General features: G+C 40.1%; 1 protein-coding gene across 1 annotated transcript; it reads right to left on the reverse strand.

Annotated features, from left to right (window-relative positions):
* Positions 1-18397: 18397 nt before the first annotated feature.
* Positions 18398-19834, reverse strand: LOC110906483 (proline-rich extensin-like protein EPR1). Its single transcript, XM_022151607.1, has one exon. The coding sequence runs from the start codon at positions 19832-19834 to the stop codon at positions 18398-18400; it is 1437 nt and encodes a 478-aa protein (XP_022007299.1).
* Positions 19835-72089: the final 52255 nt, after the last annotated feature.

Consider the following 72089-nt stretch of genomic DNA (forward strand, 5'->3'; position numbering starts at 1 on the left):
GACTCTCAGCTGATGATAACCAGACCTCAAGTCTATCTTCGAGTAGTAACACGACCCTTGCAACTGGTCGAATAAGTCGTCAATGCGCGGAAGAGGATAACGGTTCTTCACCGTCACCTTGTTGAGTTCACGGTAGTCTATACACATTCTGAACGTACCGTCCTTCTTTTTCACAAAAAGTACTGGAGCTCCCCAAGGCGAAAAGCTTGGACGAATAAAGCCCTTCTCCAAGAGCTCTTGTAGCTGCTTTGATAATTCCTCCAATTCGGATGGAGCTAGACGATATGGTGCGCGGGCTATGGGTGCTGCTCCTGGAGCGAGCTCGATCTGAAATTCGACCTGACGATGAGGCGGTAAGCCAGGTAAGTCTTCAGGAAACACCTGAGGGTAATCACGTACAATTGGAATATCTTCCAATTTCTTTTCCTTTGCTGATGCGTCTGTAACGAGAGCCAGAATGGCTGTGTGCCCCTTTCGTAAACATTTCTGAGCCTTCAAGAAAGAGATAATGCCAACCACAGCACCACTCTTGTCACCTTGAACTTCTAGAGGTTCCTGACCCGGACGAGGAATGCGAATAACCTTTTCGCTGCATAAGATTTCTGCCTGGTGTTGGGATAACCAATCCATCCCAATCACGACGTCGAAACTACCCAAAACTATGGGAATGAGGTCGATAGAGAAAGCTTGACCAGCTAGGATAAGATTACAACCCTGAACTACGTGCGTGGCTTCTAGACTTTTACCGTTAGCTAACTCTACTACATGTTTGGTGGGTAAAAGTGTTGGTGCACGTTTTAGCAGTTGACACATTTTCACAGACATATAGCTTGTATCCGCACCCGAATCAAACAAAACAGTAACGTAAGTATTGTCGAGGAGAAACTTACCCATGACAACGTTGGGATCGTTCACTGCGTCGCCTCGACCTAGCACAAAAGCGCGACCACGAGCTTCATTGCCGTTGTTGTTATTGTTTCCACCGTTGTTGTTCCCGTTGCCCTGGTTATTGTTGTTGTTGCGGTTCTGGTTCAATTGGGGGCAATCGCGTTTGAAGTGACCTTCAGCCCCACACTGGAAACATCCCCGGTTTCCACGCTGTGGCTGCTGCTGCTGCTGCTGGTTCTGTGGAGCTGGTTGCTGAGGCTGCTGATTCTGATTCGCAGGACGAGGGCTCCTGCAGTCTTTGGCCTCGTGACCCATCTTAAGACACCTTTGACAACGACCCTTGTTACATGGGCCGTGGTGATGCCTGTTGCAGTTGTGGCACCTGGGTTGACTACCCTGATATCTCCTCTGTCTGTGACCACTAGAGGATTGCTGACTAGGACTCTGATAGTGATCGATCTTCTGCTGCTGAGCTTGTGGCTGAACAGATGCTGAACCTTTGCTAGAATCTCCATCCCATTTTCTTTTACTGTCACCAGATGTAGCAAGAGTAACTGAGGTGGTGACGTTAGCAGTAGCATTAACACGCTTGGGCAGTCTATTCTGATCCACTGCCTGATCAGTGATGCGATGAGCTAGGCGTTGGATTTCCTGGATGTTTTCGAGATTAGCCGACGTCACGTGGCTCTGAATTTCTGGCGCCAATCCCTTGAGATACAACTCAATGCGCTTGTATGGAGGGTCCACCATAGTAGGACACAGAACGGCCAGCTCATTAGACCGTTTAGTATACGCCTCGATTTCCGATCCAACCATTTTCAAGTTATACAGCTCGTCTTCTAGCTTGTGAATATCTTCCCGCGTGCAATACTCACGCTTGATGAGTTCCTTGAAATCGTTCCATGGGGTGGCGTTAGCAGCTGCCAACCCTAAGATCTGGACTTGGGCGTTCCACCAAGTCAATGCTATCCCTTCCAAAGTACCGGTAGCAAACTTGACCTTGCGAGCCTCAGGGCACTCGCACATTTCGAATACCGATTCCAACTTTTCAAACCAGTGGAGGAGTCCCACTGCCCCCTCTGTGCCGCTGAAAGAGTTTGGACGACAGTCCATGAAATTCTTGAACGTGCAGACTGGCTGCTGCGCGTGTTGACCTGCTTGAGCTGCTGCAACTGCCGCAACAACTTGAGCTTGAACAAGAGCCTCTAGCTGGGCTTGTGTCATGTTGATTCTTCCAGACATGATCTTCATAGTAACAAGTAGCATATGTAAGAATGGTTCGCGAGTAGGGCGATGACAGAAAAGCGTAGGCATATAGGTGTTCTCATGTAATCAAAGCATGTGTATCTAAGCGTAATGCGAGCAAAGTTCTAAGCAGTTCCAACAAGCAGGCAATAAACATAAACCTTATTACCTAGGATGTCGAGTCTTGCACGTGGAGCGAAGCGTCGTTGTGGATCGTTGAGAGCACTGTACATGGTTATAGTCCGGTTTTAATAAAACGTTTTCCCATATTAAAACCAAGTTCTCTATAACCAATGGCTCTGATACCAATCTGTCACACCCCCAAAATCCACCCGCGGAGTACCACCGCTTGGGAGCGTGACTGACCAGGATCAAGCCATCAATCATATCAAACATAGCATTTAATATAAAAGTAAATAACGTAAGTCACCATGACATGATTGATATTTCAAAACCAAATACTGTTTTAAGTAGCGGAAGCATTGTAAAGTAAACCCAAATAAAGTTATAAGTTCAATAATGTTCATGATCCATCTGCCACAACGACCTACTCCTTCCTTGTGCAAGCTCCAAGTATACCTAAGGTCCTGCAAGGCATGCAGCAAATAATCAACAAACTAGTTGAGCGAGTTCACAGAAAGTAAGTTCATAATGTAATGCATAAGTATAGCTAGTGGGGGCTTCCCATACTAGTGTGTAATAAAGGTGGGGGCTTCCCATGTTCATCCTGGTTAATGAGGGCTTCTCATTAACGGTACTTACTAGACTAACTTCCGACCATGTGTTCTTCTTTACCGAGAACAGGAAAACGTACAGGGTCACGTAGGCTTTACGTGACATGCCCTTCCCCGAGGACAGTGGTACGTGTGGGGGCTACGTAGGCTTTACGTGACGTGTCCTTCCCGACCCGGGAGACGTATGGCAAATGATCTGGGTTACGTAGGCTTTACGTAACGTGTCCTGACTAACCTGAGGACGATGGTCTATAGTCTGGTATATGCGTAAGTACGAGTAATCATTCCATATCCAACATATCCAACCCAATTCCCAACCCGGGAATCCCATGCCTTGGCTGTGTGAACTCACCTTGGTTTGCTCGGCAGATACACAGAAAGTACAAGTAGCAAGTAAATGGTCAACCACGTCCTATCATGGTTATTATACGAGTCAGGTTCGTATATAGCACGTATATAGTAATCACGTATAGTCATGGCAAACATGTACGCACGTAAACAGATAAGACATAGCATGTGAGGATCCAATTGTTCTAAGTCCATTCATACCCGGCCCAATGACATAAGCAGCCCAATAACAAAACAACCCAGATTCTCAATCGGCCCAAATAGCAAACACATACAAGTCCATTAATAAACAGTCCACAATTCAAATCGTTGGGCTCAATAGATTGGGCCCGTGACAGTGAAGGCCCAACAGTGTGCGTGTAAAGGGTGGTCTCGAGTCGCAACGGAGATCTCGAGTCGCAACCGGAGATTACGAGTCGCAACAGCTGGTTGCGAGTCGCAATGGAGATCTCGGTTCATCATGGTCTGGTTACGAGTCGCAACGGGACTCGCAACCGTGGTTTCGGCTGGTGCTGTTTGTGGTTTCGAGTCGAGACGGGGAGGTTTCGACTCGCAATCTGAGTCGCAACCGGCTGTGTAACTGGTTTCCATAATTCTAGTCAATTAAACTCCGTGATTTCAGCAAACACTTAGGCAGTTTCGGAAATCAGATCAAACAAGGATTATACAACATTCAATCATATTCATAATGTCTTCAAACCTTCATCATTTAGCAAATTCATAACCGTATCAAATCAATAATCGGATTATCAACCAACACTAAACCGAATCCTAATCATAACACCATCCTAGCATGCACCCTAATTCGCATGTACAAACAGAATCATCTCAGCCGATTACAAACATCAATTCGGACCAATTAACAAATCACTCATGCAACCTATTTCGTATGAAAACATGATCATCATTCACAGAAACCGATTAACAAGAGCACAATCAAATAACTCATACCAACCGAATACTAAATCATACAATCCGATTTATCATGGCATCACCTAAGCATAAAACACATAATCATAGATAATATACTAACCGATTACAAGTAACGAGATGTGATCCGAACAAGAGGGTGGTCGGATGGCCTTGTGCCGTCGGTTCCTCAACAAGCCGAGAGAGAGAGAGAGAGCAAAGCTTCTAGGGTTTGTGTGTGTTTGTGATTTGCAAAAGTGGTAAAACAAAACCCCTAACTCGGTTTTGTGTTGCGAGTGGGGAGTGGGCCGAGCCCACTTGGTTGTCTAATGGTCCGCGTGCACAAGGGGTGGCCCAAAGGGCTTTGTGTGGCCGGTTTGTGTAGTTTGGGCTCGTGCAACACATAACATTCATACATACACAACACACGTAAACAATTATTCATTTAAAATCATATAATTCAGTTCTCATGAGCACGTAACGTTACATCAAAGCATGTCTAAAGTTCGAGTTGTCACACAGAGGGTCTTTGATGTTCAGCCTTGACCCTTGCATAAGTTAGGCATTTTCCAACGTAAAGAGCAATATCCCTTTTCATGCCCGGCCACCAGTACTTACAGCGAAGGTCCTGGTACATTTTATCGGCACCGGGGTAAATAGAATATCGGGATTTGTGGGCTTCGTCCATTAAGATCTTTCGCAATTCGGTCCGCTTAGGGATCCAGATTCGGTCTAGAAAATGGAAAATCCCATTTGATTTACTCACTAGCTGAGCTCCATCGTGATAGATTCTTTCCTCTTCAAGGTGTGTTCGTTAAAACAGGCATGCTGGGCTTCGCGGATGAGAGTTTCGAGATCGTATTGGGCTTGAGTATTGCGAATGCTGAGCAAATAACTCCGTCTGCTGAGCGCGTCGGCAACAACATTTGCTTTGCCTGGGTGATAACGAATCTCACAGTCGTAATCGTTGAGAAGTTCTACCTATCGGCATTGACGCATATTAAGTTCTTTCTGATCAAAGATATGTTGAAGGCTCCTATGATCGGTGAAGATCGTACACTTGGTATCATATAGGTAGTGTCGCCAAATCTTTAACGCAAAAACAACCGCGCCTAGTTCGAGATCATGGGTTGTATAATTCTTCTCATGAATTTTGAGCTGACGAGATGCGTAAGCTGTCACACCCCCAAAAATCCACATGCGGAGTACCACCGCTCGGAGGCGTGACTAACCAGGATCTTAGCCACCAATCACATTGAACTCATGAGTATATTTAAATAAAACTTTCATTTATTAACAATAGTGTTACAACGTTACAATAGTTCACATTCTACAGCGGAAGCATATTTAACTCGTTAAGTGTTTATAAACCACGTGTATAAGCTCTTAGTCTTGTGTTGCGTTTCAATGTAGCTCGACCCATGACCACTCCAGCTTCCCAGACAGCAAGTTCCAATGTTATGCACATAAAGGCCTGCAAGGCATGTAACAACGAGTCAACAACAAAGTTGAGCGAGTTCACAGTTGGTTGTTTGGTTATAGTATTCGTTTTCGTAAATCATATGTTCGTTTTGTAAACCATGTATCGTATTAATTCGTATCGCGATCTCCCAGACATGTGTGCGAAGATTAGTGGGGGCTTCCCATGTGTTACTAGACCGTGTGTATCGACTGCTACGAAAATGTAAGAGGTGCCCTAAGTCAATGTCTATCAGCATTGACCCTTTGCCCATAGTCCATTAGTACACGCCCGTTCGAACGACACGGTGTGAGGTTTGTTAAACCTAATAGCGCTATTAACTAATGACCCGCTCGCCATAGGCCTCGGCGATTAAGTCGATATAATGAGGGACTTCATGATAGAGGTTTGGTCCAGTGTGTATACTTGGCATCCTACCCACAGAAGGATGGTTGTAATTATCGTTTAGTTCATTTACCTATTCCCAACCCTTGGGAATCCCATGCCTTGGAAAGAATGTGAACTCACCTTGGTTTGCTCGGCAGACAATTCACTTGTCTTAAGTTGGTCAAACATACCCTATTATGGTTACCAATATTTGTTAGGTTCGCATTTAAGTAACATCACGTATTAATTACACTTATCTAACACAGAGTGTTCAAGTATCAGTTACTGTACATTATACTAACACGTATACACGTTCATGATTATCATCACAGTTTAGCATGATTCAATATTTATTAAAGCAATCCCATGCCACATATGGAATTTAATATTTATTTAATATTTACCATAATTCAATATTTATTTACTGTACATTGATAACCCAATCGGTTAACAATCCCATGTATACATCAACTTAATTCAATAAATATAATTAAATATTTATTTACTGTACATTGATAACCCAATCGGTTAACAATTGAACCCTCGACCAAAAGCAACAGTTAGATATTGCCACCAAAATTTACCTCAACCTAATATTAAATTCATCCAAATCAGTGTATGGCAGTTTGTAGGCATTTTATAAATAAAAAATCATATCTTCAATTTATACACAGTTTCATAGCCAATATTGATAAACCATTCTCACAACATACACAAACAAACAGTAGCAAGATTCACAATAATCACTGTTATATTCTTCACTTATAGCAACAGAGAACAAAGCAAACATGTATGTGCAATTCTACCAATAGTTAACATCTATAACCATATCAAAGATCCCAAAAATTATTGACATAAGAATTCTTTCATTAGCACATTGAAACCACAGAGGGTTCGATAGATTTATACTAACCGAAGAACTGTAAACAAGTGGGTGTAGGTAGCCGAAACGCCATCGCTACCACTGTCTCTTCTTGTACCGAAAACTCACACCTGAACCAAACACAACCCGGTGTTGAACACTTCCGACCCGAATCACCCGAACCCGAGCTGAACTGGACCGCCACCTCTGCCGTCGCTGGCCGCCGCCGCCAGGCGGCGACTTCATTCTTCCGCTGTCGCCTATACCGGCGTTGCCGGTCGCCGGTGTGACAGCCCCTCCATCAGACGCCACCACTGCATCTCTCTCTCTCTGCTTCTCTCTCTTCTCGGCTTCTATCTCTTCTCTGCGTCTCTTTGTTGCTGTTGTGTGTGGGTGAATATTTAGAGAAGATGAACATGGGGGATGTGTTGCTTATCGGACAGGAGGCCGGTCGCCGGAAGTCGTGGCTCCGGTCGCCGGGAATCACAGTCGAGAGAGGGAAAGGGGCAGGGTAAAGGGTGTGCGGCTATTAAGGGTTTTAGTTTCTATTTTTTTTTGAAGAACAAAATGAGTGGGGTGGGGGTTTAGGTGTAATTATAGGGTAGGGTTTTAGGTTAGTTGGGTTGGGCCTAACCCAAATGCGTGAACCCGTTAAACAAATAGGAGTCTTGCTCAAACAAACTTGCCCGGTTATTTTAAAAGATAACATTGATGCGTAAGTAAATTTCTTGTCACGTGTTATTATTATTTCACAATTAATAATAATAATAATAATAATAATAATAATAATAATAATAATAATAATAGTAATAATAGTAATACTAAAATAGATTACTCCTCTCGACGATCACGGTTGAGAGTACGGGTTGTCACATTCTCCCCATGTTACAAAAATTTCGTCCTCGAAATTTAAGCTAGGATATACGATTCGTTACACGTAAATACACGTAGTTTCACACCAGTTCACGAAACGAATCATGCAAAGCACCTAGCACATGAAGTCACGTAGCATGTAAAGTCATGTTGCATGTAAATTCATGTAATTCTCATAACATGAAAATTTAACGTAGTTTATACTTATTTCACATAGCAGGGAATATTATATAAGTTATATCTATTTTAACACAGTGCCTAAGTGAATATATAAGTTAACGGAGTTAACAGAGTTTCTGTTCACCTTGTAAAGGTCGGGTGTTACATCATCCCCTACTTGAAAGAATTTTCGTCTTGAAAATTGTTCTAAAACGATGGCTTTAAGTGAGTTTCGACGAACTCGATCTATAGGCAACTTAAAATGCTTGGTTGGGGTGGGGGGGGGGGGTGGTCTCACCTGGTTCCTCAATGAAGTGATAAAGTTGAGCTTATCAACTAACTATCAAAATTAAACCAATATGTTTAAAGTATTCCTCCAGGAATATTAGTTTGAAAAATATTCCTTCCCAATCAAGAGAGAGTAGTATTCCAATGTAGAATTTTAAGGCAGTCCCAATCCCGGGGTAGTAATGGTTCCCAACACCCGGGAATGTGTACTATTCTAAGAACGTGCGTGTAGTCCCAAGCTAGGGTTCCGTATGTATTTCCCAACCGGAGAAATGGTGTGTTGTCCCAAACCAGGGACACTTGTTTTTAGTAAAAAGTAGTTAACTCACTTTAGGGTGTGTGCTGTATCAAAAGTTTTGCGATGACGACGTGAACTGACATAGTATGCAAGCAATCACCAAGACATTCTTAATAATGTTTACATGTCCTGAGTGACCCATACTAGGGTACGGTTGTTTCTCGTAAAGTTGAGTTCCATTAGTACTCTAAACGAGGTAGGTGTTGTTTCTAGCCGCTGTCAAAATCGGTGACACATGTTACATAAAACTTGTCAAAATAAGACTAAATAGCAAACTCATGAACTTGTAAGTCTTGTAAAAATACGTACTAACTTTCCAACATTTTAGTAGGTTTCGTAATCTTTAAAAATAAATTTATTTTCTTAAAAACCTTACTTTTAAAGAATTTGAAGTTTTACAACTTCTAGTCAAGATTTAAGAAAATATTTCTTTGTTAAATCTTCTTGTTACACAAGTGTTTACACACTTGTTTATTCACTAAAATGCCTTTAGTTAATGTTTGATCCGGGTTTTAAACAAGACTTGCATCTTTTACTTGGTTCTTCTGAAAAACCACTTGTAGATCTTTAGATCTACTAGTTTAGAACTTCATTTTACAAGAAAAATTTCATTTACACAAGTTAGTGTTCATGAGTGGAAGGGTTCATCATCTTATAACTTTTACACTTAACATATTACTAGTTCATGTTCCATAAACATGATCTAGTATGGTTAGATGATGATCCGTCCCACTACTAGCAACAAACAACATAAAACAATCACAACTAGCCAAGATTTACAAGATTTACACCATTAGTTTCTCTTTATCCAACTAGTTTATCTTACTTTCAAGACTTTTAGTTATAATCTTGTGTGTTCTTGAATTTTAACCGTTAAATCACCTATTAACCACTTTAAACAAGAACAAGAGGATGTTTAGAAACACTTACTACTAGCTCATGGCTAGGGAAGAATCAAGGCGTAAACAAGGTGGATAAAAGAAATATAGAGAGGTTCTTGAGTTTCCGAAAGCACCGAGCCTCCTTGTATGTCACCTTGCACCTTTGTATGTATGTAATATTGCTAGATCGAAACTTGATGGTGATGGTGGGTGTGTGTGTGATCTCGGCCGAACACAAAGGAAGGGGGAAAGAAGAGAGCAATTTGGTGAAGTGTTGAAGTGAGATAAGTGTTATCCTTTAAGCATACTTATAATCCAATTTGGTGTTTTTATCCATCATATAAAGTGTTCACTAGATATTAGACATGGTTTAATATAATAATCAAGAAATGTGGGATGTGGGTCACCACATGGTGACCGTCAATTGAGGGGGGGTATGGTTGGTTTTCAATTGGATAGTTAGGATCTAGTTAGTTTCCAATGGTATTAATTAGAGTATTAAGTGTGTAGTATAATACAAAGGGTGTTAGGGTGTTCGGGGACCCTAACTAGCTCAGAAAGGTAAAAACAATGTCATTTCACAATATTTTTATGTTCCGGGTAAAGTCCGGTTGTCCGGTTGGATATTGATCCGTTAAAGTGCTAAATAAGTATTTAAAGTGTCTTTTATAGTGTTTTTAGTGACACAATAAATTCCCGACACTTTGGAAAGTGTCTAGTATTATTTTTCCATGTTTTTGCACTTTACTAGTTATGTTTAATGCTGAATTTTTGTAATAAGTGCAGAATTTTGTAATTAAAGCATGTGTTAGGCACATCCGGTCACTATAACTATCACCTAGTGACGCAGTTTTACAATCCTCACCTCCCTACACTCCCTACTAGTGTAGTAATCTATTCCCGGCTCATACTGGCCTCAGAGACAGTGTCTGTCTAGTGCTGGCAATGTCAGCATGTTTACTGGGTTAGCCGTTCATTGTGCTAACTGTGCTTTTGTGCATCAAGTTTGTCACTATAGTTATGTGTAATAAATGGAGTGACAACAATAAAGTATGATGCATGAATATGTATGTATCAGAAATCACGAAGCAGTTTAACCACAATTGTAAGCAAGCACAGTAACTAAGCATTAATTAAAAATTAATTAATTTGTACGGATACCTGGTTTGATGAGGGTTGTCACACCTACTTGATGTTCTCGATCCAAATTCCTAAAAACTACAACTTTGTGTGAATAACACGCACTACAGCTTCACACGAAGGAGTCTTTGCTAAGGCTGAAATACTATTTAGCCTTTCCTAAGGCTGACACAATACACATGTTTTCGAAAATACTCGCATATCACAACCGAGTGATCTAGTCGAGACCAGGCGTGAAAACCCAGAACTCTCAATAAGATTGCTCCCTCAGCGCATTTTTTACCACGAGAACCCTTCGTTGAGTTAGGGGTGACATCCATATCTCGACAAAGGTCTCCATTTCGAAATTCTAGTGGAACTCTCGGATTTACTAGATGAGCACAACCACAATTAGGAACGAAGCTGTTAAGTCAGGGGTGAAACCCGTATCTTAATAAACCGTTCCACTCTCTAAAATGGTTTTCGAAAAGCTCACACCAAGGACTCGACTATAACGATGACTCGAGCCACACGATGACTAGGAAGACGAATGCCATGAGCTGCATCCCAGTGGAAGCACAAGCCTTCTAGGTCAACGCGCGTGCACCAACTTGTTGGGTATAGTTGGGTTACCTTGGGTAGTCAATGCCCAAAACACCAGAGGCACTCCGATTATTATGCTAAGCCTATGACTCGCCAGTTTTATGCTTTAATGAACTTAAATATGCTTTAGGTGTTTAATTTACGCCTTATCGATATCTCGATTTTTCAATTTTCGCTCCTTGTTTTACCAAACGTACAACTCGCATAGCCATCGCAATCTAAAACGAAGACCGAATGTTCGCAACAAAACTAATGTCTAATTACTCGCTTACGCTCTCGCTCTCTCCCTCTCATCGCGTCCTCGCGTATTCTACACCGATATGTATGTGGGTAAGTATAAACTACAACCATCTATATCTAAATACAAGCAAATCATTGTGTGAGAACTTAGGAATCTCGTGTCTCCTATGTGGCTCCTATGTGAAGTCTATTATATTACTCGCAACAAGTTTTGATCGCGCTCAATCGCATCGCAAACCCAAAAATCATTATGATCGAATCTCACTCCAATTATCTCTCTGTCTAGATGCCTTCCAACAACCCTACCTCGAGACGAACAACTAGGAGAAGAGCCAAACGAAGCGCTGATAAGAGGATTGCCTCGCTTGTGACCAAGGAAGTGGTCAAGCTCATCCCTCAAATTGTCGCTCAAGTGCACTCTCTCAGCAACTCTCGAGCCTCGGAAGACTCTAAGACGGAAGCGCCGCAATCTGCTTTTCTTTACAAACACTTCAAAGCCTGTGATCCGATGGAATTCACCCTTCGACAGAGTGGGTGTCCCGATGGAATTCACCCTTCGACAGAGTGGGTGTCAAAGTCACCCTTCAACAGAGTGGAATTCACACTTCAAAGGTGAAGGAGGTGTCTCTCCACTACTCCTGTGGTTCGATTCTATCGAAGTCACCCTTCGACAGAGTGGGTGTCCCGATGATTTTCGTACTACTTGAGCTACCGGAGTATTTCAATCGCGAGCACTCGACTGGTGGACCGCCGAACGCAACAAACGTGGAATCTCCGTGGCTTATGCTCTCTCTTGGAATGAGCTGAAAGATCTCATGAAGAAAGAGTACTGCCCTCCCTACGAAATCCAAAAGCTAGAAGACGAATTTTGGAAAATCAAGCAAATCAAAGGCGACAATGCTGGCTACACCGCAAGGTTCAAACAGCTTAGCGTAATCTGCTCAAGTCAAGTCAACACTTCAGAAAAAGCAATTCCAAAGTACATTCTGTCACACCCTGGCTTTTGCGGAAGCGTGGGTTTATTTGGTATGACTTCTTAATACAATAGCAATAATCATAACAATGCTATATGAAAATAAAACGCATGATAGTCATCCATTTATCAAGTTTTAAAAGTTACTACAACAACATTGTTTTAAAAGTTGACACATGAAACAACATACAACCATGACATAAATTAGAACGTGTTCATATGACCAACAAAAGACTTAAATAAAAACATGGTTTAAGACTTGTAACCCATCCAGGCAAGGGTCACACCTCCTAAACCTGGATGACATCATTATTCCCTACGCAGCTTGACATAATTGCATACTTCGCCAGATCCACTAATTTCCTGAAATACATGTAGTTTGAAAAATCAACAAAAGTTGAGCGAGTTCATGTAAAAGTGAGTATGTATAAACCTTTCATGTATAAAAGTCCCTGGTATGTAGCAATAAGGAAAAAGAGATCACCAATGGGTTGCAAAGCCACTGGTATGTGTGAGAAAGTGTAGGAAAACTCAAACCTAGCAAATTTGTTACCGGGTTTCGGCGGTAAGACACAGTCACCTCTATGGGCCGCCCCGGCCTAACGGGTGTGGGCTCACTACACCCAAATAGATTTATCACTCTTGTGTCCCTCGGTCCTAACAACGAGGATTAATGGCCTTAAGTGTTGTTCCCACCCCTCACATGATCTAGTAGTAAACCCTCCCTACGCTAACCATACCATGTAAATAAATGTTTGTAATAATTATCGCATGTATTTCACCCCCGAAGTATAAAACTGAAAACAGTAAAGAGAAAAGGGGGACATGAACTCACAGAAGTGCGTATCATGTAACGTCAATCTCAACTCGATCTACTGCGTGACGACCTACACGTACTAATGTCTATTAGACGAACGGGCCGTGCCTTGGCTTAGGGTTTAGTGTTTTGAGTTGCGTTACTTTGATATTATACTTGTTAAAATAGTAATAATAATAATTATTTTAGCTTAACTTTTGTATTTAGGAAAACAGTTAGGTAACCATTTCGTATTCACACTTCTTAATTATTTTATAAGTGTATTTCCTTCCCAAGGATGGGGGTATTTATACATGTACACTTTATAATTCCGAAAAATATATTTTAAGTCTCACCTAGAAAAATATATTTAAATCACTTATCTAAAACATCTTAATTCCAAAATATATATATTTTTCCCAAAAATATTATATCCTTCTTCATAAATTTTCCAAAATAATAATTTATTAAAAATATACGTGTGAGAGTATTTTTCTGAAATATACATCAGTGACGTTTTAGCGCTTCGTAATGCAACAATAGTTGCGTAACTTAAATATTTATTTTGTGAGAGTTTTAGTATTATTTTGGAGTGGTAATTTTATGGTATATTATAGTTATATTATTTTATCCTAAAAATAATATAACTAGTTCACAAAATAATCAAATAATCACACAAGCGTTTTAGTATAAAATATATATTCTAAATATATATTTATCAAATTTTTATTTACGAAAATCAACCTCCGGCACTTGGTATCTTTGTAATAAAATGGTGACGAAGTTTATTTTGAAAATAAGGTTAAAATATATTTGTAAACACTTACTAGAAAAATATTTTCTAAGTGTTGGAATTTTAGAAAAATTTCGCCAGAGTTTCCTTTGTAAATGGAGGTGTTCATGCTTACTAGCATATCATTTTCTTTTGTAAAATCATTCAAACAATTATCAATCATCAACATACAATCTCTAACTACCAAACTTGACAAAAATAAGCATGAACTATAAACTTATGAACTTGAAAAATTCATAAAAACATGTGGTAACTTACTAGCACACTTAGTAAGTCTTGTTTTCTTTAAAAATGTAATTAGTTCTTTAAAAACTTCATTTTTAAAGAGTTTGGTTTTTCACAACTTCTAGTCATATTTTCTAAAAAATATTTCTTTGTGAAATTTTCTTATTACACAAGTGTTTCTACACTTGTTTATCCACTAAAAATGTGATTAGTGTATGTAAGGTCCAAGTTTTAACAAAACTCCTACTTTTCACTTGGTTCTTTCGAAAAACTACTTATAGATCTTTAGATCTACAAGATTACATCTCATTTTGATCTTTATTTTTCAAGAAAACATTTCATTTATCCAAGTTCATAGTTTATGCGTGGATGATTTCATCATCCACAACTCTCTAACTTTCACATCTTGCTAGTTCATGTTCTTAAACATGATCTAGCAAGTCCATGTTCTTAAACATGATCTAGCAAGTCCATGTGATGAACCATATCATTTCAATCATTTCAACTAGCATACAACAAACAACAAGCAAAACAACACAAGAATAACATGATTTCTTCTTCATTTTAACACTACTTCATCACTTTGTTAGTTTATGTTTCAAGGCTTGATTATGTTCTTAGTGTTTCTTGATATTTCACCATTCTTTTCACTATTATCCATCAAAAATATGAAGAAGATGAAGATCTAAGACACTTACTACTAGCACAATGCTAGGGGAGTTCAAGAGTGTAAATGTGGTGGATAAAAGAAAATGAGAGCGGTCCTTGAACTTCCAAACACACCAAGCTTACTTGTAGGATCTCTAACACTTTTGGGTATGTATAGATTGCTTGGAAAGGAGCTTGATGGTGGTGGTATAGTGGTGGTTGTTGGTGGCCGAACACAAGGAAGAGGAGAAGAGAGAGAGAGCTTGTTTGTGTTGTGTGTTTGTGAATGTATGCATAACCCTTGTGCACTTATATAAACCAAGTTCATTCTTTAACCATTGAGTATTATATCTCTAAGTGTCCAACATGATCTATTATAAAAATCAAAGAAATCAAAGGGCAGGTCACCCCTTTGTGACCGTCGCCCAACCGGGGGGGGGGGGGGGGGGGGGGGGTATGGGGTTGGTTTTCAAATGTATAGTTACTAACTAGTTAGAGAAACAAGTGTTTAGTTAATGGTTATGGGGTGTTATATAATATATAGTGTGTTAGGGTGTTCGGGGACCCTAACTAGCTCAGAAAAATAAAAACAATGTGTTTGGCAATATTTTTATGCTCCGGGTAGAGTCCGGTTGTTCGGTTGGGTGTTGTCCGTTAAAGTCCTAAATTAATCCGTAAGGTGTCTTTTATATTACTTTTAGTGACACATTTAATTCCCAACACTTTGGAAAGTATTTAGAACTAGTTTGCCAAGTTTTTGCACTTTACTAGCATTATTAAATGCTGAATTTTGGTTATTTAGTGTAGAATTCTGCGTTTAAAGTATGTTTTAGGCACTTCCCGGCACTATACCTATCCCCTAGTGACGCAGTTTTATGGTCCTCACCTCCCTACACTCCCTACTAGTGTAGTATTCTATCTCTGGCTCACACTGGCCTCAAAAACATTGTCTGTCTAGGTGCTGGCATTGTCAGCATCCCTCTGGGTTATCCGCTCACTGTGCTAACTGTGCTTTGTGCATCAAGTTTCTCACTAATGTTTGTGTGTAATAAATGGAGTGACAGTATCAAGTGTGATGCATGTGTATGTATGTAACAGAAAACAGAAAGCAGTTTAATCAGAGTTGTAATCAAGCACTGTCATTAAGCACAAATTAAATATTAATTAATTGTACGGATACCTGGAATTGTGAGGGTTGTCACATTCTCCCCCCGTTAAGAAAATTTCATCCCGAAATTTTAGGCTCTGCTTCTAGTTGCAGGGGTGTTGGGAAATAAGTGGGGGTATTTCTCCTTCATGCGATCCTCACGTTCCCAAGTGAATTCTGGTCCGTGTCTTGCATTCCACCGAACTTTGACGAGCTTGACACTACTCTTGCGTGTCTTGTTAATCTTCCAATCAGTAACCTCAACTGGTTCTTCGACAAAGTGGAGCGTGTCATCAATATGAACTTTGTCGGCAGGAATGACAACTGTCTCTTGAGTCGAACTCTTTTTCAGGTTTGATACATGGAATATATCATGAACACCATGAAGCTCATCAGGTAGGTCCAATTTTTATGCTACAAGCCCAATCCTTTGCAGGATTCTGAATGGACCAATGTAACGTGGATTCAACTTCCCACGCTTTCCAAAGCGTGCCACTCCCTTCTAGGGTGAAACCTTCAATAAAACCATGTCTCCTACCTCGAATTCCAGAGGATTCCTTCTTCGGTCAGCATAACACTTTTGTCGATCGTGAGCCGCTTTGATGCGCTCTCGGATCTGTGCAATCTTGTCTGTCGCTGCATCAATACGCATCCTAAACCTTGACGCGAGGTGTCACAGTATACCACGAAATCATCCGTTCCTTCTAGTTGCGATAAGATTGGTGCATTACATAGTTTATTCTTCAATAACTGAAATGCTTCTTCTTGTTTGACTCCCCAATCAAACTTCTTGTCTTTCTGGGTAAGGGAAGTCAAAGGTTGAGCGATTTTTGAGAAATCCTCAATGAACCTTCGATAATAACTAGCCAAACCTAAGAATTGTCGGATCTCGGTTGGCGTCTTTGGAGTTTCCCAGTTCTTTATCGCTTCGATATTTGTGGGATCCACATGGATTCCATCTCCATTAACCACATGTCCAAGAAATTGGACTTCGCGTAACCAGAACTCGCACTTCGAGAACTTGGCATACAACTTCTCCTTTTTAAGTAGCTCCAAAATAGCTCTTAAATGCTGTTCGTGCTCATCCTTCGTCTTCGAGTAGATCAAAATATCATCGATGAACACAATCACGAACTTGTCGAGGTAGGGTTTACAAACTCTGTTCATCAAGTCCATGAAAACGGCTGGCGCGTTTGTCAACCTAAACGGCATCACCAGATACTCGTAATGTCCATATCGAGTTCTAAAAGCAGTCTTGGGAATACTTTCCTCTTTATTCTCAACTGATGGTAACCTGATCGCAAATCGATTTTTGGGTAGTAGCTTGAACCTTGCAGCTGATCAAATAGGTCATCAATTCTCGGCAGAGGATATCTATTCTTGATTGTCAACGTGTTCAGTTCTCGGTAGTCGATACACGTACGAAAACTACCATCCTTCTTCTTAACAAACAAAACTGGAGCTCCCTAAGGTGAGAAGCTTGGTCTGATGAATCCCTTGTCTAACAACTCCTGGAGTTGCGTTGACAACTCCTGGATCTCCGAAGGCGCAAGTCGGTAGGGAGCCTTAGCCACAGGCGCGGCGCCTGGAACTAAGTTAATGTGGAACTCGACTTGTCTTTGTGGCGGTAATCCTGGCAAGTCTTCTGGAAAGAGTTCTGGATATTCCTTTACGACTGGAATGTCTTCGATCTTCGGCTCAGCAGCTTCTTTATCCACAATGTGTGCCAAGAAGGCAACACATCCCTTCTGTAAACACTTTCTAGCTTTCAGACAGCTAATGATTCTCAAAGGCGTATCGCGCTTTTCTCCATGAACTACGATCGTCTCTCCATCTTCTATTGGGATGCGGATGGTCTTCTCATGACGGACAATCTCGGCTTTGTTGCTTGACAACCAATCCATCCCTACCACCACGTCGATACTTCCCAATTCGACTGGTAGTAGATCAAAAGAGAACTCACGTTCTCCCAGCTCAATTATGCATCCTCTGACGACTTCATTCGCTTCAACTAGCTTTCCATTAGCCAGTTCAATTGAGTACGGAATATCTAACTTACTAGCAGTTAACCCTAGAATGTTCTTAAACTCTAACGATACGAAACTATAATCGGTACCAGTATCAAACAGAACAGATGCAAAACAAAGCATGTAGTGAGAATGTTGCCATTGAGCTTCATTAATCACGACCACAATATTGTTTTACATGTTTAATGGTACATCTCATATCAAAATAAGATCATGGGGCTACATCACCCCCAAAATACAAACCTGTCTACACATATCATATACAAAAAGTGTGATCTCTCAAAAGTCTTCGTAAGCTGGCTCAATCGCGACTTTCTCACCAAAATGATCGACCTGCATCAAACAAAAAATACCTATGCTGATGGCGGAGGAGGAGGAGGAGGAAAATGAGAGAAAAGCAAGCGACGCATGTGTAACCAGTCCTCCTCTAAGGCATGACAGACGCGCAGCAAATATGCTATCTGCTGCTCAAATGTCAAGAAACGAACGTCTGAATCAGGGGAAAGCGGACGTGGAGTGTGCGGTGCTGCAAAGGGGGTCTGACAGTGACAAGGCGGACGTGGACCTCTCTCCAACTCCTGAATACGTCGGCTCAGGGCGTCCTGCTGTAGCTGCAGCGACGCAAGTATATCCTCCGTAGTGCACCCCACATGAAAATGGGTGGTACGGGTCAGATAATGGCGTAACAGGGGGCGTAGTCCACAAAAATGGCTCGCTCGATGGTATGAAAGATGGTGCAGTATGTGGTGCAACATGAGGAAACTGTGACAGAAACGGAAAAGATGATGACAGTACAGGTGGAACAGAAACAGGCGGCTGCCTCGATGAACCCTCTCCAGGACGAGGTGGCGGTATGCCCTGGAGGAATGTGATGGGAAGATCAGTGCGATGGATGTCAGTGGTGTGTGGGGGAAACAATGGAATATCAGTGGGTGCAAAAACAGGTGCTACTGGAGGAGTGACAGGTAGCACAAACGGTGGGTAATCGTCATCATCCTCGATCCACCCGTTGCGGGTGTCAACATAACGAGGATCTATATGTGCGGCAAAAGGTGCGCGGTCAACCAATACCGGCACATGATCAGGTAAAGGTACATCAACGACAGGATCGTCCACCACTGGTGGAGCAACAATGGGAAGGTCAGCAATGGGTGGTGCAAGAGCTGGTGCATCATCAAGAACAGGGTCGTGCTCTAGTGCAGGGTCAGGAGCAACAGCAGGCTCGGGGGCCATGACAGGCTCGGGGTTAACAAGGTCCATATCAAAATCAGCAGGAATGTCAAACAATGGATCAATGGGAGCTACGGGCGCCTCTAAGGGCTGGTCCATATGAATAAACTCGATCTCATGATCAGGATTGAAGTCAGGAGGAAAAACTGGATCAAAATCGTCATCGATCTCGTGGTCAAACTCAAACTTGTGTAACGGACCAGGTGCAGCTGACATAGCCACGTCGACGTCAGGAGAGTGATGTTGCACACCCTGTTCGTGCAGGGACGCGGATGCCACAGACTCCAATGAGTCTGGGATAGGGGAACCAAGAGAAGCCTCCTCTATAGGTGCCTCACCAATAGGAAGGATAGCATCAACATCGATCGGAGCCCCGCCTTCATAGTCGTCCTCAAGGGGACCCTCCTCGAACAGATCAATGTCGTCATCAGATACGACATCGAGTGGCACATCCATCACAGGGAACGCAGCAAGCAGAATGGGAGCAGGGATCACCGCAAGAGGTAGATACCCAGCAGGAATGCCATCAGCAGGCTGTATCTCAACTCCGATGTCTAGCAGAGCGAACGACTGAAAATCATCGTCATCTGTACTCGTGGTGTCTGACGTATACACGTCTCCCTCTGATGGTATCTCATCGTCTAACACAACCGCCATAGGGTCCACTGTATCCGATACTCCTGTGTCGGAAGAAGAAACCATGGTGTCTGTAACACAATCACATATATGCACATATATCAATCATGAAGTCAAATAAACATGTAAGTCACAATAAAGCAAACAAGTAATTCTCCTAGTCTCCCTAGACTACCCTCCCAGTCTCTCAGACTGAACTTCCTAGCCTCTCAGACTAACTCCCTTGTCTCTAAGACCAACCTCCCAGTCTCTAAGAGTAAACCTCCCCAATCTCTAAGATTGAACCCTTCAGTCTCTAAGACTGAACCTCCCCCAGCCTCTAAGACTGAACCTCCCCAGCCTCTAAGGCTGAACCTCCCCAGCCTCTAAGGCTGAACTCCGTTAGTCTCTAAGACTGAACCATGAATTTTTAGAAAAAAATGTATTTGTGCCTTTTATTTGTAAAAATGTTTTGTATCCTGGATCTGGACGTTTAGTGTATGCAATGTAAATTTTTTTTCGTGAGAGCCCTAGTGATCATAGTCTAGACTCGAGAAAGAATCCTAGTTCGCTATGATCGAAGCTCTGATACCAAGCTGTCACACCCTGACTTTTGCGGAAGCGTGGGTTCATTTGGTGTGACTTCTTAATACCATAGCAATAATCATAACAATGCTATATGAAAATAAAACGCATGATAGTCATCCATTCATCAAGTTTTAAAAGTTACTACAACAACATTGTTTTAAAAGTTGACACATGAAACAACATACAACCATGACATAAATTAAAACGTGTTCATACGACCAACAAAAGACTTAAATAAAAACATGGTTTAAGATTTGTAACCCGTCCAGGCAAGGGTCACACCTCCTAAACCTGGATGACATCATTATTCCCTACGCAACTTGACACGATTGCATACTTCGCCAGATCCACTAATTTCCTGAAATACATGTAGTTTGAAAAATAAACAAAAGTTGAGCGAGTTCATGTAAAAGTGAGTATGTATAAACCTTTCATGTATAAAAGTTCATGGTATGTAGCAATAAGAAAAAAGAGATCGCCAATGGGTTGCAAAGCCACTGGTATGTGTGAGAAAGTGCAGGAAAACTCAAACCGAGCAAATTTGTTACCAGGCTTCGGCGGTAAGACACAGTCACCTCTATGGGCCGCCCCGGCCTCACGGGTGTGGGCTCGCTACACCCAAATAGATCTATCACTTTTGTATCCCTCAGTCCTAACAACGAGGATTAATGGCCTTAAGTGTTGTACCCACCCCTCACATGATCTAGTAGTAAACCCTCCCTACGCTAACCATACCATGTAAATAAATGTTTTTAATAATTATCACAGGTATTTCACCCCCGAAGTATAAAACTGAAAACAGTAAAGAGAAAAGGGGGACATGAACTCACAGAAGTGCGTATCCTGTAACGTCAATCTCAACTCGATCTGCTGCGTGACAACCTACACGTACTAATGTCTATTAGACGAACGGGCCGTGCCTTGGCTTAGGGTTTAGTGTTTTGAGTTGCGTTACTTTGATATTATACTTGTTAAAATAATAATAATTATTTTAACTTAACTTTTGTATTTAGGAAAATAGTTAGGTAACTATTTCGTATTCACACTTCTTAATTATTTTATAAGTGTATTTCCTTCCCAAGGACGGGGGTATTTATACATGTACACTTTATAATTCCGAAAAATATATTTTAAGTCTCACTTAGAAAAATATATTTAAATCACTTGTCTAAAACATCTTAATTCCAAAATATATATATTTTTCCCAAAAATATTATATCCTTCTTCATAAATTTTCCAAAATAATAATTTATTAAAAATATACGTATGAGAGTATTTTTCTGAAATATACATAAGTGACGTTTTAGCGCTTCGTAATACAACAATACTTGCGTAACTTAAATATTTATTTTATGAGAGTTTTAGTATTATTTTGGAGTCGTAATTTTATGGTGTTGGGATTGAACCCTACCAGAGGAACAGATGATGTAAAGCCAAAACTGGTTCAGAACAGTGGATTCGTCATAAGCAGCGGTTTACACTAAACTTTCCCCTTGACAGTGGCTCCAACATCTGATGCAACTCAAAGTACTGATATTCTACAACAAATGTTGACCTACAACAACTGCTGATTCCTAAAGACCGCTGGAGACTAAGCACTGATGTCCAATCTACTAATGTCTCAAAATACTGCTGAGGACCAAAGCCCTGTTGAAGACAAGCACTGTTGAACCAAAGGCCTGATCAACCAAAGGTGAACCACTGCTCAACCACAACAATGCAGCAAATTCAACAGCAGCAGTTTAACTTATATCTTATAATCAGTTGTTTAGTAAGCAGGGCTTGTACTAGTCAGTAGTTACAGGTTGTTAGGTTGTTAGATGTCACTTTCATGGTGACGTCAGCTTTGATTATCAGTGGTTTGATCTGCACTATAAATAGAGCAGTACCTGTACTTTTCTATCTGAGCTTGGAGCTTTTTGCTCATCTCCTTTCATCTTGTACGATCAACCAGGGAGTATCAGGCTGAGGGGGAGCTTAGTATCGTAAGCATGCTTGTAATCTCTTGATTTGCTTTGTAACCATTCAACTTGATGTAAAGCAATTGTTTATCATACTTTTCTCTTCTTTGTTTGTGTTTACAAAGTTTGCTACTCATTTCCACTGCACTTATTAGTTTTATGCAAACAAACACAAATCATGACAGCCTCAGATCATAACAATTGGTATCAGAGCTTGGACAGTCAAATTCGATCTAACAATCAATTTGACATAACAGTTCAGCTCAAAATTCATTGATACTAAGGTTGATTGTACTCAGTTGAAAAACAGGGCAATGAGAAATCATGTTCAAAATGATGGATCTGATACTCTGTAAAACAACCAAGATGTCATATGACACACAAACTTCATATAACAAGTGATATCATGCATAGGACACCTATAGTGCTCAGATCTGAAAATATGTCTGATAACTATGGTATAATCTATTTAGTTTACAAATTGATTTCAATTGTTTCTATGAAGGTTGTGATGTTTTTATCATGACTGCTTCTAAAGTGTTTGCCTCATGTTAACAAAAATCTATGTTCGAATGATAACATTAGTGTTTTTGTTAGCATAAAAAGAGGGAAATTAACACTTTAGCTATTTGGATCTTATGTATTGAAAAACAGGTCGAGGTTTCTCTAAAAGGACCAAAATCAACTATGTTAAGAATACATTAAGAAAATCAGCAGTTAAAATATCCAGATCATGAGTAATGTGGAATTTGGCATAAGCAAGTGCAAAAATGTCCAAATCTCTCAAAACTTTGCTGAAAATGATTTCGGATTGAGTATTCTTTCCTTGAAAACCTTCCAGTAAAAAGTTTCAATACTTTTCTATGGAAAGGGCAAAAAGGGAAAGAAGAAAAATTACAAAAACTCAAAAGTGTGTTTTATCTCAAAACTTTTGAATTCAAAAGAAAAGAGTATAAACCCAAAACACTTAAGAGTCCACCGGTTAATCCTACACAAGGAAAACCAAAAATAGATCTGCATTTTTTGGTCAAACATAATGTCATCAATCATCCATGCACAATCATTGTTTCAGGGAAGTTCAGGTAACAAAAGTATCTCCAGATATCTTTCAATAAAGAGGAATAGGCCAAATTTTTCAGAAATTATTCACATGGTAATAAGGTTCACAAAGAACTTTCAAAACCCCTGTGAACTGGCTCCTCATGGTAACAATCAACTGACAAGGAAATGGTACCAAACAGTGGTTACAGGACTTTGGTTCAAACCACTGACCATTGTCCTAAGCTTGAGAATGAAGTGATTTTGACCTTATTCAAAGTTATTTTAACTCTTGAGACACACCAGATCTAATTGACTTTATTTTCAGAAAACTTTTATTCTTTTTTGTAAAGTTTTCTCAAAATAAAATAGGATATATTATTCTTTATTTTTTCTTAAGATGATATACTTTGTACTTTTACTTGTTTTTGATAGTAAAAATTTCAAACTCCTGCCAGGATGTAGAACCCTTATTTTTTTTGGTGATACTATCCTTGAAAATAGATCAAAAGGAAATGGTACAAGTGTCAAGGTCATGTCAAACTCAAGTTTGTTTTAACACTGATCAAAGATTGGTTGCTAACAGACCTTAAAATACTTGGATGCTCATGTTCTAATGACACAAAATGAGTAGCCATGGTAAAAAGGTTTCCATCATATGGGGTACTAAACCACTGTCAGGAATCTATAAAAGTGTTCAAAACTTGAAATAGATAAACATGTGGTACCACCTTGAATGCTGAAACAAGTAAATTTGCTGCATTAAAAATCCCTGTAAACCCTGCTGTTATGATTAATTCTGATAAACTTGCATTTAAAATGTGTTTGTCAAGTATTTGGTTCTGCAGGTGACCCACATTCATCATCAACAGATCTTGGACATGATACCAAAATCGTTTCCATCATCAGAGCAGCAGATGTACAAAACAACTGTTAAAGCTCATCCACTGATGTACAAATAGTGTTTGATCTAAGTTGCTTTCTAATTCTCTACCACCACTTCACCAAACCACTGTTGATAAATATTCATCAAAAGTGGATAAAAAAAAATCTTCAGTGTGCCAAACCCCTACTTCAAATCCTTTCACATCCATTTCAAGCTACTGCTGGATCATCAAAGTCACCAGCAGTGGTTAGCTCAGATGATTCACATCTGCAGCTCCACCTGTTAAAACATCAATCCTCCTTAAAACTCAACCATTTCACCATTCTCTTGGCAACATCAATGAAAAGGATTCTTTTAAAAAGGCTATCCTAAAACATGTGTCTTCTTGCTGACTCTCTACCACTCCATCAACAAGTCAAAGTGCCATAAAGCATTAAAAAACAGAAAGTTGGGTAGTTGTCTCCTAAGAAGAGCTTCAGCAGTTCAGTGACAACAAGCTTGAAAAACTTGTGCCACAACCAAAGGATGAGAATCCTTAGGCAAATAGTGGGTCCTCAAAGAACATTGCATATGCTAGGAGCATGTTTGTCAAGATTTATCGTACTCAAACAAGTACAAACACCAAGAGTGTGAAAAGACTTCATCAGGGGGATATCAATTCCTAGGCAATAAGCTTAGTATTTTGACTGTACACGTGCAGCAGATGTTTCCACAACACTGATTGAAGAATATTATGATGCTGTTGTTGTTGCTGAAAAGTCCAACTGTTTGTAACGTCAAAATATGTTATTGGATTTTGATATAAATTGCTCAAAAGACTTCTTTTATGCAGGGATGTCAAGTAGCTGAAATATATCATCAAAAATCCAGTATCTCATTCATCCATCATCACTGGACATCAGACACCACTGTGTGGGGGATTGCTATGAAGAAGGTTTGATTTCTTTGCATCATGTCCATCCTAAAGATCAGTTGGCAAATGTACAAACCTAAGAATTTGATACATCTACCTTTGAAAACTTCATCTCTAGGATTGGAATGCTAAACATGGATCAAAGCAAGCATTCTTGTGTTTAATGTGTAAATAGCATCAAAATGTTTTCAGAAAATCAAAATAAAACCTTAAAAATAGTTTAAAATTGAATTTTTCAATAAATCCTCAAAGTCTGTTTCCAAAACACAAGCAGAGGTTCCTGAGCAGACTTTAGCAGCTACCACTGCTCCTTAGGCACCTGCTGCTGAGCCCACTGCTCAAGGTGATCACAGCAGCAAAACAACTGTTGTGAAACCCACACCTAAACCCACCAAAACAAAAAGAAAATTCAAAAGCCCCCCAAACCTACAATAAAGGCAACTCTGAAAGATGAGATCCCAGAGCAACTGCCAGTGACAACACAAAAGTCACTAGAAACCACTGCTGCTACTTCCTCACAGCAGATGGTCGAAAGATCTCCACCCATGCCTCAAACTCCTCCTGCTTCTTCTCAAAAAGAACAGGTTGTAAGAACAAGGACACCAAATTATGATGCTCTGGAATCACTTGATTTCATCATCCACAATCCACTGCCCAGGGCAAATTCACTTTCAACTCCCATCATCATTTCACAAATACCACCATCAATATTGACCTTGTTGCATGCTTTGGATATAGCTCAGACATAAATCAGTTCCTCTCAACCACCTATCACTGAGAGTATACTCCAACAAGTGACTGAGTCTGATGCTTATACCTCTGCTATCCCAGCAACAATAAGGAGGTTACACCCCTTGAGTTATAAGTAACTCTTGGTGGTAATTCAAGTGAAGCAGCTACTACAATTGCTGAACCCACTGGTTTGCATTTGGACAGTAGTTTCATCAATAAGACTTCCTTGAAGGCAATTTCTTCACTGGGAACTCGTGTGTATCCAGTCTTCACTGGTTCACTAAAAGGTGTTTCTCATTATGAAGAAAGAATTCCCCAGTACCAAGAAAAAGGGGCATCAGTGGTTAATGTTTGGAGTACACTCCCTACCTCAACCACTGATAAAACCACGGCTAGTGGGAAATCAGATGATCTCATTAATTTGGGTGATGGTTTAAGGTACCTAGAATTGACGGAACATGTCGAAAAACTGGATACTTCGGTTGCAGAGATCATAGAAATGCTGCAACAGTTGTTAACAGTACAAATGGTGCAACCCACTGCTGTTCCAACTCAAGCACTTGCTCCACCACAAGCACCTGCGGCAAATGAGTTATGGAATTTATTTCAACCCCTGCACCTATCTTCGAAAGAGTTGATGATGCCAAAAAGGGGGAGAAGATGACTCTGAGGAAAATCTCTCAGTAACTTCTGCTGAAACATCTGTCAAAGAAAAGGAAAAGGGAGGTGATGAAACCCTGAAAATTCAAGCAGATGATGAAGATACACAAATGAAGATCGTTCAAGTCAATTCAATTCAGTTGGTCTCAAAACCACTGCTGATATTAAAAGGGTAAGGGATGAGAGCAGAGCTTTGGTTGAGAAAAAGATAGTTCTGCAAAAAGAAAAAGAAGAGACTGGTACTTCACTAAAGAAGAGTCCTGTTAGAAAAACAAGGCAATCAACCACCATAGCTTCTAAACCTAAGCCAGTTACTACTTCAACCACAAATTTTGTTCCCACAAAATCACTTACACCTCCACCATTAACAACATCTGTCACCCAAACAACTGCCACCAATACCACATCAACACACGCCACAACCTCTGTTATCCCCACTAAATCAACCACTGTCATCCTTTATCAAAGAAGGAAACAAAGCAGATGGACGCAAAAATACCAAAAGAAGACCAAGCTTCAGAGAAATAAATCATAAAGATGGTTCTTCAGACACTTTGAGTAGAACAACAAGAAACAGCAAAATCTCAAGACACTGCTCAAAGTTGTCATTACCAGGCCACAATCTCCAAACTCATCTTTTCAAATAAACCTCTCCCAAGAAACTCATTGGATTCAAAGATACTAAAGTGAAAGTCTGATCAAAAGACCCACGTATCGACTTTGCTCAGATCCAATGGTGAGGTGAAGCGTATATCAAGGGAAACAACATTTGGCCTGGGTGTTGAAGATTTGCAAGATTTCCTTGAGCTTACACTGTGCAGGGATGAGGGTGATAAGGACTCCATGAACTTTAAATTACAAATCAAAGATCAAGTAAGGGAACTCCTGATGAGACCATAAAGATCCTGAATAATGAAGTGTTTTGGCATCATCTGTTCCAGGGGGAGATTGTTGGGATTGAACCCTACCAGAGGAACAGATGATGTAAAGCCAAAACTGGTTCAGAACAGTGGATTCATCATAAGCAGCAGTTTACACTAAACTTTCCCCTTGACAGTGGCTCCAACATCTGATGCAACTCAAAGTACTGATATTCTACAACAAATGTTGACCTACAACAACTGCTGATTCCTAAAGAGTGCTGGAGACTAAGCACTGATGTCCAATCTACTGATGTCTCAAAATACTGCTGAGGACCAAAGCCCTGTTGAAGACAAGCACTGTTGAACCAAAGGCCTGATCAACCAAAGGTGAACCACTGCTCAACCACAACAATGGCTTAGTATCAACAGCAGATTCAACAGCAGCAGTTTAACTTATATCTTGTAATCAGTTGTTTAGTAAGCAGGGCTTGTACTAGTCAGTAGTTACAGGTCGTTAGGTTGTTAGATGTCACTTTCATGGTGACGTCAGCTTTGATTCTCAGTGGTTTGATTTGCACTATAAATAGAGCAGTACCTGTACTGTTCTATTTGAGCTTGGAGTTTTTTGCTCATCTCCTTTCATCTTGTACGATCAACCAGGGAGTATCAGGCTGAGGGGGAGCTTAGTATCGTAAGCATGCTTGTAATCTCTTGATTTGCTTTGTAACCATTCAACTTGATGTAAAGCAATTGTTTATCATACTTTTCTCTTCTTTGTTTGTGTTTACAAAGTTTGCTACTCATTTCCACTGCACTTATTAGTTTTATGCAAACAAACACAAATCATGACAGCCTCAGATCCTAACATATGGTATATGATAGTTATATTATTTTATCCTAAAAATAATATAACTAGTTCACAAAATAATCAAATAATCGCACAAGCGTTTTAGTATAAAATATATATTCTAAATATATATTTATCAAATTTTTATTTACGAAAATCAACCTCCGGCACTTGGTATCTTTGTAATAAAATCATGGCGAAGTTTATTTTGAAAATAAGGTTAAAATATATTTGTAAACACTTACTAGAAGAATATTTTCTAAGTGTTGGAATTTTAGAAAAATTTCGTCAGAGTTTCCTTTGTAAATGGAGGTGTCCATGCTTACTAGCATATCATTTTCTTTTGTAAAATCATTCAAACAATTATCAATCATCAACATACAATCTCTAACTACCAAACTTGATAAAAATAAGCATAAACAATAAACTTATGAACTTGAAAAATTCATAAAAACATGTAGTAACTTACTAACTCACTTAGTAAGTCCTGTTATCTTTAAAAATGTAATTAGTTCTTTAAAAACTTCATTTTTAAAGAGTTTGGTTTTTCACAACTTCTAGTCATATTTTCTAAAAAATATTTCTTTTGTGAAATTTTCTTATAACACAAGTGTTTCTACACTTGTTTATCCACAAAAAATGTGATTAGTTTATGTAAGGTCCAAGTTTTAACAAAACTCATACTTTTCACTTGGTTCTTTCGAAAAACCACTCATAGATCTTTAGATCTACAAGATTACATCTCATTTTGATCTTTATTTTTCAAGAAAACATTTTATTTATCCAAGTTCATAGTTTATGTGTGGATGATTTCATCATCCACATCTCTCTAACTTTCACATCTTGCTAGTTCATGTTCTTAAACATGATCTAGGAAGTCCATGTGATGAACCATATCATTTCAACTAGCATACAACAAACAACAAGCATATAAAGACAAGAATAACATGATTTCTTCTTCATTTTAACACTACTTCATCACTTTGTTAGTTTATGTTTCAAGACTTGATTATGTTCTTAGTGTTTCTTGATATTTCACCATTCTTTTCACTATTATCCATCAAAAATATGAAGAAGATGAAGATCTAAGACACTTACTACTAGCACAATGCTAGGGAAGTTCAAGAGTGTAAATGTGGTGGATAAAAGAAAATGAGAGCGGTCCTTGAACTTCCGAACACACCAAGCTTACTTGTAGGATCTCTAACACCTTTGGGTATGTATAGATTGCTTGGAAAGGAGCTTGATGGTCATGGTATGGTGGTGGTTGTTGGCGGCCGAACATAAGGAAGAGGAGAAGAGAGAGAGCTTGTTTCTGTTGTGTGTTTGTGAATGTATGCATAACCCTTGTGCACTTATATAAACCAAGTTCATTCTTTAACCATTGAGTATTATGTCTCTAAGTGTCCAACATGATCTATTATAAAAATTAACGAAATTAAAGGGTGGGTCACCCCTTTGTGACCGTCGCCCGGGGGGGGGGGGTATGGGGTTGGTTTTCAAATGTATAGTTACTAACTAATTAGAGAAACAAGTGTTTAGTTAATGGTTATGGTGTGTTATATAATATATAGCGTGTTAGGGTGTTCGGGGACCTTAACTAGCTCAGAAAAATAAAAACAATGTGTTTGGCAAAATTTTTATGCTCCGGGTAGAGTCCGGTTATTCGGTTGGGTGTTGTCCGTTAAAGTCCTAAATTAATCCGTAAGGTGTCTTTTATATTACTTTTAGTGACACATTTAATTCCCAACACTCTGGAAAGTATTTAGGACTAGTTTGCCAAGTTTTTGCACTTTACTAGCATTATTAAATGCTGAATTTTGGTTATTTAGTGCAGAATTCTGCATTTAAAGTATGTTTTAGGCACTTCCCGGCACTATAACTATCCCCTAGTGACGCAGTTTTATGGTCCTCACCTCCCTACACTCCCTACTAGTGTAGTATTCTATCTCTGGCTCACACTGGCCTAAAAAACATTGTCTGTCTAGGTGTTGGCAATGTCAGCATGCCTCTGGGTTATCCGCTCACTGTGCTAACTATGCTTTGTGCATCAAGTTTGTCACTAATTTTTGTGTGTAATAAATGGAGTGACAATATCAAATGTGATGCATGTGTATGTATGTAACAGAAATCAGAAAGCAGTTTAATCACAGTAGTAATCAAGCATAGTTATTAAGCACAAATTAAATATTAATTAATTGTATGGATACCTGGAATTGTGAGGGTTGTCACACATTCGCGGCCTGCCTGAGTGTGTGGGTGATTTCTTCGAAGCTACAAGACCTACTACAATCGAAGAAACCTATCGCTTGGCCGCAGAAATCAATGACAAACGAGTCTTGGACGAATTCTTCTCCAAGAATCCTGTTAAACAAGCTCATCAAGCAATCATCATCAAATCTTCTGACGATTCTTCCAGCAAATCTACCAACGATCCTTCTGAAGATTCCTCCGACGATGTCTCCAGCGAATCATCAGACGAATCCGCCGACAACACCGCATCATCTCAAGAAGCTCAACCCAGCCGCAAACGAAAGACCCTGAGCCCAGACTCTTCAACAACTGGGCTGGCGCAACCAGAACCTCTCCAAGCAGTTCCGGTTCACTTGAAACGCTCCTACACCAGAAGCCATCCCCTGTGCCTCATGTGTACGTATCATCACCCGCCACAAGCTAACTGTCGCTATTGCGACAATTGCAATTGGTATGGTCATTTTACTCAAAACTGCCGCACGAGACCGTAACCTTAAGGAATTTAAGCAACAACTGCAATCTCCGCAAGAGTACTCCATAGCAACGTTATTTTACTTCTAACGTTGTTGTAATAATACGACTTTTCGCCGTCAATTTCTTGTATGTGTGGAAACTTATTCTATCTCTTGACGCATGTGGATTCTATGTCTCTCTTATACTCGCGCACAATCTATATGCTAGCACTATGTATTATATAATGTATTTTACCCCCGCTATGCGTTCTTGAGATAAGGTACGATAAACGTGCAAGAACCTAATTAATCACAGGTGCACACGTGATTACTTTGGTTAGTGCACGGAGATCGTAGTGAGTTTCAATGATGCCTTTACGTTCAGGGCATGGTTAAGCATGGTGGATACGCCGCTGGTACTTCCTATATATAAGCGTCTTGACCATGTCTGACAAAGTATGACACCTAGTCACGGAACAGAGGCGTATGGTTGAAACATGATGGTGTTTCGCCATGCTAACCAAAGTTTTGTGAAGACAGTGCCATGTGGAGTTGGAACGTAGACCTATTGTACTATTGTGGTTATTTTCGACACACTATACTACATCGCAAGGCGTAACAATCTCAATCACAACACAAGCGTGTGATCGCAAGACTTTTCATAAGTCAACACGCTCGCAATCGCAAGAATCTACCTCGCAATCGCTATCGCTCAATATGGGTATTTCGCAATCTCAATCGCTTATTGTGTGTTCGCTCAATCGCTTATTATGTGGCTCGAAATCGCAATCGCATATTGTGCGTATCTCGCAATCTCTACCGCTGGTTATCGCTTGAAGTGTGAATCGCTATCGTTTTCGATGTGTTCTCGCTTAATTGCTTACGTGTGTGTACCACTTGTTAAGCATCGCTTATTACGTGTGTATCGCTCTATCGCTTATCACTTACTGGGTATCGCTTGGTGTGGATCGCTTATCGTGGATCGCTAGACGAGTATCGCTAATCACTCGCCGCTTTTCACTTTAACGCACTTCGCGCCTACCTCATCGCTTCGGTACTCATATCGCCTATCGCTCTCGCTCATCGCTGTTCGTGTTACCTGTTTTATGTTAGCACACACGACCTCGCTTCACGAGACAAAGCTAATAGGGTTAAGACATGGTGGTGTTTTAGCCGTATCAGCAGATTTTCGTGGAAAAAGGGCCATGTAGGCTAATGATTAGTTAAAATTGTGGTGTTGTTGAATCTAATCAAATCACACATCTCCATCGCTAGCAACGCATCAGCTGTCACTTATCGCTCGACGGTTGTCGCTATCGCTCATCGCTATTCGCTTGTCGCTTATCACTTTTCGTTCATCGCCGTCGTCTCTGTCTTACTACGCTTGGTGTTCGGGTTTGTGTTATCAATTATCGCATACCGCTTCTCGCACTCGCTTGTGTCACTAAATTGAGTTCGAAAACGACTCCATCACTCAGTTTGCTCCGTCAAGACTAGATCTAACCCTTTTCCATATGGATCGAGTCATCGCAAATCTGTATGTTCTATGTCGACACGTATGACACTGCCTCACGAGACGGAAACCATATGGTTAAAGCATGGTGGATACGCCACTGGTACTTCCTATATATAAGTGTTTTAGCCATATTGTCGAACTTTCGTGGAAAGGTGCCATGCGGGGCCGACCCCAAAAATTTAAAATTTTGGTATCATTAAAAGACTTTGTTTACACAAATTTTATACCGATCTTTTCCTTACAGGACTTTTTCTAGAAATTGATCAAAAACCTTTTTGTACAAAACAAGATTATCTTGTAACGGTGGTGTGACGATCGACTCAAGTTACTGCCGCGCGACGAGAAATTTTGTAAAACGAGTTTAAACAACCTAAAATCTTTTAGTAACCTGATAAAACCCCACTCATAGCACTGGAGTGAGCATCGAAACAGTTTAACGCCGCACTGTGAGAAGATTTTCATAAGCAAGTTTTTCCTAATTAATCGACTTTTCGAAAATTTAAAACACTTTGGAATCGCATCCTCGTGTGTGTTTTATCGCCTTTGATCAACCGAATCGCTTTAAGTCGTCGCTCTCGCTAAGTCTTCGCAATGCCCCCGCGCGTTAATTCGCTATCGATAGCTCGCTACCTCGCCGCTTTTAATCGCCACTTCCACTCGCATCGATCCTCGCAATCCTTCTTGTGGATTAATTTCGGGACGAAATTTCCTAAAGCAGGGGAGACTGTAACAACCCGCACATTCGAGCGTTGTTGCTACTCGTTATACTCGTTACGCCTAACACCAGAGATTCGAAATCATAATGTAACTATATCGCATACACTGCTATATCGCAATACTTTCGCATACTATCGCATATTTTATCCTATCACATCACATTGTACTTGCTGACAACCACGAAGATGTCGAGTGAGGACCAATTCTACCCTCCTTGATAGCCGTGATATGTCGCAGTGCAACTTATACTCAAAATGCACAGCGCATCGCACACATTAACGTTCACGATGACATTGAGAGAGGACCTATTCTACCCTCCTCGATGACCGTGAAGCGTCGCAAAGTAACGCATATTCGAAACTAAACCCGGTTACTGTATCGCAACTTTAAAATATGGATATGTATATACGACCCAATGTGACTAATTGTAATAAATATATGAAAATATAAAATCCTTACCCAAATTATCGCAACGCCTAACCATCAAAACGGAACGCCAAAACTCAGCACGAAGGAGGCATCTGATCGAATGGTATTTCGATCAAATGGCCATCCGACCGGACAAGCCAACCGATCGGACAAGCCAACTGATCGGACAAGCCAACCGATCGGACAGGCCATCCGATCTGGATCGCTGCCTTTTCTCCTCCTCTTGGCCTATAAATACCCCTCAGTCACATCAAGAACACTTGATGTGACTGTTACTGTTCAACCAGACGCTCCAACCCCCTTCATCTCTCGATTTATCGCGATTCTTGTAAGTTTTCAACCTAAATCTTGTACTTCTATGATCTATGCGCACTTCTTCATCTTTTTCACCTTTGGATCTCAACTTTTAACCGTGAAATCAATGGATTTGGGGTGTTCCAGGATGATGTCATCATGGAGTTCTTATGAACTTCAAGCTCTGGCCTCATTCCACCAAGAATAACTCGGATCTGAAAGATTTCCACAAGATTAAACAATGTTTTCGCATAAACTTACACTCATTCACGGTTAAAAGGATTAAAAGATGGTTTTCTAACCTTCTTTCAACTCTTTTACAATCAAGGCACACCAAAACTAATGGAATCAGAGATTGTGCCGACCTCCTACTCATTCTTAGTGTTGTGTTGGTTCAAGATCCGGTCCCTAATCAAAGAATGTGTGATTTCGGGTTAAGCAAGGGAAAAACCGTCAAGAACGACCAAATCTGATGGAACGGGGTGGTTCCCGGCCAATAGAACAAGACGGACCTGATGGAACTTCGGTTGTTTAGCACGAAAGCATGCCGTCTTGACCAAAACCGCTGAAAAATCTTCAAACTTGTCAATTACAGCTGGACAGGCCGACCAATCTGATAGGCCAGCCGACCGGACAGCCCAGCCGATAGGATAGGCCAACCGATCGGGCAGCTCAGCCGATCGGACGGCAGCCCGTCCGAACGGGCCGGCATTCGATCAGATTGTCATCCACTTCTTAGTTCGCTCGCTGCCATTTAACGCACTCTCCAATGCTCACGCAATCAATCTGTAATTAGGGTAATCTCAAACACTTTTCCGCCAATCCAACCAAGCTGTGTTAGCTCACCGAAATACGCACTGTGAGTATACTCGAACCTGTAGGATCGGTTTGTGACCCAAACGAGTCGTTCAGAGGAGTTTTAATCTATTTCAAAGGCGGATATCATTTAAACTACTTTCTGATTGATATAACAGCAAATACAATCACAGGACAAACCGGCAACACCTCGGTTTCCAAATCATAAACTGTTACCTATGATTTCGCTTGAAGCCCTATTTATAGACATGAGATTCCGCTTGAAAGTGAAAGGTGCATTTCTAGCGGAATTAACTATGCTGATTTCGCTTGAAACTGCACATAACACATTCAAGCAGAATCAACTCATTCAAGCGAAATCAATCCTATTTCACACTTAAATCTTCTATCTTCTCGAACAACGTGCCCTGATCTAACATACTAATGTAAGACTCGATACAAGACGAAGTCGATAGACGTAGTGCACCAACAGACTCCCCCTCGAATATTGACGAAGTCTTCGGTGTCGAGTCTTTGCAATCTTCAGTCTTTATCAGTTTTTGGGCTTCTTTCAAATCTTCTATCCTTTTGTCAGCACCAACATGTTCCCTTCGAACTAATCATTCTCTCGGATGACTTCAGACTCCCCCTTTCGATGTGCTGAGATTGTAATCTGGCTTTCACAGAATCAGGATCGTGATCTTGCTCTCAAGCTTTCTAATTCTCTTGATTAGATCTCTTGATTCTTTAAGTGCATCAGCATCATCAGCTCCAGTATCATAACCTGGCTCTCATTCTACTCAGGTATCGGATACCTGCTTTCCTACACATTCTCTACCACACAATAAATTTCATAAATTTTAACAATTTAATATTAAGATGTATGCACCAACTCAGACTCTCCTTTTCAAAACAACCAGAATATCTGTGACCACTTGCAGAAGAATATTCAAACATTTTTAGATTTAACACACTTCCCCTCAAAATGATCATCATGTTCAGTATTTGGAATTTTGAAAATCAGCTTTCCAACATCAGTTGTCGAAAATCTTTTTGGATTTTTGAGTTTAAATTAAATGCAGTAAAGAAATATTTACAGACAATATTTTTGTGAGTTTGTGTAAGAGGATCATATCAGTTTATGAGATAAATCACCAACACCGTTAAGCTTCATTTCATTTCAAGTTCTAAACAATTCACTTAGATTGTCAGTATATTAGTCCTCTTAAATTTTCACACAAAGTTCAATTGCTTCGAGATACGATATTAATGTTTTAAGCACTTAAACTTATCCGTGTGTCCCACTACTTGAATATACTCCTGTATCCAGATCCCAATATTCAGTCTTACAGGTGAGTATACCTAGATGATATCTGTAAGGGGTTAGGTGCGAAACCGTGAGAGCTCAGGTCAGAACTTCCGTTCAGCATAGAGATGAAGGTTCGACTTTTGGTGTGTCCCCTTTAGAGGATCTTTTCTTCAACAGCACATGATTATCATTTTTCAATGTTTCATCATTTTTTATGCTGAGGGCGGCGCTATATTCCAAGCATTTGCAGAAAGTATTATACGGGGACTAGGCCATTGCTTCCGCAAAATCAGAAGTCCCGGGATAATACCCCAGATATCATTGAGTATAAAGACCTAGTATCTCAGAAAGAGGGACCTTTCAAACAAGATTTCGGGGGGTTACCCATATATCCAAGAAATGTTCCCCACGATATAAGCAAGTTTGAAATTTAGATTTATATCTCGTCACAATCTACTAAATGTGCAAAAACCTACTGGCATATCCGCAGTGAGATTGTTTACCACATTTTTTACTTTCCATTTCTTTAGCATGTTGTGATAGTCCACTGATGTATTATCATTTCCTCTTTTTCACAACAAAACTCATTTTTGATTTATCATGTTTTTGGCTTTTTCAAATTTTCTAACGTTTTTGGATTTTCTAAAATTTTTACTCCCCCTAAAATGCAAATACATTTAAAGAAATTTGAAAACAAACTGTACAAGTAAAATGACAACTGATGTATCAAGCTTCAAATCTCCATCCACTTGGCATAAACAATCAGAACTCCCCCTTTCAACAAACTATTTTCCCATTAAGATTTCAAAACACTCAAGTTTGTTTTAATCAAAATGGTTTTTCCGGAAAATAAGTTTTGTTTTAACCACTTGTAGGTTTGGGATAAAATCATCACATTGTCCATTTTTAAACACATGTATGAGGATTACATCAAGTTCAATTTAATTACCTTGACGAATTACTTGTAAAGATTGCCATCTGTACCACTTGTAGGAATAACACATCTACACAAATTCATGTTACCAATAAAGATGTCGATTCCTGCTTCACACTTACCATCCTGGAAGCTCCGGCAAGTCCACAACCTGTAAAAATTTCAACAATTTTAAAATCTTTCACAAAAACTATTTTAACAAGAATGATGCCGATTCCTGCCCACGATTACAAACTTGGGAGCTTCGGCAAGTCAGATTTTTTAAGGGAAAAGAATTTCCACCCAAGTCTAACCAACCTTGGGTGATTTTAACTCTGACTCAGTTGGATTATAAGTTGCCTTCTTTGTTGCATAAAAGTCTTTAACCCCTTTGGCCTTTCCCTCGACCATTTTCTCAAAAAAAAAATTCACATTACCATTAAAAGCTTTCTCAACATCAAATTCCTTCTTATCAGAATAGAATTGATTTGAGATCTCAACCTTACCAACTTTTTGTTTAACATTTTCATCCTTCAAATATGGAAAATCAACATCATCTACTGAAGGCACTGAATCCTCTTCTTTAATCTCAATTTGTGGCTCTTCTGGCTTTGTGGAACCAGAATCATTGCCAGTTTTCTCATCAAATTTCTTAACAACCTACATTTGGTTGTCCTTGGCTCTCTTTTTGTAAAAATTTTTCTTAGAACACTCACCAACTTCATAGGTTGAATTTTCAAAAATTTTGAACTTTTCAGTTGGTGGTTCAACATCGACAACTTTTTCTTTAAGTTTTTCAGAGACTCTCTATTTTGTCTTTGTAGCTTGAGTGCAATTCCATGCAATGTGACCAATTTCATTGCACTTGTAACAGGTTCTAGTCTCCTTCCGATGAAAAACTCCAGTTCCTTTCCTCTCAGCAAGAAACTCCTGGTTTGATTGTTTCCAGAAAGGTTTCTTCTGTTCTTCTTCAGCACTTCCACCTGAAACAAATTTTGTATTTGTTTTAGAAATTTTATCATTTTTATAATTTTCAGGTGGAATAAAACCTAAACCTTTCTTTTTGAAATTACCGTTATGGTTTGGTTTCTTTTGAAAACCAGAACCAGAACTATAACCTTTTTTCTTGTTTAACCTCTGTTGAACTCTTGAAGTGTATTTTATAGGTTTTTCAGTAAGATTTAAATCTTCTATTTCAGAAATATTAATTTCTGTCATTTTGAAAACCTTTTTGATCATTTCAAATCTAACACTTCTTATTGGAAACTCTTTGTCAGAATATAATTTGTCAGAATCATTCAAAGTATATGCTACTTCGAGTGTTTCATCATTCAAATTTGATTTTGATAACAAAAACTCTTTACTGTAAGCCTGTTTAACCGACGGTTTTGGACTGTTGACTGACGAACTTGAACCTCCAGACTCAGACTTTGACTCAGACTCCTCATCTGTATCCAACACCTGATTGACCACCTTTTTTATTAACTCAGACTCATGGTCAGTGTCAGACGATGTGAAAGTGACGTCAATGTTTTCTGGTAATTCATCGGTTATATCAGACTTCAGTTTTATATTGACTGCCTTTTGAACTTGCTCCTCATTTAGTTTTCTGGGAGAATAACCTTCCCAGATCGGAGGCGGACACTTGTTATAGCTAACACTCAATTTCTTACCAGTATCCTTCTTCTTTGGCTTCTTATCCTGAAATGCTTCAAAACCTGCAACAGTTGGATAAATTCGATCAATAAGATAATCAGAACTAGAATAACTCTATAAGAAGCGTCTGTTCTCTCATTCTCAATTTTCTCAATCTCCAACTCTTGTTTCAGCTTGGCACATTCCTCAATGTAATAGTTTATATCTTTTTGTTTCGTCATCATCGTTGCATTCATCATTGTCAAAGTGTCTTCTCTCTCAGAATTTGTCTTTTGAAGACCAATTACTGTTCTATTCAATACATCATAAGATTCCTTCACGTAATTGAGATTGAACAGTAATTGTTCCTTCATCTTTTCAAACTCAGCCAACTTTTCATCTTTAGCTGCACATTCCTTGCAAGATTCTAGACACTTTGAGCAAGGCTTGATGACTTCCACAATTTTTTCTGCTTCACTGATTTTCTCAGGTTCAACAACTTTTTCACTTTCAATTACCTTCTTAGTTTCAACAATCTCCTCAGCAACAATTTTAATTTCTTCATCTTGAACAGTCTCATCTTTTTGAGTAACATTTTCAGACTTCATTTGCTTTTGTTCTTTTGCTGCTCGTCTCTCCTTCAGCTTCTCTAAGCAATCTGCAAAATAAAATTGAAAGCTTTCAGGAGATAGACGAGTTTTTGCAACATTAATATGTCTTTCTTCTTCATCATCACCACTGTCATCAGTTGGTGATTGATCAAACTCTATTGACTTGTTAGAACTATCATTTGAAGAACTAGAATCAGATGGTGTTTGATCAAAAACAGTTTCTTTTTCTGAACTTTCATCTCAACTTAGTGAGCTTTCATCTGATGAAACAGACTTTTCTTCTTCATTCTTCACACTAACACCAATAGCTTTCATCCACTCGGTAAATATATCTGGTTCTTTCACAATTTTTGCAATGAAAGCTTTAAACTCCCCTTTCTCAACAACAAACATATCCCAACTAAAACCTTCAGGTAACCTTTCATCATCTTGATTGATTAGGCATGCTTTGCTGTCGGATGAAATGTATTATCCCAGCTGAAATTTTCTTGATTCACTAAACATGCTCTCTTTGAAGAATCCTCTATTACTTTTCTACCATGAGCCACTTATGGTTCTTATTGTTGTTGTTGACCAACTTGTTGATATATGGCTTTCCGGTAGTAGTCATCTTTTTCAAACGGATTCTTTGCTTCATTTTTTTCTCTATTCTTGCATTCCCTCTTGAAATGACCTTTCTCCGTGCATCGAAAACAAGTAACTTTAGATTTATCAAAACCTAAAGTAGAAACATGTGCATCAAGAAAATCATTTCTTCCAGTAATCATCTTGAACTTTTCAGCTCTTCTCAGTATACTAGCTAGACACCATTTGATGTCCGTGAGCTCCATTTCTTCAGCGTCTATCTGATCATAATCCTCTTTCGTCAGCATAGGATTCCCGATCCTCCCTGCAACCAAACCTTCATAGGATTGTAGCACAGTTTCAAGTAAAGACATGTGATCTTTTGCAATTTCTTCAGAAAAGCTTTGACCTTCTGGAAGATTCAATGCAATGTTGCACTGTATCACACAACCACCACTTTTTGTACTTTGAGAATGGAAACTTGATGATGAACTCTTGGGATTAACACTCGGATATGAAGAAAATCCACTGCTGTTGTATGAACCTTGATCAACATTTTCCGATGAATTTCCAGCACTAAACGCAGTTTGAATCTTTGGACTTCTTTCAACCTCTTGAACACTGCCTTTATAGTACATTTTCACATCTTGTTGACCATTCGGATTACTCATCCTTGCAATCTTTTGCTGTTCCAGATCTTGACCCTCAATCTTTTCGATGAACTAAGAAATCGTCAAACTATCTTATACTCCAGTGTTCTTTAAGATCATCAAGTAAGTACCCCACTCCTTTTGAGGTAAAGCGTCAGCTAACTTTTCGACCCATTCCTCTCGATCTTTGGTAATTCTTAACATTGACATGGATCGCACTAAATGGCAATATCTTTCAATTATTTTCTTTGTATCTTCCCCTGGCAAACTTGTGAAAAGATCAAATTCTTTTTTAAGAAGTGCCTTTTTACTCTTTATCATCTTTTCACTTCCCTCAAATTTGATTTTAAGAGCATCCCAAATTGATTTTGAAGTCTTGTCATGTTGAAGCAACACAAAGATGTCTTCTTTAATGGCTTGTTGAAATAGACCAATCATCATTTTTTCAGCTTTGTACATGTCTCGTTCTTGGTCACTGAATTCAGAGATCGTTTTTTCAACTTGCAGTTCAGTACGTGGCAGAACATACTTTTTCAATATACATTCCTAAGATCTTAGATGGTTAGCTTGAACCCAGTTTTCAAACCTATCTTTCCATCCGTAATAATCCTCAATGCTCATTAGCTTCGGGGGTTTTTGCATTGTTCCAGTCTCATTTTCCAAATTCATGTTTTGAGCAATGGAAGCCGGAGTAATCGGAGATGTGGCGAATGAGTTATAAAATTCTTCACTCATGATTCGGTAACACGTTTTTCAAAAACAGCACTTTTCAAGCGGAATAAGGTATTTCAAGCGAGATCACCCTTTAAGCGAAATCAATCTCCAAGTGAAAATAATCTGAAATAACAACTACAAGCGAAATTAAGGTTTCAAGCGGAATAAGAAGTTCAAACGGAATCACTTGATTTCGTTTGAATTTCAAGCGGAATTACGTTTGAAGCGAAATCACTGATTTCGTTTCAAACTTTCAAGCGGTGTGACACCTGTGTCACTTCAAACAAATGCCAAACCAATGAAATATTGTATTTCATACTTGGATTTGTAAAAATATGTGTATCGTTTGCACATATCAATTCTTGTCTGATTTCAAGCTCTAAATCGCTTTCTGGAAGGTTATACGCGCACTGATGCGTAAATTTAACCAGTTTAATGCAACAAAACACTCCGGAATAGTGAAATAGCTTAAAATACCTTAAATAACCTCCACATAACTTAGAAATAAGTTTTGGATGGTTTGGTGTGTTAAAATCAAGTTTGTTCGATCGTAGGGACTAATTGTGTCAAACTGCAAAACTATACCGATTCGTATAGTAACGAACATTCCGGAACATGATCATAAGTTAAACACACCTTAAATATCCTTTACATAGCTTAGTAATAGGCTTTGAGGGGTTTGGTGTGCTAAAATAAACTTTTTGGTCACTCAGGACTAAAAGCGTCAAAAAATGCATAAGTTTGCATTTTCGCGCATATCTTACGTTCTGAAAACATCCGGACATCCAAAAATTTATGTAAGCATTAAAATACTATGTTTTAGTGTTTGGCTTGTCAAAAATCCATTTGTCGCGCAATTTGGATCGTTTTTGCGTCCGTTACGACTTCCGTCGTAATTAACCGATCAACGCATTCGTACGACCAAACGAACCGACATCCGAAATATTTTTGAGCACATTTCAAGTTCCCTATACTTTAACTTCATTTTAGAGCCTTAAAATGGGGTTAACGGGGCTTAAACGTTCCAAATTGCATCAAAAACCAAGTTTGGAGGTGCAGGGGCCTGTTCTGCCAATTGCTGAAAGATTCTGCCAGCACACAAGGTCCTTACGGACCGTATGGAGGTGCTTACGGTCCGTAAGCCACCCCCAGCTCAGTAGAATCTGTTTTATTTAAAAACCCAGCTTCCCATTGTTTTGCACATGGTTTCCTTGTTTCTATGGGCTGGTTTTGGGTGCCCCTTGTTTACCAAATCAGTGGGTATGAGGTGTACGGACTAGATGGAAGCTCGTTTCCCGATAAACGATCCTAACGGTTCTAGCATTCCTATAAATACCCAACCCATTCACTTGCAAAAACCACATTTGATCTGATTCTATGCTCTCTAAGTGGAAGTATATGCTTCCTACCAGAGAGTGAATCAGATCGAATCTTGCGGGGACCTTCTGTAAGTATTCTTTCGTTCTTTTCATTCGTTTTTATCGTTAAAGTCAAACGGCGTTTGACTTTCTGCTTTGACTAGATTATGGTCAATGCGAAGTTCCTTTGAACTTCATAACGTGAGCGTAATCACGATGGTTATAGTCCCTAGTGACTATACCTACTGATTACCACGTTATCTAGGCTCAGTGACGAGTCGTAGCTTTGGCCAAAATACGTATTCTCACGTATTTTGTAACCAAGATACCTTTAGGTATCAAAACCGTTTGTTTTGATACCAAACCTGTTTTCTAACTTTGTGAAACATGTTTCGACATGTTTAGCTCGACACTTTTAGTTTAGTGCTTGTGTAGAGTCGTAAGTCAAGCGGACTAAACACCCACTTAGACTTTCGAGCACGACCCGTTTGGTCGATCATTAGGATCCGACCAAACATGTTTAATGACCATAGTTGCATAGGGAATAACCTTCCGAGGTTATACCTTATGGTCACCTAGTTTAAGTAGTTGTATGATAAGTAGTTTATATGCCTTAGGTAAATTACCAAAATGCCCTTTTCATATATAATTGGTAATTAAGCATATGTAACCTAAATTTTTGTCACATAACTAATTATGTAACATATTTAAACATATTTTGGCATATAATACTTATCATAGGGCTAGTTAGACGTCTCGAAAGCGCATTGCACGCACGACGCATTAAAGTAGCGCAAGCTACATAAACGGGTCATAATGGATCTTAAGCACATATGATAGGTTTCATTTCAGTGTGTAGGCCGTGTTCAACCATATCATATGAGTTCCCATGCTCATTCGGTTCACGAGACCTCATACTATCTGATCTCCCGATTTAGGTCCGGTTTATTTATGTAGTTATCAATATTGGGTGCCGTTTGATTCCGTGCTCCCTCTAGCTTGCTTGGTAGTTGTTCAAGACTTCTAAGCACTCTCAAGTGAGTATATAGTCCCCTCTTTTACTGTTTTCAATTGTTTTGGGGTGAAGCATGTGTACCTATCTGTTATTTTCATGATTTCACAGTATAAATGATTATACATGTTAATACTTATCTTTTGACAAACTGAATGATTACTTATGGTTTAAACACTGATTTTTCAAAGATTATAAAATAAATTGTTGGAATAGTACTTATTTTATGTTCACCAGACCGGTTGGTAGTATGATATAGCGCTATAGGATTTGACACCCCATTCCTGTTGTCATGGAATGTCTGAAACCAATTTGTTGCTCCATCCAAATAGGGATTGCCTTTGTGGTATTTCTATAGTCTCAAAGGTATATTTTCATGCACTAGGTCTGAATGGATTCTTAAATCACATTATTTTTGTATATTAAGTTATACTCCCAAATGTATAGTTTGATATGCTCTCATATGGGATATTGTACAAAACCAACATATATTTTGTTAATCATTAAAACATAGTTTGATACGTTATTTTCATAATCCAAAGCATAGTTTTAATATGTTATTTTCAAACCAAAACATAGTTTAATATGTTATTTATAAATCCAAAGTATACTTTTAATATACTACTAAAAATTATTATTTTTAACAACTAAAGTATATTTAACATACTCTATGTTTTACAATTGGGTTTTGGTTAGTGTTTAGATAACGGGACGGGTGTAATATGATGAAAACATGGTAGATATGCCGCTGGTACTTCTTATATATAAGTGTTTTCTTCACATTACATACCGTGGCGTTATTTAGTACACTTGGGTTAACGATTTGGAACTAAAATATATTTTAATATAGTACTTATTCGACTTTCTTAAAACCAAAGTATATTTTTATATATACTATAAACCTTCTTATCAAAATATTGCTTTTCAAACAATATATTTTATACAAACTCATTTTACCTAATTATTTATTTACCAATGTATTATTATTTTATATCATCTGATTTCTTATAAATTTTAGTATGATTTATAAAAGAAAACCTTTTTCAAGGATCATGACTGCTTTTATTAAAACCTTTTCTTTAAACTCATAAGTCATGAATCCTAAACCAATAAAACCTATGTATCTCACAGGCATTTTTATGCTGACGTACCTATTTTTACACATGTTTCAGGTGCTGCTTTGTGATGACTGATGATATATGCTACACTTAGGATGGACTCGTGCCTTAGCGACTTTAAAACATGAAAGATAATAGTTGTACTTATTTGATTGTATTAAAACAATGAGTTCATTTATTCAATAAAACAAAATTATTTATTCCATGGTTGTGAAACAATGATTCTTTTACAACATTCCCCGACGTTTCCACCACGTTTTGTTGTTTTATGTGGTCGGGGTGTGACAGAAAAGTTGGTATCAGAGAAAATGGTTATAGAGAATTAGGTTATTAGTGATGCTTTGACCTAGACTATAACCTTCCTAGGACCCTAACGCGATTTATCTCGTGTTTAGTCTTAAAACAATACCGTCACTTATCCTTAGGTGACAACCACAATAAGAACACCAATTTTGAATCTACTTTGAAAACTAATCATCTGATCTAGGATAATTTATTATATGGTTTTGAACCTTCAAAGTTTTCAAAATCTCGTCAAAGTTTGGTCTAAATAATGTGAACACGTGCAAACTGGAAGGGTGGGTGCCTGTACCCTGGGTCTTCTGTCTAAGGCTAGAGTGTTCGTACAAATCCGCAGTATCGGACCAGTCACTCTTACCTGGGAACTCTTGGGGTGAGTGTCCACTTATAGGCGAGCATGTCTTCGCGATACATTATATTGACCCATTTACTTTGATTAGTCACCGTCTCATTTGTTTGCGTTAGGTAACAAGCAAATGATCGCAATTTTATGCATTGTTATTCTGTTTTCATTTCCCTTGTTTCCTCCCATTTCTCCCATTTTCTTCATGGTTCCTCTTCATCGCAACAACAATGTCCGAAATAAGTGCTGTAATTGCCCAACAATTAGGCGTCGTACTCAAGAAGGCCGTTAATTTAGCTATCACCGTGACTCGTCTCAAGGATGAAGCCGTGCAAGGAAACGTCTCTTTGGTGCAATCATTGCAACCGTCATCATCCAAACCAAATACCCTATTTTCAAATGTACCCACGGTGGACGATGGATACATTTGGTTAACATGTGCCGCTTTGCAATCCAAAGCAAAGCTGTTACAATTCCTGCTGCTGCTCAACCTTCAAACTCTGCTTCATATGTCACCTGGCATATCTAGTGCCTCAACCTCATGAACTTTCTGCCTTGTGTATCGACTTAAGCATGCCTAGTGCAAGGTGTCGAAACACCTCTCGTTACACAAATTCCAAAATCCATATAGGATCTTTTTATCTTCACAATTAGATCTTTATGGATGATTATCGCTCGAATCAGAGCCCTTGATTGAATTATTCGTATGCCGTAATACGTATATTACGATTCAATAAGGATAAATCCGAAATCCTATTAAAGATCTTTCTATCTCCATAGTTAGATTCTTATGTTTAAAGTGCCAAATGAAATCCACGAATTGGATTCCTGGTGTGCTTTAAATATCCGTGTCCAAAGATAACAAATTAATAATCAAGTTAATCAATTATGTGATTATGTGCTTATGTGTTTTCTTATATGTTTTGTGTTTTGTGAGATCCATCCAAATCCTCGTAGAATCTTCCATATCTCATATGAGGGATTCATAGTAGGACATCTAAAGGTACTATCTTAAATCCTTAATGGACTTCTACGTTGTAGTAAAGTCCCTTGGGTTTTAAAGTACTATTCTATAATTGGACCCCTTGAGTGGTATAGTTAAACAGATTGATTTGAAACTCTGGTTAGGAATATCATGAGATGATATAATTGAAAAGATCCCTTAAGTGGTCTTTTTAAGGAGATCGTACGACGGTCTAGTTAAGAAGATCATGTGTTGATCTAGTTAAAAGGATCGTTCGTTGATCTAGTTAAAAAGATCATTTGGTGGTCTAGTCAAGTCGCTTTATGTTTATTCAATTGATTCTTCCCCTACGCATTATGAAATGAACTGTGTGGACTCTACAAGGAATTACGTAATTATGGTGGCCTACATAATTATGGAATTCAGTGCACAGAAACCACAGGAAGTTTTGTCATGTGTTAAGACCTATAGTGACAAGAGTAATGATACGGGAGAAGTCTTAGACCTTGAGTGAAGTCATTTTATCTTACACTCCCCAATTCTGATTTCAAGCACACACAAGTTTCCTATGATAAGTCTTCATGAGAAACGTTCTTTCATCCGTAGTTCGAAACCCCATGTGTTGTTACTACAAGGACTTCACTTTGAGGGTTGACAATTTCGCTAAAAGAAATCCTAACATGGCCCAGAGTTTTACTTAGAGTTCAATGGATTTATTTGAATGCGAAACCATCATAGCTGTCTTCACAAGTTTCCTCTAAAATTAAATTTCGGGACGAAATTTCCTAAAGTAGGGGAGACTGTGACACCTGTGTCACTTCAAACAAATGCCAAACCAATGAAATATTGTATTTCATACTTGGGATTTGTAAAAAATATGTGTATCATTTGCACATATCAATTCTTGTTTGATTTCAAGCTCTAAATCCCTTTTTGGAAGGTTATACGCGCACTGATGCGTAAATATAACCAGGTTAACGCAAAAAAACACTCCGAAATAGTGAAATAGGCTTAACATACCTTAAATAACCTCCACATAACTTAGAAATAAGTTTTGGATGGTTTGGTGTGTTAAAATCAAGTTTGTTCGATCGTAGGGACTAATTGTGTCAAACTGCGATACTAAACCGATTCGTATAGTAACGAACATTCGGGAACATGATCATAAGTTAAACACACATTAAATATCATTTACATAGCTTAGGAATAGGCTTTGAGGGGTTCGGTGTGCTAAAATAAACTTTTTGGTCATTTAGGGACTAAAAGCGTCAAAAAGTGCATAAGTTTGCATTTTCGCGCATATCTTACGTTTTGAATACATCCGGACATCCAAAAATTTATATAAGCATTAAAATATTATGTTTTAATGTTTGGCTTGTCAAAAATCCATTCGTCGCGCAATTTGGATCGTTTTTGCGTCCGTTTCGACTTCCGTCGTAATTAACCAAACAACGCAATCGTACGACCAAACGAACCGACATCCGAGATATTTTTGAGCACATTTCAAGTTCCCTATACTTTAACTTCATGTTAGAGCCTTAAAATGGGGTTAACGGGGCTTAAACGTGCCAAATTGCATCAAAAACCAAGTTTGGAGGTGCAGGGGCCTGTTCTGCCAATTGCTGAAAGATTCTGCCAGCACACAAGGTCCTTACGGACCATATGGAGGTGCTTACGGTCCGTAAGCCACCCCCAGCTCAGCAGAATCTGTTTAATTTAAAAATCCAGCTTCCCATTGTTTTGCACATGGTTTCCTTGTCTCTATGGGCTGGTTTTGGGTGCCCCTTGTTTACCAAATCAGTGGGTATGAGGTGTACGGACTAGATCGAAGCTTGTTTCCCGATAAACGATCCTAACGGTTCTAGCATTCCTATAAATACCCAACCCATTCACTTGCAAAAATCCACATTTGATCTGATTCTATGCTCTCTAAGTGGAGGTATATGTTTCCTACCTGAGAGTGAATCGGATCAAATCTTGCGGGGACCTTCTGTAAGTATTCTTTCGTTCTTTTCATTCGTTTTTATCGTTAAAGTCAAACTGCGTTTGACTTTCTGCTTTGACCAGTTTATGGTCAACCCGAAGTTCGTTTGAACTTCATAACGTGGGCGTAACCACGATGGTTATAGTCCCTAGTGACTATACCTACTGATTACCACGTTATCTAGGCTCAATGACGAGTCGTAGCTTCGGCCAGAATACGTATTCTCGCGTATTTTGTAACCAATCTACCTTTAGGTATCAAAACCGTTTGTTTTGATGCCAAACCTGTTTTCTAACTTTGTTAAACATGTTTCGACATGTTTAGCTCGTCACTTTTAGTTTTGTGCTTGTGTAGAGTCGTAAGTCAAGCGGACTAAATACCCGCTTAGACTTTCGAGCACGACCCGTTTGGTCGATCATTAGGATCCGACCAAACATATTTAGTGACCATAGTTGCATAGGGAATAACCTTCCGAGGTTATACCTTATGGTCACCTAGTTTAAGTAGTTGTATGATAAGTAGTTTATATGCCTTAGGTAAATTACCAAAATGCCCTTTTCACACATAATTGGTAATTAAGCATATTTAACCTAAATTTTTGTCACATAACTAATTATGTAACATATTTAAACATATTTTGGTATATAATACTTGTCATAGGGCTAGTTAGACGTCTCGAACGCGCATTGCGCGCGCGACGCGTTAAACTAGCGCAAGCTACCTAAACGGGTCATAATGGGTCGTAAGCACTTAGGATAGGTTTCATTTTAGTGTGTAGGCCTTGTTCAACCATATCATATGAGTTCCCACGCTCATTTGGTTCACGAGACCTCATACTATCCGATCTCCCGATTTAGGTCCGGTTTATTTATGTAGTTGTCAATATTAGGGGCCGTTTGATTCCGTGCTCCCTCTAGCTTGCTTGGTAGTTGTTCAAGACTTCTAAGCACTCTCAAGTGAGTACATAGTCCCCTCTTTTACTGTTTTCAACTGTTTTAGGGTGAAGCATGTGTACCTATCTGTTATTTTCATGATTTCAAAGTATAAATGATTATGCATGTTAATACTTATCTTTTGACAAACTGAATGATTACTTATGGTTTAAACATTGATTTTTCAAAGATTATAAAATAAATTGTTGGAATAGTACTAATTTTATGTTCACTAGACCGGTTGGTAGTACGATATAACGCTATAGGATTTGACACCTCATTCCTGTTGTCATGGATTGTCTGAAACCAATTTGTTGCTCTATCCAAATAGGGATTGCCTTTGTGGTATTTCTATAGTCTCAAAGGTGTATTTTGAGGCTCTAGGTCTGAATGAATTCTTAAATCACATTATTTTTGTATATTAAGTTATACTCCCAAAAGTATAGTTTGATATGCTCTCATATGGGAAATTATACAAAACCAACATATATTTGGTTAATCATTAAAACATAGTTTGATATGTTATTTTCTTAATCCAAAGCATAGTTTTAATATGTTATTTTCAAACCAAAACATAGTTTAATATGTTATTTATAAATCAAAAGTATACTTTTAATATACTACTAAAAATTATTATTTTTAACAACTAAAGTATATTTAATATGCTATTTGTTTTACAATTGGGTTTTGGTTAGTGTTTAGATAACGGGACAGGTGTAATATGATGAAAACATGGTAGATACGCCGCTAGTACTTCTTATATATAAGTGTTTTCATCACATTACATACCGTGGCGTTATTTAGTACACTTGGGTTAACGATTTTGGAACTAAAATATAGTTTAATATAGTACTTATTCGACTTTCTTAAAACCAAAGTATATTTTTATATATACTATAAACCTTTTTATCAAAATAATGCTTTTCAAACAATATATTTTATACAAACTCATTTTACCTAAATATTTATTTACCTATGTATTATTATTTTATATCATCTGATTTCTTATAAATTTTAGTATGATTTATAAAAGAAAACCTTTTTCAAGGATTATGACTGCTTTTATTAAAACCTTTTCTTTAAACTCATAAGTCATGAATCCTAAATCAATAAAACCTATGTATCTCACAAGCATTTTTATGCTGACGTACCTATTTTTACACATGTTTCAGGTGCTGCTTTGTGATGACTGATGATATATGATACACTTAGGATGGACTCGTGCCTTAGCGACTTTAAAACTTGAAAGATAATAGTTGTACTTATTTGATTGTATTAAAACAATGAGTTCATTTATTCAATAAAACAAAATTATTTATTCCATGGTTGTGAAACAATGATTCTGTTACAACACTCCCCGATGTTTCCGCCACGTTTTGTTGTTTTACGTGGTCGGGGTGTGACAAGCGGTATAACGGTTTGGAGCAGAATCACTGATTTCGTTTGAAACTAGTCAAGCGGAATAGCCTATTGAAGCGAAATAAGACTATTTCAAGCGGAATCAGCCAAGCGAAATCTCAATCTCGAGCGGAATCAAAGATGTTCGCTCAAGCGGAATCAGAATTTTGGTCCATTTTAGTCATTTTTAATCCGAATTTTGTTCTGAAACTCTCAAGGGTTTGTTAAAACGTAGTTTCACACAATATATGAGAAAATTAGCAGATTTTAACCGTTAAAATTTGTTAATTTTGAAAAGAAGGTGTAGAAAACAGAAATTTTGAGATGAATCGGTAAGAACTCCTCTTCCTGAGCTCTGATACCACTTGTAGGATCGGTTTGTGACCCAAACGAGTCGTTCAGAGGAGTTTTAATCTATTTCAAATGCGGAAACAGAGAAATAGAGTTCGAAACAGCTTGAATATCACTTTAATCTACTTTCTGATTGATATAACAGCAAATACAATCACAGGACAAACCGGCAGCACCTCAGTATCCAAATCATAAACTGTTACCTATGATTTCGCTTGAAGCCCTATTTATAGACATGAGATTCCGCTTGAAAGTGACAAGGTGCATTTCAAGCGGAATTAACTATGTTGATTTCGCTTGAAACTGCACATGACACATTCAAGCGGAATCAACTCATTCAAGCGAAATCAATCCTATTTCACACTTAAATCTTCTATTTTCTCGAACAACGTGCCCTGATCTAACATACTAATGTAAGACTCGATACAAGACGAAGTTGATAGACGTAGTGCACCAACAGAACCCCCCCCCCTTTTTATCGCATTTTTGGGTGTGACATACGTTCCTAATAAATCAAATGTATCAAACGAATTATTCAATCAAACTATTTATCATTTGCGAATGACTGTTATGCATATTTATACGTGATGCTAGTTACATATGCGTTAGGACTTATACTCGCGAGGTCCCGCCTTAACTAGTATAGTACTATAGCACCCGACGGGGTCTAGTTAGGATGAATAGCAATCGCAATCGCAGCTCGAGTGATTTAGCTGGTAGTATCTGTCTTTTTGCATGTATGTTGAAGTATCTCGTTTATGTATTCGGGAATTCTCAACACTTCTAACTATTTTTATCACTACACTATCAAAACTTGTATACTCGCCATTACTTTTGTATTGACGTTGTTTTAACGTATGTTGCAGGTTTAGTAGCAGTCTACATCAAATCAAGCTAGGAAGTCTAGAAACTCACCTAAAATCTATGTTGTCGGATTTGTATTGTTCGAGAGGACAAGAAATCTGTGATACCTTATGTGATTGTATGGTTTATTAGTATGGGATAATGAACACATTAAATACTGTCGCAATATAGTTGTTATGGATTCTCTTGAGCAATCTGATTCGCCTAGCGCCGCGCCCCGATGATTCCGCCTTCGGTTGGGGTGTGACAGAGATACTTGCTAGCTTGGACACATGACATGAGCTTGAGACCTTTCGAAGCAGTTTCACCATAAACACACAATAAATCACCATTTGGGAGCGAGAATCGTATCATCTTGTCGAAGCACACAACTTCAGCATGGTTTTCGCGAAGAAAGTCCATGCCTACTATGACGTCAAAGCTTCTGAGTTGCATCGGAATAAGGTCGATTGGGAAAATGTGATTGTTGAGCTCAAGAGTACAATCACGGAGAATAGAATTAACGGCGACAGTTCTTCCGGTAGCGATTTCAACATCGAATGTTGAGGGGAGATGGGAGCACTTACGACTAAGGAGCTTCTCGAATTCAAACGACACAAAGCAATTATTGGCTCTAGTATCAAACAAACACGATGCATAAATACGATTCACAAGGAACGTACCATTGACCACGTTGTTGTCAGCCTGGGCTTGGCGCACATTGATGTTGAACGTTCTGGCGCGTGCGGCTTGTTGCTGCTACTGAGGCTGCTGCTGTTGGTGAGGCTGCTGCTGCTGGGGCTCTTGTTTCACCACCCTGTTTGGCACATGTTCGCAAAGCGGTTGGGATCACCACATGCGAAGCAGACTCTGGCGTTGATCGCGGGTGCCTGAGCAGCGTGTTGGCCTTGCGGGGCTGGGAGCAGAGCTTGATGAGCAGTGGCAGGAGCTGCGGTGTTGCGGGGACCAGTACGGTAGTTGGCGGTAAAGTGGCCGTACATGTTGCAGTGGGCGCAGAAACGACAGGCAAGACCCATCGGATGATGGTAAGAACATGTCGGGCAAGCCTGGTGGGGGCCTGTGTATGCACGCTTTGCTGGCGGTGCATAAGTAACTGGTGCTTAACGGTGGTGGGACTGCTGCTGAGCCGGTACGGCTTGGAGTGGAGCAGTAGTGGTAGTGACAGCACAGTTCTTGTTGTTGGAGCTGCTGTTGTTGTTCTTCTTCCTGCGGCATGAAGACTTTGACGGTTGAGCGGCGGCGGCTTCGGTGGTTGGTGCGGTGGTAGCTTGATGCAGAGACTTTGAAGGTTTATCCCAAAAACCAGCTTTTACCCGCTTGTCGTTGATCTCTGCGGCAAGCAGATAGGTTTCTTCGATCATTGCTGTCTTTGCGGCATGAACAAAATCAGCAACACAGTCGGGTAGAGCTTGAATGTACTTCTTGATTGCCATATCAGACGTCTTCACTTGATCGGGGCAGATGATGCTGAGCTGCTTAAAGCGAGCAGTCAGGGCAGCGTTGTCACCTTCCTTCTGTTTGATATTCTGGAACTCATCCTCCAGCTTTTGGCGTTCATGGGGAGGGCAGAATTCGTCCATCATGATGGCCTTCAACTCTTCCCAACTCAGCTCATAAGCTGCATCATTCCGGCGTTTGTTTCTCTCGGCCGTCCACCAGTCTAAAGCATGGGACTGGAAGACGCCGGTAGCGTTTAGGGTACGGAGATTTTCAGGACATCCGCTCTGGCGGAGAGTGACTTCGATGGAATCGAACCATTGGAACATAGCTGTTGGGCCATCTTCTCCAGTGAATTCCTTCGGACCACAAGCCTTGAACTGCTTGAAGCTGAAAGCAATCTTGGTAGCAACTTTTGGAGCTTCGGTTCTGGACTCCTCAGATGATTTGATAATATTCTCGTAAATTTCACTCACGATCCTGGCACAACCTTGGCCACTTGTTTAGCGAGGATGGCAGCAAGGCATTTGTCCCGTTGTTCTTGGCGAGTGAGTCGTGGGTGTCGATGTCCGGATGACGACATTGTCTGCAACAGACATCGTCATAGTTCTCAGACATAGTTTAATCGATTCTCACCTCACACGTCTAATACTGCTAAAGCTCAGTAATACGCATAATCACATAAACACATAGGCACGAAATCACAGATCCACATAAGCACATAAACACATAGACACGTAGGGCATAGAAGCACGTACGCATGTAATCACAGAGGCAGTCAGAATATAGAAACCTATCATTCAAAGTCTGCGAGCGTTCGAATATAGCGATCGTAGTTAGCATAGCGAGTAGTATAGCGAGCTTCATACAGTGGTTCCTTATAGTAGTCGCCACTTGTTAACGTTTTGAGATAGATAAGCAATGCGTGTCATGTATGTTGATCGAAGCGAAAGCAAAAATCGAATAAGTCTCCAAAATTTAAACACATATATAAACACATAAAATCAACGAGTCATCAGAGTCAGTAGTTGCGAGCTCAGAATCGAAACACATAAAAATCGAGAAATGGATCGTCTCCGGCTATTAGACATTGACTATCCAAAGTGATTCGACTATTCTCAAGGACTGGTCATACACTCTTCTACATTCAAAATTGGCCTCTGCCTCGATTCTTGGGCATCCGACACCCATCCCTCTAGTCATTTAGTGACTTCAGGTCGTTGGAGTCCATCGAGACTTTGGTGAGAGTTTTGGAAAAACCAAATAAAAGTCGGAACAAGTCGTCAAGGTTAGGGTTTCACCCCTGGCTTAACAACTTCTTTCATGTTTTAACAAAATGGCGATGAAAATTCGCGATAAAGTATGGATTTCACTCCTGGTTCAACGCGAATTCTCGCGTTTTATAGATAAATACAGATCAAACAAGCAATTTAATCGAGAGTTTGCGGTTTTCACACCTAATCTCGACTTGATCGCCTGTCAAAAATTGAAATTTCGAGTGCAGTGATAGTGTAGTGTAGGCGAGAATGGCGAAGAATAGCAGGTAAGCTCATACATAATCCCTACTGGAGATGTAGGAGTCAATCTATTGGTTCCTAACTATAGACTAGGTCTCTAAGACATCGACCCGGACTAGGTCGAGTCTTGTCTAATTCCCTATAGTTATGGCTCTGATACCAATCTGTCACACCCCAACCGATGGCGGAAACATCGGGGCGCGACACTGAGCGAAACAGATTGTCCAGAAGTTTCCATAACAATTATAGTTATCAATTACATAAAATAACATGTCCCATACCATGTCATAAAAGATAGTACAATTATTACAGAAAAAATCTAGGCAATTAGTTCTGTTCCGACAACTCAGATTTCATTTGTACAGACAACTATTTGTTGGCCTCTAGGACCTTATTCTAGCCTCGCTTTCCTAGCAGATAAGCATCCTAAACACCTGTCACATACGTTAAAATAAAGTCAATACATATAGTGTAAAGGCGAGTATACAAGTTTGATAATAGCATATAGAGTTCGAAATAGTTTACGCATAACTAGCACGTACACAGAGGAAAACGAAGCATGTTAGTTATCGACATGAACCTATCGATACCAATGACTGCGGGTTGACTGCCCAAGGCAGTTCGTAATACATGATCACCACTATAATCCATGCAAATAATTGTCCTTAACAACCCTCGTGTGAACGGGTGCAGAGTCCAAACTATAGTACTATCATCGTTAAGGAAGGTAGACAGCATTCCATGTGTAAACATAACAAACAAGCATTCATTAAGTCGCGTATAACATGCGGTAACAGTTAGCATTTAAAAGTATTGCGTAGTGTGTTCGATTGTGATTTAGAATAAGTAACGTATGTAACACCCAAAAGTGTGTAAGGCAAAAAGGGATCGAGTATACTCACAGCGGTTGATGGATTGAAGGGAGCGCTTGGGAGTAAGGTTAGTTTGAATAGTTCGATAGCATAACGATAAGTAACGCGTAAAACGAAAACAAATGTTGGTGGTTCGAACAGCTGGTCGATCGGATGGCAGTCCGATCGGACAGCTGGTCGTGCAGGTGACAATCGGTTCGGACGGCTGTTCGGTCGGATGGCCGTTCGAGTGGATTGTTTCTTCCTTTGAGAAGGATGTGTTTGTATATGATGGCTTGACTTTTGAAGTTTTTTGTTGTAGCATTGGAAAACATTGAAGTATCTCTACCTTTCAGGCCGGTCGATCGGACGGGCGTTCGATCAGTTAGCAGCCCGTTCGGTTGGGCACTTCAGTGAGAACGAGTTCTCAGCAGGATGTCACTCGATCGGACAACAGTTCTATCGGGTGGCATTCCTAGTGCTTTGAACATGTTAAAAATCGATTAAGTGTTAAAGCCCATGTTCTCATGATCCGAAGGGCAATCCGATCGGATGGTAGTCCGATCAGTCAGCAATTCGTTCAATACTCAAACTTCAGATAAAGTTGGTTAAGTGTGGGACCCAAGGTGTTTGTCGTTCGGCTGACCGGTCGTTCAGGTGGCTATCCGTTCGGACAACAGTCCGATCGGACGGCACCCCGTCCTGGTCATCCTGTTCGTTTGACACTTGATTGTTTTTGATGGTCTGTCGCTTTATCGAGGCATTTTGATAACGAGTCAAACAATAGAAACTTCATCAATACTTGGTTCTCCTGATCGGTCAAGAATCACCCAAACCTGATTAGTGAACTGTTCGAGACTGGGTTCACATTTGACCCGAAATCGATAAACCTCGTGGATAGAGTCCAGATATTGAGCCAACACGACCACATACCGAGTAGTAAGTCGGCACAAGTTCCGATTCTATCGGTTTTGAGTGCATTGAGTGTAAAAGAGTTGAAAGAAAGTTAGAAAACCGTCTTTCAATCCCTTTTCTTTGTGAATATGTTTAGATTGATGAAAGATCTTTGTTGTTTATGTTGATATCGGTTAGATCCAAGTCGTTCTTGGTGGATTGAGGCCAAAACATGAAGTTCTTCAAGAACACATGATGACGTCATCCTAGAATACCTTGAATCTTGGTGATTTCACGGTTAAAAGTTAAGATTTAAAAGATAGAAAGGTGTAGGAGTGCGTGTAGATGAAGAAAGTACAAGATTTAGGACGAGATCTTACCGGAATCGAGAGAAATCGAAGAAAAGGTGAGGAAAGCGTGATGTTCGGTCAGAGAGTTGGCAAAAGTAGAAAGAATGAAACTGACATGGGTATTTATAGAGTTCCAAAAGAGGAAAGGGCTGGCCGATCGGCCGGGCAGCTCGATCGGACAGCCTGTCTGATCGGACAGCGGTCCGAACGGACGGCTGGTCGATCGGCTGGTTGCCTGATCGATCGGTCGCCTGTTTCGAGTGTTCGGTACGACGAGTTTTGCTGTTTCGATTTCGATTGCGAGTGCTGCGATGTGATAGAGTTTGCTTGATCAAATTACTTTTAATCCCAACCACTCATATCTCGCGCTATCTCTTCTCCACTAATTATCATACTATATCAACATACAATCATCCTTATTTCGTATTCGTTTGCGATTGCGATTCGATTGATTACCACACATAACATAAATAAACATGCACAAGTAACACATAAGGCACACACACACGTATAACAATCAACCAAAAATGCGATATTCGAGTTTGTGAGCGCGATGTTGATTAGATTAGTCCGATTAGCATTTAAATAACTTTATCGCATTGTTACTTCCTATTGTTCACAGTCATAAAGCGATTCGTAGCGATAAATATTTGTCGATTGCTGCGATTATAATTAATTACTCCACATAATACAACTAACGTAAAACACAAATTACAATTAGCAATCTTTTCCTCCTTTGACTTCAATCTTGACTTTGACTTTGACTTCCGAAACACTGGGGTGTTACATATAACGCTTTCGCTAACACTACTACATCACGTGAGTATTTAAACTACTTGCTCGCTCTCGCATAAACGCAACGCAGACTCAATGGCAAATTCAAAACGCGGTTAGTATATATATATATATATATATATACTTGTTGTTATTATAATTATCTATGTAAATCGAGACTCTAATACGCAACAAAACGCGACACTTAATATCTTGTTAAAATACTTAAAGTACCCGAACTAACTAACGCAACAAAACGCACATAACGAGCATCTGATACGCGAGACGGAAATTTCCCACACCAAACTGGCCCCCTCGTACGAAGACATCCGGCTTCGTACGAAGGCAGGGCCTTCGCATAAGGAAGCCAGCTTCGAACCAGACTTCCAGACCACTTCTATAAATAGCCAAGCCCTTCTCTCTCATTCTAACTTGCTGCCATTCTTACCGAAACACTGCCGAATTGCTATCCAACTGTTTTCAAGTAAGATCTACCATTTTTACATGATTACACAACGTTTTCTACTACGATTTCATCAGAACTTCATGGTTTTCATCTAAAACTTCATCTTTTTAATATAAACTCCAACTTTTTCATCTAAATTTCTTTATTTTCACACAAATCTTTATCTTTTTCATTGAATCTTCTTATTTCACCATGGATCTACACTTAACCGAGTGTATTGGGCCTAGCTTCGGCTTCCCAAGTAAGAAATCTACAGATTTCACACTCATCAAGTGTAGATCTAGGTAAAAACCGTCTCGAATGCCAAGAACAGCCATGAATGCAAGCTGGATTGTTCAGTGCGAAGCCCGGTTTCGTACGAAGGCACTGGTTTCGCACAACCCAGTCCATTTCCCACCCGTGACTTGAACCAAGACCTCTCCGGCCTATGTTTAATCAGTAGCTTGAGGTTGGAGGGATGAACACTCGATTTCTTGAAACACGACGCAAAGAACAATCGATTTTGGAACACGGAACAAGCCAACTGTGCGAAGCCACCACCTTCGTACGAAGGCACAACTTCGAAGAAGGAGCCTGGTTCCCACTCGACACTCCAACGATGACTGTTTCAGCACTTGGAAGACTGATGCACTTATGTTCCCGCACTCAGCCTGATCTGGCGCTCTCTCCACTCCATTCCAGACCGTGTTTACGTGCTAAGCACGCACTGTGAGTATACTTGACCCCCTTTTCGCTTAAACTACTTAGCACATGCGAATGACCAATATATATATTTACACGTGATGCTTGATACATATGTGCTAGGACTTTACTCGTTGATGTTCCACCTTAGCTAGTATGGTACTATAGTTCGACTCACACCCGATGGGGTCTAGTTAAGGAACTTCACACCTCTCCTTCGCAGTCATCTCGGGACTTAGCTTGAGTGTTTGTCTTATTAGTATATATGTTGTGTTGTATCTCGTTTATATATGTGGAAATTCGCAACGCTTTTATCTACTTTATTATTATATCAAACCTGTATACTCGCCAATACATTTTTGTATTGATATTATTTTAACGTATGTTGCAGGTTAATCGCAGGTTATCACGAATCAAGAGTAGGCTACTTTAGAAACCCACCTAAAAATCTAAGTTGTCGCATTTATATTGTTTGAGAGACATGAAATCTGTAAGACTTTTTGTGAAATATTTATTGTGACAACTCGTATTTAGAACCTATCTTTGTGTAACATATGTGAACTTGATTGACTAAGTGAACGATTATTAAATGTTATGTGATATGTGTTTTAATGATTGTGTACATGATACGTTATGTGTTGTATGTATATAAGTTATACGAAACTCGAACAGCACAACACTAGCTCAACCGCACAAGCCGAGTTGGGCTTTACACTTGCATGCGGACCATTAGAGGCAGCCGAGTTGGGCTCGGCCCATTCCACTTTCACGCAAACAAACACCCGTAAGGGGGGTTGTTCTCTCATTGTTACAATTCTCACAACACACACTCAAACCCTAGTTCTTTCTCTCTTCCTTCTCTCTAGAACTCGACGGCACAAGACATCCTCTTGATCGGATCAAGTTTTCTGTTACCGGTTAGTGTATATTGTTGCTTGTTACTCGATTGTGTGCTTAATGTTTGAACATGCTATATGTTGATCTTGTGTAGTGATTAGGGTTATGATTCTTGCCACTGTTATCGTATGTTAATCAAGTAATCATGGTGTGATAATCGGCTACAAGCTCACATGAATCGGATGTATGTTAATATAAAAACCGATTGAATGTATATTCGGGTATCATGTCTTGTTGATTGAATGGTTAGACAATTGGTTATGATATGATTTTAGGGTTCATGAGAATTGGATATTTGATGTTTAAACCTTTGGTTGATCGAAAATAGTCATGCTTTGAAACTGATAAATTGTTAATTGATAGATGATAAGTATGGAAACATTGAGATTGATTGGCATGACGTATGTTTGTAACTGATTTCCATAAGTTTCGGGTATATTCAAACTAATCGCACAAATGGATCAATCACACAAGACTAGCCGATTGCACAAGGGAGCCCACTCGTACAAGGCTCCTGGATCGCACAAGGCCTGTCTATTTGGGCCTGTTGAACTGTGTTGTTATTGGGCTGGACCGCCCAAGGCCCCCCACTCGCACAAGATGGATTGGATCGTACAACCCAATCCAATCGCACAACATAATTCCCGGTCGTACAAGAGGCATGAACCGCACAAGTATTACGTTTGTTAACTGTTGGGCCGTATGTTAAATTGTTGGGTTGGGCCTGTCCGATCGCACAAGACAAGTCGGATCGCACAAGACTGTTATGTTGTTTAATTGTTTTGGGCCGAGTATGTTAGTGGAATGCTCATGTGTATGGGCCGAGGTATTAGATCGCACAACATGTTGTGGATCGCACAACATGTTGGGCCAAATATTATTGGGCTTCTTGATATTACTTGACTGCCAAGATGTTGCCATGATCAATACGTGTTAGTAACGTGTTATCTTGTATGTTTTATACGTGCATTACTTGAAGTCAAAACCTGACTTATACAATAACCATGATAGGACGTGGTTTACCCCTTACTAGCTTACCTGTACTTCCCGTGTATCTGCCGAGCAACCCAAGGTGAGTTCACACTCTTACCAAGGCATGGGATTCCCGGGGTGTTGGGAATGGGATTGAAAGAATAAGGTTGAATAGATTCATACGGATACCATTACTAGACTACCATACCATCGTCCTCGGTTGTGCAGGATACATACGTAAAACCTACGTATACTTATGCTACTCGCTATCCTCGGTTGTGAAGGATACTCACGTAAAACCTGCGTGAACGGATACTCACTACTGCCTCGGTTGTGTCAGGCACTTACGTAAAACCTACGTAAACCCCCACGTACCCTATCCTCGGTTGTGAAGGATACTTACGTAAATCCTGCGTAAACTTGTACGTATTACTGTTCTCGGTTGTGAAGAACACATATGGTTACGCATAGTCTAGTGGATTAATAACATGGGAAGCCCCCACCAATAGAAACCTATATTGGCCCAGTAGAGCCACTTGATACTCATGAACTTACTGTTACGCATTTACTTTCTGTGAACTCGCTCAACTAGTTGTTGACTCTCTGCTGCATGCCTTGCAGGACCTTAGGTACTAACGGCGCTTGCACGAGGAGGAGCAGGTCGTTGTGGGCAGATGGATCGTGATTACATATTAAAACACTTATGACATTTCAAACATTAATAATTATGTTGGGTTTTACATAAATGCTTCCGCTACACTTAATTATGTTGGTTTGATAAACACCTTTCGTATTGATGGATAATTATTACTATTTATTACATGTTCAATATGATTGGTGGCTTGATCCTGGTCAGTCACGCTCCCAAGCGGTGATACTCCGCACGAGGATTTTGGGGGTGTGACAGATTGGTATCAGAGCCATTGGTTATAGAGAACTTGGTTTTAATATGGGAAAACGTTTTTATTAAAACCAGACTATAACCAGAACAGTGCTCTCAACGATCCACAACGACGCTTCGCTCCATGTGCAAGACTCGACATCCTAGGTAATAAGGTTTATGTTTATTGCCTGTTTGCTAGAACTACTTAGAACTTTGCTCGCATTACGCTTAGATACACATGACTTTATTACATGAGAATACCTACGTGCTTACGCTTTTCTGTCATCGCCCTACTCGCGAACCACTCTCACTTACGTTACTTTTACTATGAAGATCATGTCTGGACGAATCAACATGACTCAAGCCCAGCTAGAGGCTCTCGTTCAAGCTCAAGTTGCTGCGGCACTTGCAGCTGCTCAAGCAGGTAGTATACCCTGCAGTATAGACTCATACTAGGATCCTTAGATCCTGCATTAACTCCCGTATTTAATCTCATCCTATTCATACACAATAGGTCAACACGCGCAGCAACCTGTCTGCACTTTCAAGAACTTCATGGAATGTCGTCCAAGTACTTTCAGCGGCACAGAGGGGGCAGTTGGACTCCTCCACTGGTTTGAGAAGCTCGAGTCAGTTTTCGAAATGTGTGAATGCCCTGAGGCTCGCAGGGTGAAATACGCCACTGGCACGCTGGAAGGAATAGCACTAACTTGGTGGAACACCCAAGTTCAGATTTTAGGGTTGGCAGCTGCTAACGCCACACCCTGGAACGAATTCAAGGAACTGATCAAGAGGGAGTATTGTACTCGGGAAGACATCCATAAGCTGGAGGATGAGTTTTACCATCTGAAGATGACTGGATCGGAAATTGAAGCTTACACCAAAAGGTCAAACGAACTGGCCGTGCTGTGTCCAACTATGGTGGACCCTCCGATTAAGCGCATTGAGTTGTATCTCAAAGGGTTGGCGCCAGAGATCCAGAGCCATGTTACTTCGGCTAATCTTGATAACATCCAGGATATTCAACGCCTCGCTCACCGCATCACAGACCAGGCAGTGGATCAGAACAAACTGCCTAAACGTATCAGCGCTACTGCTACCGTTACTACTTCAGCTACTCCTACTACTCCCAGTGACAGCAAGAGAAAATGGGATGGGGATTCCAGCAAGGGATCAGCTTCAGTTTAGTCTCAGGCCCAGCAACGAAAGACTGACAGTTACCAGAGTCCTAGCCAACACTCTTCAGGTAGTCACAGGCAGGGCGGATATCGAGGGAACCTCCCAAAGTGCAACAACTGCGGTAGACACCACGGTGGCCAGTGTAACAAGGGTCGCTGCCAAAGATGCCTCAAGATGGGTCATGAGGCCAAGGATTGTAGAAGCCCTCGTCCTGCGAACCAGAACCAGCAGCAGCCACAGGCACAGCAGAATCAGCAACAGGGCAACAAAGTATGTTTTCAGTGTGGGGCAGAAGGTCACTTCAAAAGGCACTGTCCTCAGCTGAACAGGAACAATAACAACAACAACAATCACAACAATCAGGGCAATGGCAACAACAACGGGGGAAACAACAACGGCAACGAGGCAAGGGGTCGTGCATTTGTGTTAGGGCAGGGTGATGCCAGGAATGATCCCAACGTCGTTATGGGTAAGTTTCTTCTCGACAACATTTATGTTACTGCTTTGTTTGATTCGGGTGCGGATACAAGTTACATGTCTTTGAAAATGAGTAAATTGCTAAAACGTACATCAACACCCCTAAGCACCAAACATGTCGTAGAACTAGCTAACGGTAAGAGTTTAGAAGCCACGCAGATAGTCAAGGGTTGTAGTATTGTCTTAGCCGGTCAGGCTTTCCCCATCGACCTTATTCCCATAGTCTTGGGAAGTTTTGATATCGTTATTGGGATGGATTGGTTATCCCAACATCAGGCAGAGATCTTATGCAGCGAGAAGATTATTCGCATTCCCCGTTCTGCTCAGGAACCTCTCGAAGTTCAAGGCGACAAGAGTGGTGCTGTGGTTGGCATCATTTCTTTCTTGAAGGCTCAGAAATGTCTGCGAAAGGGTCACACCGCAATCTTGGCGCTCGTTTCAGATGCATCAGTGAAGGAAAAGAAATTGGAAGATATTCCAATTGTACGCGACTACCCCCAGGTGTTTCCTGAAGACTTACCTGGCTTACCGCCTCATCGTCAGGTCGAATTTCAAATCGAGCTCGCTCCAGGAGCAGCACCCATAGCTCGCGCACCATATCGTCTAGCTCCATCAGAATTGGAGGAATTGTCAAAACAATTACAAGAGCTCTTGGAAAAGGGCTTCATTCGTCCAAGCTCTTCGCCTTGGGGAGCTCCAGTGTTATTTGTGAAAAAGAAAGACGGTACGTTCAGGATGTGCATTGACTACCGTGAACTCAATAAGGTGACGGTGAAGAACCGTTATCCTCTTCCGCGCATCGACGACTTATTTGACCAGTTGCAAGGGTCGTGTTACTACCCCAAGATAGACTTGAGGTCTGGTTATCATCAGCTGAGAGTCCGGGATGAGGACGTCTCTAAAACCGCATTCAGAACTCGTTACGGCCACTACGAGTTTCTTGTCATGCCGTTCGGGTTAACGAACGTGCCTGCCGTATTTATGGACCTTATGAACAGGGTGTGCAAACCCTATCTTGACAAGTTCGTCATAGTATTCATCGACGACATCCTGATCTACTCCAAAAGTTAGGAGGAGCACGAGCAGCACCTACGCCTTATTCTGGAACTCCTGCGGAGGGAACAGTTGTACGCTAAGTTTTCGAAATGCGACTTTTGGCTTCGTGAAGTCCACTTTCTAGGCCATGTAGTGAACAAGGATGGGATCCATTTCGATCCATCCAAGGTAGACTCGATCAGAAACTGGCCTGCACCACGTACGCCAACGGAGATACGCCAATTCTTGGGTTTGGCGGGTTACTACAGACGGTTTATTAAGGACTTTTCAAAGATTGCTCAGCCGCTTACGCTACTGACACAGAAGGGTGTCACCTATCACTGGGGAGACCCTCAGGAGACTGCTTTTCAGCACTTAAAGGATAGACTTTGCAGTGCACCTATCCTCTCTTTGCCAGAGGGCACGGACGATTTTGTAGTATACTGTGATGCATCCATTCAGGGTCTTGGATGTGTGTTGATGCAGCGCGATAAGGTTATTGCTTACGCTTCGCGCCAACTTAAGATTCACGAACGGAACTACACGACGCACGATTTAGAGCTGAGAGCTGTAGTTTTCGCGCTTAAGATATGGCGACACTACCTGTACGGTACCAGATGCACGATTTACACCGATCACAGGAGTCTCGAGCATATCCTTAAGCAGAAGGATTTGAACATGCGTCAACGGCGATGGATAGAACTACTGAACGATTATGAATGCGCTATCAAGTACCATCCAGGCAAAGCCAATGTTGTGGCTGACGCCCTCAGTCGGAAAGACACTCTACCACGGCGCGTGCGAGCGCTACAGCTTACGATTCAGTCTAGCCTTCCTGCACAGATACGAGATGCTCAGGTAGAAGCATTGAAACCCGAAAATGTCAAAGCTGAAGCCTTACGCGGCTCACGACAACGAATGGAACAGAAGGCAGACGGCGCCTACTATGTAACGGGGCATATTTGGGTCCCACTTTATGGCGGTCTACGCGAACTTGTGATGGACGAGGCACACAAGTCTCGCTATTCGGTACATCCAGGGTCGGACAAAATGTACCACGACATCAGAACTACTTATTGGTGGCCTAGCATGAAGGCCCACATCGCTACCTATGTCGGCAAGTGCTTGACCTGTGCAAGGGTCAAGGTGGAATATCAGAAACCAGCTGGCCTACTTCAGCAACCTAAGATACCGCAATGGAAATGGGAAGAAATTTCCATGGATTTCGTTACAGGCCTACCTAGATCCCAGCGTGGGAATGATACCATATGGGTGATCGTGGATCGACTCACCAAGTCTGCACACTTCCTAGCTAAAAAGGAAACAGATAAGTTCTCCACTCTCGCAGACATCTATCTTAAAGAAGTTGTTTCGAGGCACGGAGTGCCCACCTCCATCATTTCGGATCGGGATGCACGATTCACGTCAGAACTATGGCAGGCGATGCACAAATCTTTCGGCTCACGATTAGACATGAGCACAGCGTATCACCCTCAGACGGATGGCAGTCTGAGCGGACGATTCAAACACTTGAAGACATGCTTAGGGCATGCGTTATCGATTTCGGCAACGGCTGGGAAAAACATCTCCCTTTGGTGGAGTTACAAGCCGCTCCATTCGAGGCATTGTACGGACGTAAATGCCGGTCACCTCTCTGTTGGGCAGAGGTGGGCGATAGTCAGATTACGGGTCCAGAGATTGTAGTGGACGCCACAGAAAAGATTGCACAGATACGACAACGCATGGCGGCAGCACGAGACCGTCAGAAAGCCTACGCGGACAAGCGTAGAAAGCCGTTGGAATTTCAGGTCGGGGACCGGGTTTTACTAAAAGTCTCACCCTGGAAGGGTGTGGTTCGTTTTGGCAAACAGGGCAAACTAAATCTGCGGTATGTCGGACCATTCGAGATCGTTGAGAAAATCGGCAAGGTAGCCTACAGATTGAACCTACCAGCTGAACTCGGGGCAGTTCACAATGTCTTTCACGTGTCGAATCTGAAGAAGTGCCTAGCAGATGAGACCCTTATCATTCCTTTCAAAGAACTCACTATCGACGAGCGGTTGCAGTTCGTCGAGGAACCAGTTGAAATCACGGACCGGGATGTGAAGGTCCTCAAAAACAAGAGAATCCCTCTTGTTCGAGTACGTTGGAACTCCAAACGTGGCCCAGAGTACACCTGGGAACGCGAAGACAGGATGACAGAAAAGTACCCCCAGTTATTCGGAACCAATGCAACCACTGCTGAGGCTGAAGCTACTCCTTCGGAATTTCGGGACGAAATTCCAGATCAACAGGGGGAGGATGTGACACCCCAGGAAAACCAGTGAACGATTGAACTTACCTAGCTTCCTCAGTGAGTGCGTACCAAATTTCGGGACGAAATTTCTTTTTAGTTGGGGATAATGTGACAACTCGTATTTAGAACCTATCATTGTGTAACATATGTGAACTTGATTGACTAAGTGAACGATTATTAAATGTTATGTGATATGTGTTTTAATGATTGTGTACATGATACGTTATGTGTTGTATGTATATAAGTTATACGAAACTCGAACCGCACAACACTAGCTCAACCGCACAAGCCGAGTTGGGCTTTACACTTGCATACGGACCATTAGAGGCAGCCGAGTTGGGCTCGGCCCATTCCACTTTCACGCAAACAAACACCCGTAAGGGGGGTTGTTCTCTCATTGTTACAATTCTCACAACACACACTCAAACCCTAGTTCTTTCTCTCTCCCTTCTCTCTAGAACTCGACGGCACAAGACATCCTCTTGATCGGATCAAGTTTTCTGTTACCGGTTAGTGTATATTGTTGCTTGTTACTCGATTGTGTGCTTAATGTTTGAACATGCTATATGTTGATCTTGTGTAGTGATTAGGGTTATGATTCTTGCCACTGTTATCGTATGTTAATCAAGTAATCATGGTGTGATAATCGGCTACAAGCTCACATGAATCGGATGTATGTTAATATAAAAACCGATTGAATGTATATTCGGGTATCATGTCTTGTTGATTGAATGGTTAGACAATTGGTTATGATATGATTTTAGGGTTCATGAGAATTGGATATTTGATGTTTAAACCTTCGGTTGATCGAAAATAGTCATGCTTTGAAACTGATAAATTGTTAATTGATAGATGATAAGTATGGAAACATTGAGATTGATTGGCATGACGTATGTTTGTAACTGATTTCCATAAGTTTCGGGTATATTCAAACTAATCGCACAAATGGATCAATCACACAAGACTAGCCGATTGCACAAGGGAGCCCACTCGTACAAGGCTCCTGGATCGCACAAGGCCTGTCTATTTGGGCCTGTTGAACTGTGTTGTTATTGGGCTGGACCGCCCAAGGCCCCCCACTCGCACAAGATGGATTGGATCGTACAACCCAATCCAATCGCACAACATAATTACCGGTCGTACAAGAGGCATGAACCGCACAAGTATTACGTTTGTTAACTGTTGGGCCGTATGTTAAATTGTTGGGTTGGGCCTGTCCGATCGCACAAGACAAGTCGGATCGCACAAGACTGTTATGTTGTTTAATTGTTTTGGGCCGAGTATGTTAGTGGAATGCTCATGTGTATGGGCCGAGGTATTAGATCGCACAACATGTTGTGGATCGCACAACATGTTGGGCCAAATATTATTGGGCTTCTTGATATTACTTGACTGCCAAGATGTTGCCATGATCAATACGTGTTAGTAACGTGTTATCTTGTATGTTTTATACGTGCATTACTTGAAGTCAAAACCTGACTTATACAATAACCATGATAGGACGTGGTTTACCCCTTACTAGCTTACCTGTACTTCCCGTGTATCTGCCGAGCAACCCAAGGTGAGTTCACACTCTTACCAAGGCATGGGATTCCCGGGGTGTTGGGAATGGGATTGAAAGAATAAGGTTGAATAGATTCATACGGATACCATTACTAGACTACCATACCATCGTCCTCGGTTGTGCAGGATACATACGTAAAACCTACGTATACTTATGCTACTCGCTATCCTCGGTTGTGAAGGATACTCACGTAAAACCTGCGTGAACGGATACTCACTACTGCCTCGGTTGTGTCAGGCACTTACGTAAAACCTACGTAAACCCCCACGTACCCTATCCTCGGTTGTGAAGGATACTTACGTAAATCCTGCGTAAACTTGTACGTATTACTGTTCTCGGTTGTGAAGAACACATATGGTTACGCATAGTCTAGTGGATTAATAACATGGGAAGCCCCCACCAATAGAAACCTATATTGGCCCAGTAGAGCCACTTGATACTCATGAACTTACTGTTACGCATTTACTTTATGTGAACTCGCTCAACTAGTTGTTGACTCTCTGCTGCATGCCTTGCAGGACCTTAGGTACTAACGGAGCTTGCACAAGGAGGAGCAGGTCGTTGTGGGCAGATGGATCGTGATTACGTATTAAAACACTTATGACATTTCAAACATTAATAATTATGTTGGGTTTTACATAAATGCTTCCGCTACACTTAATTATGTTGGTTTGATAAACACCTTTCGTATTGATGGATAATTATTACTATTTATTACATGTTCAATATGATTGGTGGCTTGATCCTGGTCAGTCACGCTCCCAAGCGGTGATACTCCGCACGAGGATTTTGGGGGTGTGACATTTATTTATTAGTATGAGATAATGAACTTGTTAAATCTTATCGCCAAATTAGTCGTTATGGTTTATCTTGAGCAATCTGATTCGCTTAGTGCCACATCCCAATGTTTTCGCCATTGGTTGGGGTGTGACAGTGGGAATGGATGAAACTTTAAGGGAAGTCATACTGATATAAAGCACAGGGAAGTAATCACTACAATGGGGTAAACACATGATCAGCCGTATCTAAGTCGAGGCCCAGTCACTTCCTAAAGGTTTGTAAAAAAATGTTAGATATGAAATCCATATTCTTACTCTTTCTGTTTTAACTTCGTTTGATACATTACGTACCGGCGGGTAGAGGGATGGATTTTGTTACTTGAACGTTTATTTCTTTCAAAGGATTATTTCAACAATTTTAAGTTATATATTTGTGTGTTAGTCCACCCGCGAAACTTGCGGGATCTTAGACTAGTTACTTATAAAACAAATCGAATTGTTATTTCATGATGTTTTTGGATTCTTAAAGCCCTCGAATATTGAAATAGTTTTCTATATCTCATATTATATTCCATTATCGCCTCTAATTGCAGCCAAATATTGCATTGCTATCTTTATTGTTTCAGTTTTCTCACCTCCACTTTCAACACTAAACAGATATAGATGGTACCGAGTAGTTGCAAAACATGAACACATTATCCACAAGTAAAGTTATCTATCAATATATTTGTTAGCAACCAAACTATACCTAAAATGATATAAGCAATTAAACTGAGTAAGAGAGTGTATATAAGCAATATAGTACTTTAGGCGTAGGGAGTTATGTGGAACAGTGCATTAATTTCATGAATGCTTTATGTAAGTCGTTTGGGAAGTAGGATGACGCCAAGACTTTCTTTTATAATTGGGTATACAAAATTGCATTTATTCAACACATACAATACACTGAGTTCTTAAAGATATAACTTTTTTTATTATTTAATGTATAAAATTACATTTATTCAATCCGTGTTAAATAATGTTTTTTAAAAATATATTATTTTATATAAAATTAAATTTTTTCAGCCCGTGTAATTCACGGGGCTCTAACCTAGTAATGAAATTACTAAAACCGGCCGAATTATGTCGTAGCATGAAACAAGAATTCAACTAGTTATATAAAAATTAGAGTAAACTGCCAAAATCGTCCCTGAGTTTTGGTCACTTTTAACACTTTAACCCAAAACTCAAGACTTTTGAAAAATATGGTTGGAAGCGATGGCAGTAGCGGCTCAAATATCGAGAAATCGGTTCCAAATTCAACATCTATCCAATGCCCGATGTTGAATAAGGTTAATAATACAATTTGGGCATTGCGTATTTGCGCGATTTAACGTTCATGGCGTGTGGGAGGTCATTGAACCCAGAACTGAAACCGATGTGAAGAACAACAATATGGCGATTGCTTTGTTGTTTTAATCTATACCGGAAGAACAGATCTTGCAAGTTGGTAATCTGAAGATGGCAAAAGAGATGTGGGATGCACTGATAGCGCGCCATCTGGAGTCGATCGGGTATGTGAAGCAAGACTACAGACACTCATGTCAAAATTTGAGGCGTTAAAGATGAAGGATTCTAGTACAGTTGATGAGTTTTCGAGCCAGTTAACAGGAATGTCTTCAAAAGCGGCGTCTCTTGGTTCTATAATAGAGGAACAAAAGATCGTGAAAAAAGTTTCTCACTGGATTACCAAGGCGGTTCATCCATATGGTAGCCTTAGTTGAGCAACTTGTGGATCTAAAGACAGTTGCATTCGACGATGTTGTTGGTCGAGTGAAGACGTATGAAGAATGCATAAAAGATGAAGAATTGCAGTCGGATAATCAAGGTACTCAAACGAAACTAATGTTTAATAATTCTAATGCCTCTTCAAGTTCTAGACAGACTTCACGCGATCGAGTAAGGGACGCGGGAAAGGCTCGAACCGTGAACGTGGTGGTGGTGGACGGTCGAAACCAATCTGGTCAAAATCGCGGGTCACAAGACGGGTCCAAGGAAGGGGATAAACAACAAGGAAAGAAGGATTATTCAAAGGTTCAATGTTTTCGATGCGACAAGTTCGGTCACATTGTTTCGAGATGTCCAGAGCGAAAGAAAGAGAAACAAGCAAACTTGATCGATGCGGAAGAAATTAACCCGTCTTTGTTTATGGTGCAAGATGTTCAAGAAATCGTTTACATGAATGAAGAAAAGGTCATTCTAAAAAATTACGAGAACAGTTCGGAAGAAAAAGACTTGTGGTATTTGGATAATGGCACGAGTAACTATATGACGGGTAATATGCGGGAAAGGGTCTATATTACTATTGGGTAAAACGGGGGAGCAAAGGTTAACGACCGATATTTATTATATCCTTAGTTTACGTAGTAATATAATTAGTCTCGGTTAAGCAACGGAGTGTAGATGTGATATTCATATGAAAGATGATTATTTATTAATATGTGACGCTCAAGGCAAGGTATTAATGAATGTTACTCGATCTAAAAATCTTCTTTACATGATTAAATTAAAAGTTGGAAAACTCGTTTGTTTGAAAGCTCGGATTGATAACTAAAATTGGTTATGGCACGTGAGACTTGGTCACCTAAATTTCGAGTCCATGAAACAAATGGTGAATAAAATATGTGATTCGTGCTTAGTCGGGAAGCATACAAGACAATCTTTTCCGAAGACAGCGTCGTTCCGGGCAATGCGTTCCTTGGAACTTATTCATGGAGACTTATGCGGTCCAATTTCTCCGAGCACAATAGCGGGAAATAGGTATGTATTTATCTTAGTTGATGACTTTTTACGTTTCATGTGGAATTTTCTTTTGAAGGAAAAAAGTGATGTGTTTGAAACCTTCAAAAAGTTTAAAGTCATGGTGGCAGTGGAAGTTAGTAGAAAAATCAAGACGTTTCGAACTGATTGAGGGGAGAATTTACGTCTTATGAGTTCAATCGGTTCTGTGAAAACGAAGGGATTATTCGACACTTAACTGCTCCATATTCACCTCAACAAAATAGGGTGGTGGGCTTAATGGAGATGACTCGAAGTATATTAAAAGCGCGACAAGTTCCTAATTTTATGTGGGGGGAAGCGGTGAGGCACTCAACCAATTTAATAAATAAAAATCCAACACGAGCGTTACACAAAGACAAAACACCGTATGAGATATTAAAAGGAAACAAACCGGAGCTTCAATTTCTTAGGGTTTTCGGATGTGCCGCTTATTTGAAAATTGTTGCGGACATCTTCCAAAATTAGACGATTGTTCGACTCATCTAGTTTATCTTGGATGTGAAAAA

Source organism: Helianthus annuus, chromosome 14, assembly GCF_002127325.2.
Source record: "Helianthus annuus cultivar XRQ/B chromosome 14, HanXRQr2.0-SUNRISE, whole genome shotgun sequence".
Classification (NCBI taxonomy): domain Eukaryota; kingdom Viridiplantae; phylum Streptophyta; class Magnoliopsida; order Asterales; family Asteraceae; genus Helianthus; species Helianthus annuus.

Excerpts from the sequence above, each read along its gene's own strand:
- LOC110906483 (XM_022151607.1), bottom strand. The coding sequence starts at position 19,834 with ATGGTTTCTTCTTCCGACACAGGAGTATCGGATACAGTGGACCCTATG.